Source organism: Periplaneta americana, chromosome 7 (assembly GCF_040183065.1).
Source record: "Periplaneta americana isolate PAMFEO1 chromosome 7, P.americana_PAMFEO1_priV1, whole genome shotgun sequence".
In the NCBI taxonomy this organism is placed as follows: domain Eukaryota; kingdom Metazoa; phylum Arthropoda; class Insecta; order Blattodea; family Blattidae; genus Periplaneta; species Periplaneta americana.
Genome location: NC_091123.1, coordinates 162,131,729 through 162,203,817, shown reverse-complemented (window position 1 = coordinate 162,203,817; position 72,089 = coordinate 162,131,729).

Here is a 72,089-nt window from a genome sequence, read left to right as displayed (position 1 = left end):
ATCCGCTCCGGACAAGGTCACAATTTTACTTTTGGGGTTTATCTTTTCCTCAAGTTGAGTATAAACACCGTTCCGCATTTCATTTATCATTCCATAACATTCCCGATCGCCGATTAGCAACGCATTGAAGGATTAGTTCTAGTAGAAGAAGGGTTTTCTGCTTCGAAACCTACCTACACAGCAAATCACAACAAAGTCAGTTAAGTGTGGATTGGAAATGCAAGAAGCTAAGTTATTATTACAGCTTTAAGTTGTAAGTTTCGGGAAACGCATTATTTCTGTTGACCATTGGAGACATGTTAAAAACAATGGCAACTCTACAGCATAAATCATTTTGTGTTCTGCAGCTTGAGAAATTAAATTAGTAACAGAAATGTTTCACACACATTTCAAAATTGACCATCTACCACATCGTTGGTTTGGTCGTGTTACGGCCGCTGATTTGGCTTATCGTTCTTGGCCTGCCAGGTCACCAGACTGGACACTGTGTGACTTCTTTCTATGGAGATATCTGAAAGATATAGCTTATGTGCCACGTCTACCCCAAGACTTTGAGAATGTAAGACATTCTATCATTGCTGCGATTGCATCCATAAACAGAGATAAAATGTTGGAGAGAGTACAGTAGATTGTAAAATTATAATTTGCAACAAGTTTATTATTATTACTAATGTACAATAGTAATATGCGTTACAAGAGCGGTATGTTGAAGTTTTCATATTCGAGCAAAGTTTGAAAAAGCGAAACGTAGTTGAGCTTTTTTAATTTCCGAGAATTGAAAGAAAACATACCGCTCGTGTATCGTACATTATTTTGTGCGAAGATCGTTTATTACATACATGTAAGAGGAATTTCTAATTAGTTGCAGTGAAATCTCCATCTTGGTTTCTGTTCAATGACGGCAAATTTGCAAAACAAATATATCTATCTTCAACATTGTTGCTTTAAAATGTTTTCTGTGTTTACTATACTCCAGCAGGCCGTGATATACGTTTGTCTCTTTTTTTCCCCCAGTCTATGATGAGTCTGGAATCTTGTTGATTTTTTTATGGCTTCCTTAATGTTACTTGCATCACGAATGCAGTAACTTTAGTGGAGTTGTAGAGTTTACTTAATTTTTTCAAACGTTTAAAAACAATAATTAACAGTGTAATTTAGGTGAAATTGCAGTGGTAAGTTTCCAACTTATAATTATTACTATATTGACCGTCTCTAAAAATAATATGTTAAAAGCCTAAAGCAGTAAAATCAATATGTCACTTAAGCGGTAAGAAGAAGGAAATTGTTGTGTGTGTTAGGTTGGGAATACTGAATGTGGAATTTTAGACTTTCCGCGTATTGGTTTTATGCGGAAACCAAGCAAAAACGCACCATCTCGCACAAAAGATTTTATCACTCCCCTGAAAGAGAGGGCGGCAAGAATTTGAATATCTTATTAATGTATGTTGTATAACAGTGGGATTTCGCATTGAGTGTTTATAACATGCCAATATAGGTGGCATGGGTTCGAATCCCAGGTAACTACCTGGTTGAGGTTTTTTCAGGGGTTTTCCCTCAATCCAATATGAGCAAATGCTGGGTAACTATCGGTGTTAGATCCCGGACTCATTTAAGCGGCATTATAACCTTCATTTCATTCAGACGCTAAATAACCTGAGATGTTGATACAGCGTCGTAAAATAACCTAGTAAAAAAGTCAATAAGAACTTTGTTTCTTAAATTATATGCATAAAGTTATTGTATCATTAATAGTAGCTACTTAATGAAATTGTTACCATACTTTTGAAACAGGGTGTTTATACTATGTAAATAAAAAAAGGAATCAATATTATCGTGTAACATTGCTCCATGTATATGAATACCTTTCAGAGATGTATGAGTCTAAAAAAAATGCTGATAAAATTACAGCTTTGTAGCTTCCCTCTTCAAAAGATATACATGCAGTCTCTTTTTTTTACTCTACCGGAACTAAACTTTTTCAATCGTGAACTCTTTCTCTAAATATTTTCAAACTCCTGAAAATTTTATCATCTAGTTGAGCATACAAAACCTTGAACTCAGGAACACTAAAAACGAAGAAAAGTTTATTCCATTAGCGGACAACATCAACATTCCTATACCTTTCAGACTTGTGTACTTGAACTTAACCTGTCCACTGCACAAGTACCGCCCTGTGTCTGTATAAAACAGTTTATCCTCTGATGTTTACAGATGTCCGTGGAATTAACGCTTTTACCTGTTCAGTTAGACTTTTATATATTACGGTATGGTTGTGCAAATTCTACGTGAAAAAAGTGTACGTAGCTATCAATTTTATGCTTTAGCTAAGGAATATCAAAACTTGTATCAACATAGCTGGTGTTAAAGCTGCAAAATCATGTATTGAAACTTAGTGAAACGTTCAGTTTATTTTGTAATCAAACTTTGTGCTTAATTAAGTTACACTGACCAGACGGGATACTGGATTAACAAAACTAAATAATAATTTATTTATTTTATTTATTATTTATTAATAATATTTGTGTGCTGATCAACAGTCAGAGGCCAATTATAGTTCAGCACAATACACAAACAGAAGATACAGGGACAACATTTTATTTTTACTTCAATTTTTATTGTACCCGAGTTTTTGGATGTACTTCACTCCCACCCTTTCTACTAATGAAGTTCAACCGTCCTCCACACAGATCCAAGAACGCATATACAGTCATAGTAGCCTTACGGTCGTAGTAAACAGTACGTTCCAAAAATATGTTCGCGTTTTCCAGTGACGAAAGAGCTTTCAATATTAAATCATTTTCGCACAGGTACTGTCGTCCATTTGCCTACGTCGTATCCCGGTTTCCCCCACCAGCTTTTATTCGCCAGCTAGTGGCTGGGCTGACTTAACTCTTTTCTGAGAACATTAATTTCTGTTAGGAATTGGACATCTACATAATATTATACCCATACAATTGTTTAAAATAACTTAAATAGAAGGGCCTCGTTAAGTAATTACCTGTCACGTGATTTCCTCCCTTTCTACGACCCTACGACATAACCACTTGGACGGACAGTAGATAGCATGTCTGAGTAATTTTATCTTTTCGGATCGGGCAGAAGTGAAGATTGAATTTACAGTACGTAAGGTATTCTTTTATAGAGTAGGTACAGAATTATTTCAACATGAATTAATAGTACGAAAGGCGAAACTGGTAATTGGGATTAGGTACAATAATCTATAGTGCGATAATATGCACATTAGAACTGAAGCCTGTATCGAAATGAACGGCCACCATGTTAAAAAATGTGTTTAAATAATCCATATTATGATTATTTTTTCAATTTAACTTCATTCTCTATATTGTACGCTAATGTGTTGTAGACAGTATAATATACACTGCATAATGAATACGTCCACATGGACAGCTCAGTTCGTGACTAAAAACATTCATTGTTAATACTGTACTGTGCTTTGATTAAACAAAACCTAATGACAATTATCAAACTCAAAAGCGCGATATTTCCTAGTTTACATAAATGTATGAACTACTTTTCTTCCTTCCTATACCTAGTAAAGTGATTTGTTTATATATTACGCCAGTATCATCGAACATCAGTCGTGGAAGGGGGTAGAAAACGGCGTTGATCCAGAGGTATAGCCAAGTTAATATTTAAAATGTTAGTAAAAATAAAATGATGTTCCTATACAAAAGTACGAGAATAAATAAAATAATATCTTAAATCAAGAAAAACATACATAGATAAAATTGAGGACAAGGACAGTAACTACTGATTCCCATGGAAATTGGCATATTTTATGCATATACAGACTGGAGAAAGAGTTTTTGAATTTCTGTTGTAAGAAGTTTTTTGAAACCCTTTGTAGGAATACGAAGGCTGATATTGTTTATGATAGACTCACAATCAATATCACCCTTGATAACTTTGCAAAAAAATTGATAATCAAGATTTTGACGTCTAGAATAAAGCCTACAACAGTTAAAATATTGACAGGTAATCTCATAGTTGAAGTCAGAGGAATTGGGTATAAATCGAAGAGCACATAAAGAAATAAATTTTCTTTGAATATTTTCCAATTTCACCGAATCTGTTGAAGTAATGGAATTCCAGGCTACAGATGCATATTCAAGTCTAGATCGAACCAAAGTGAAGTATAGAATTAATGGAGACGCAGAAGTAGAAAAAGAATAAGTTACAGACCTTATTAAACCAAGCATTCTTATTGAATGATTATAAATATATTGAACATGATCATGAAAATATAATTTAGAATCAAGTAATACACCAAGATCTTTAATAGAATTTTTCCTAATAATAAAGACGTTATTAAGAGAATAATTGAATTTTATGCAAGTAGTTTTTCGTGAATACGAAATGACAAAAGTTTTTGTTTCATTAATCTTCATTCCATTATCGTTAGACCAAAGTTCAATTGAGTTAATATCATTTTGAAGAGTTTGGCAATCGGCCGGACTGTTTATTGCGCGAAAGATTTTGAGATCGTCAGCAAATAACAGGTAGTTTGAATAATAATAATTTATTTACTTATTTATTTATTTATTTACTTATATTTAATGTGCTGTACAACAGCCAGAGGCCAATTACAGTTCAGCACAGACAATATAACAAAAACATTAGCAATAATTTACAATAAAAGTGCAAAGAAATAATTAAATTAATGACAATTAATTAAAATGATAATTACAAATGAAATAATGGAATCATAACTGAAGAATGGAATCATATAAAATAGTAATACAAAGATATACAAGATTATAATACAACAACAATAATGACAATGAATGGACGGGATAAAATGGATGACTAAACTACATAGCATAATGATATAAAAGTAATTGTATTTGAAAATGAAAGGATGGAATCAAGTAAATTAATAAATAACAAAATGATATAAAATTTAGCGAGAATAATAATAATAATAATAATAATAATAATAATAATAATAATAATAATAATAATAATAATAATAATATAAAATAATAATTAATAACAATATTGATGTTTATTGCCAGATAAATACAATACAAATAAATTATAATTTACAAAATTCTAGCATTTCCCTGAAAGAGTGTGTTCTCGTACTCAGGGGAGGATTCGAAACATAATACATTTACATGCATAAACTACAATTAAATACCATCAAAAAATTAATAATTGTTATAGCAAATTGCTTGCATACATTTTTAAATGTCAAACTGTTCGAGATAAATAGATGAGGGTATTTTTTTATTAATTTGTTATAAATTATAGGGCCGATATTAGTGCTATGGTTGAAAGTAGTGCTATTTAAACACTTGGACTTAAATAAACGTATTGTTCCACGCCTTTGGTTTTATGTTTCTCCCAGTAAAATATTGTCGTAACTCGAAAATTGTTATTAGTAGAGATATGCTATTTCCTAGAAAAATACTGCTGTAAAAATATTTTAATAAATAGATACCAAAACCTGTGATAATGTTAATATAGTGTAAAAAAATGGCTGAGGATTTTTGTCCCGGCATCCAGAATTCACACAGTGGTAATCTAACCTAACTCCGGCAAGAACGCAAGGTTACAGAAGAGAACGTTTAGCAGGATGTTTTTTATGTCCTTGGGGACATGCTCGATAGCTAGGCACCAGGATATTTAATATGGACGAAGCTGGTCTGTTAAATTTATACAATCCAGGAACAGAAAAAGGTCTTAAAGTTAAGAGAAAGCACAAGGTTAAAATGGATAACGAGTTGAGAAGGAAAGAGATAGAGAAAAAGGGCGGGAGAAATACTCCTAGCTCATAGTATTGTATAGGGGTGAATCGCGAATGTTTCTTCCATCGATGTCAACCACGTTTCTCGCATCTTTCTAAAAGGAATAGAAAACCACACATGGTTATGTGCTGACAAGTTTCCCATATAAAATACTCTTGAAGAAAAAAAAACAGAGAAAAATTGAAGATACAAATCTAGTCTTTCAGGAAAAGCTCCCTGTAAAGCAGATTTGAATAATTTCAAGGGAAAAATTGTTCCGGAGCCGGGTATCGATCCCGGGACCTCTGGTTGAACGTACCAGCGCTCTGCCAACTGAGCTACCCGGGAACTCCACCCGGCACCGTCTCAATTTTTCCCTTTATATCCACACAACTCGCGTGGGCTGACTAAACGCCATAGAGACCCACATCGAGTGCACACAATCTCTGTGTGACTTGGAATTGTGATTTTCTGTTAACGTACACAGTGACGTACGTATTATGCAAATCTAGTCTTTCAGGTAAAGCTCCCAGTAAAGCAGTTTTGAATAATTTCAAGCGAAAAATTGTTCCGGGGCCGGGTATCGATCCCGGGACCTCTGGTTGAACGTACCAGCGCTCTGCCAACTGAGCTACCCGGGAACTCCACCCGACACCGTCTCAATTTTTCCCTTTATATCCACACAACTCGCGTGGGCTGACGAAACGCCAGAGACCCACATCGAGTGCAAACAATCTCTGTGTGACTTGGAATTGTGGTTTTCTGTTAACGTACACAGTGACGTATATATTATGCAAATCTAGTCTTTCAGGTAAAGCTCCCTGTAAAGCAGATTTGAATAATTTCAAGGGAAAAAATTCAAAATTGAAGATACTCAATACAAAGAGTGGCGAAGAATTTATAAAGTACAGCCTATAACACACATTACAAAATGTAACCAAATTTGTTGTTAAAGTGTTTCCAATAATAGAAAGTTCTTTTTATGACATTTGTATTTTTTAACGTTGATGACATTCATGCAGTCCATAACAAAGCAATACTGACAATTGGTAAATGCGTTAGAAGGGCTCCAACTCAATGTATATGATCGAGAGAATTTGAAGAGTGAATGTTATTGGCACTGGTGTGACAAAAATCGGAACTGCATTTCATGTTACAGAGTTAGACCAGTTTTCCAGGCATCTATTACACAAGCAATATTATTATTATTATTATTATTATTATTATTATTATTATTATTATTATTATTATTATTATTATTGTTAGTGGAGGTTGTGATCGTGGTGGCAGTGGTAGTAGTAATTCTTTAAATATGCAGAAATTTGATCCGAAATAATGTAACTTTTCGTTCAGAAATTAATTTTAAAATCTTACATTTGTTCGGATCAAATTTCTTCATATAATTATTATTATTTATTTTTTTTCGTTGTTGGTAACTCTACGGTTGTGCTAACAGATGGAGTTACTTGTCAACAATGTGACGCTGAAACGTGTGTTCAGGTTACTGCCCAGCGACAGTCCTGATGTACTGGTACTCGTATTTTTATATTTGCTATGATTGGTTAATTAATATTAACCCGGCATACTCACAATCACACTCACATTCATACAAATTTCCAGACTCTAGACACCTAGGGAATTCCTCTTCTTCAAGAATAATCATATTTTAAAAAATTACTGAAATTATTTCAATCGTTTATCATGACCATTACACTTTTAGTACGTTATAGTACTTTTGACCAATAAAACGGTACGAAAGGACGTGTTTATGATATATTTTTATAACTTCCCTAGCATTTGTTTGTTTTCATCACTTTCCTAGCATTTGTTTCATTGTTTGCCAACATTTCAAATTGCAAATTCTTTACGGTACTATAAAACATGCTTTGTCATCGTCACTTGTTTCCCGCATAGATAGTCGACTGAAAATGGCGGCTCCGTTCAAATATTTTGGTGAAGGTAACATTAGAGAAATATAATTTTATCAAGTAAATTAATATCTATTTTATTCTATTAGAGTAATTTATTTCTTCTAATCTTTATATACTTTCTTCTGTTTTTATCACATTCCTAACATTTGTTTCTTTGTTTGCCAACATTTCAAACTGCAAATTCTTTACTGTACTATAAAACATGCTTTGCGATCGTCATTTGTTTACCGCATATAGATAGTCGACTGAAAATGGCGGCTCCGTTCAAATATTTTGGTGAAGGTAACATTAGAGAAATATAATTTTATCAAGTAAATTAATATCTATTTTATTCTATTAGAGTAATTTATTTCTTCTAATCTTTATATACTTTCTTCTGTTTTTATCACATTCCTAACATTTGTTTCTTTGTTTGCCAAAATTTCAAACTGCAAATTCTTTACTGTAGGCCTACTATAAAACATGCTTTGCGATCGTCATTTGTTAAAGACAGTCAATTGAAAATGGCGGCTCGGTTCAAACGTTTTGGTGAAGCTAACATTAGTGAAATAGGATTTTAGTAATTCAATTAATATCTATTTCATTGTATTAGACTACTTTATTTCTTCTAGTCTTTATATACTTTCTTCTAATCGTGTGATATTTAATTAAATCTACCTCCAGTTTTGATTTTCTCTAAATAAATCCTGTGGCCGGGAGGAAAAAGGTCTTAAGTCAATTTTGTGAAAATGAGATTTTTATATATTCTGAAAGCGGAAACAATTCTCTGCAATCTGGTAAAACGGCTAAAGTCAAATAAGACTCCTGACTGGATTTATAGATCGCTACCAAATGCCCTAAGTACTTTTTGAATCGAGCACACACAGAATAAAGAATTTAAGAATATTTAATACTTTATTCCTTACAAACATCACTTGTTTACTTTCCATGCTTCCCTATTAAAAAGGTCTAACTTGTATTTTAGTATTTTACCACATACTGATGCCCTTTCCTTTTAAAACTTTAAGTACCAGGTAATTGTTTAAGACCCATTTTGCGTTCCTAATAATTTACATTTCCCATTTATTTTGACATGTAAAAGGTCTTATATTTAAATAGTCCCTTCTTCTCAGTTTGGGTTGTAGTCTTAAGGGCTTAAGTGCAGCTATTTTTGTAAATAATCAAGAAAAGTGTTAAATAAGCAACATTACCTGTTTTAGAAGAAATATAAACAAATAATATCCAGGAAAAACCTTTTAATTAAAATAACTCTATAATTGACACCAATTTCAATCTTTCTACTGCTCTCCTGAAAAGTATAAAATTTTCACTTAAGACCTTTTTCCTCCCGACCACAGAATCAAAACCTCTAGTGAGATGACTTTTGACTGTTCTCTTAAATTGACTGAGCATATTGGGAATAATCAGTGGCTTTCCCAAAACACGCTTTGAAATGTTTCATAGAAAACAATTTTTATCACTGAAAGAAAGCAAAAACGAGCAAAATTGTATTAAACTTTTTTGTTTGAAGTTTCTCAAAGAATAACCCCTGAAATTACTTACGGTTCGCCCTGTGTACGTTAACTAAGTAATTTTAAAATGTTACATTTGTTGGGGTCAAATTTCTGCATATTTAAAGACCAAAACTGAAATTATTTCAGTCTTTATCATGACTATTACACTTTTACTATGTCATACTACTTTGGATCAATAAAACGGTACGAAAGGACGTGTTTCAACCAAACATGGCTGTTTATGATATAATTTTATCACTTCCCAAGCATTTGTTTGTTTTTATCACTTCCCTAGCATTTGTTCATTGTTTTCCAACATTTCAAACTGCAAATTCTTTACGGTACTATAAAACATGACTTGCGACCGTCATTTGTTAAAGACAGTCAATTGAAAATGGCGGCTCGGTTCAAACGTTTTGGTGAAGCTAACATTAGTGAAATAGGATTTTAGTAAGTCAATACGTATTTTTTGTATTAGAATACTTTATTTCTTCTAATCTTTATGTGCTTTCTTCTAATCCTGTAATAGTCAATTAAATCTCACTCGAGTTTTGATTTTCTCTAGATAAATCAAAACCTCTAGTGAGATGACTTTTGATAACACACTGTTCTCTTAAATTAACTGAACATATTGGGAATTAAATCAATGGCTTTCTCAAAAGACGCTTTGAAATGTTTCATATAAAACAATTTTTATTACGGAAAGAAAGCAAAAACGAGCAAAATTTTGTGAAAATTTTTTGTTTGAAGTTTCTCAAAGAATAACTCCTGAAATTAACGATATTACTTATGTTCACCGTGTGTACGTTAACTATGGACAGTCTACGGCAGTGGTTACCAAAACTCGAACGGCAGTGACTACACGTGAGAGAGTGTCTATGAAGTAAGGAGACGGGGGAGAGGTATTTGGCATGAAAACTACAACCAGTGATGGTTCGTTCAGAAACATTGAGTTCATCAACCTGCTAATAAAAATCACAAGCTTTGCTGTATCATTAATGTCACTATTGTAATTTCTTTTTTAAATATTCCTCGTGAACACAATCAGAAATTTCCTGAATTCTCTTCTGGATATTTAGTCGAGAAATGCGCAGTTTTACAAAATTAATTAACAACTTTCATTGGGCAAATTATTTCAGCCACCTTGATCTTTAAGCTTTTATAAAATTCTCCTTCGTTGGAAGACTTAAGAGAACGAGCTATTTCGTTCGCCACTAGATAGCTGGCTTCCTTACATTTATTTATGCTCGACCATGCCGAAATGTAGTAATTATACATCTGGTAGCAGTCCTTTAATGCATGTCATTAAAGTACACCTACTCATTAAAGTACAGGTGTTCAGCCAATGGCAACTCAGCTTACAGGTGTTGAGCCAATGACAAGTCAGCTTTGTACCGTTATAAAACCGCAAGTATCGATTATTCTCGGATATACAATCGAAAGAGAATTAGCGAAAAGTCACGGAGGCTGGAAATCCAATACTGTCGCAGAAGGTTATGTTCTGTTACTATAATAATTAGCGTTAATTGTAAATAATATTCAAATAAATTCAATTTGTCATCTCGTTTTTCAATGTCGAATTCAATAATCAAGGTTAGCTACATCAAGTTTAACGGGATTACATCAAGGTCAATGACATTATTGTTCCTCGGAAAAAAACAATACTTTCGCGTCTGCGCACATCTCAAAATTCACGACTTAGAACAAGGTCACTTCCGATCTTGTCACATACAAATAAAATGTATACATCTGAATAATTTCAAGTTAGAAATATGTCGAGCATAAAAAGTCGCTTGCGCTCGTTTCATAAATAACCATACTTGCGTCTTAATTACTATATCATTATAGGCTCGTTGCATAATGTACTATTATGTCATCCTTCTCTTCATGACGATGATTGAAGGCTGATTTCAGTTCTTGGAGTTTAATAGCTCGTTTCATTACTACACTAGCACGTAATGTTTAATCAGTTTCTCTATATTATTATTATTATTATTATTATTATTATTATTATTATTATTATTACTGGTAATACTATCACTATTGTTATTAGTATTACCATTATTATTATTATTATTATTATTATTATTATTATTATTATTATTATTAAATCAATAACTAGTAAATAACTGATAATAGTCATCAAAAGATTAAAAAAATTTAAAAAGAGATATAGCGTAGTCTAGTAATTATTTTATCCTTCAAGGGAAGATGTAGCCGATGTAGGCCTGTATATATTCAGGCACGTATATAAGAATTATGGTAACATTTGCTGATAAATAATAATAATAATAATAATAATAATTGTTAATAATAATAACAGTAATAGTAGTAGTAATAATAATAATAGTAATAACAGTAATTTTATTATTTTTATTTTATTTACTTATTTATTTATTTATTTATTTATTTATTTATTTATTTATTTATTTAGAATATTAACGTGCAAAAACAACAGCACAAGGCCAATTACAATTTAGCACGATACAAAACAGAACAAAACAACAAATGATGATGAGAATGAATGATAGAAAATGGCAATGAGATGAAATACAAACAATATAATAGTCTACATCAATCATTGATCAAATAATAATTATAAAATTATAAATTAGGTTCGTGTTAATTATTTTTCACACTTTACAAATGCAGTATTTTGATTTCACTCTCGCTCGGGAGCATTCGGCACGGTTCGGAAATGTCCTCTGACAGATTACATCAAACAAGTAAATAGAATCGTGGGTTACGATACCATGTCAAATCGTTACTATTAGAGATGGGTCGGAGTCGTTCATTGATGCGAGCTAGCTCTTTGACTCCCGCTCCTTTTGAGGAGTCGTTCATTGAGAGTCGTTCAAAAGAGCGGAGCGGTACAGTGCCCTCCCTCTTTGTCAACCAGCTCGCTCCTAGTGATCACTCACCACCGCGACAGCACCGCCCCGACTCTTCTACGATAAATGCAGAGCGGGTTGTTAACTGTATGCCATAGTACACATGCTTCTCAATAGATGTCATTGCAATAGACATTCGAATCGGTTTGCATCGGTCTGTGAATGCGGAGAAAAGCTTCTTGTACACGTACAGTAAGGTAAGTTTCCATGTTATCCCAGAGGGAGAGAGCCCATTTACATTACTTACGCTATTTTACGAACCAGTAACAATCGTGAAGTATCGGTATGTAGTATAAACAGATCAATTAAAAACAGTTCTGAAAGTGTTGGTAAACAGGGACGTCGCTAGGGGGGTGCGAAAGGGTGCGCAAGCACCCCATAAAAAATCGGAGCACCCCTTTCCACACTCCAAAGGACAACTTATTAACAAAATACTAGGCATAAATTATTTTGAAGAACAAAAACAAACAAACAATTTCTTGGATGTGAAAAAACTGCGTCCCATAGTGTATCGTAATGGATTGAATAATAATAATAATAATAATAATAATAATAATAATAATAATAATAAACAGATGTATAGTATGCGCGCAAGTGCATGAAAGAACATTTTGAATTTTTTATGTACCACATTTTTACAGCTCGCACCTCATTTTTAAATCTCGCACCCTATCCGCACCTCCCTTGCTCTGATCCTGGCGACGTTACTGTTGGTAAAGTAGTATAAATAGCAATTATGAAAGTGTACAATGGTACATAAAAACGGCTAATGTGCAAACATGATCTATTTAGCAATAAGGAGAACAGAAACATGACAGTAGGCAACGTTTAAACGTGTCTGCATTGAAGCGCATGACCACACTGACAGACGTGCTGCTCATCGTTGTGATCAGGGATTGTACTCGTATACAGCTGTAAAGGAGCTGTGGAGGGAGCGGAGCGTTGGGAGTGAGCCATAAGCAAGAGAGCGAGGTGAAGTTGCCTTGCTCTCCCAAGAGTAGGGAGCGAAATGCAATGAACGACTCGCTCTTTTGTAAGGAGGGAGCGGAGAGCCGTTCCAGAGCGGGAGTCGTTCATTCGAAACGACTCGCTCATGAGCGGCCCATCACTAGTTACTATTCTTTTGAACGACGATTCGTTACGATTCTTTTGAACGAAGATTCGTTGATACCACGAATCGATTCTTACGATTCTTTATTATTAGTCGTTCGAATGAACGATTCGTTCACGAATCGACCCAACTCTAGTACATTGTACGCTTCCGCCTCTTCTATTTTGGAGCACATTTCACCACGTGCACGCTTGCTTCCTGGGATGGGTGTTTTTATGCACCCCTGACGCAGATGCCGAGGTGGAGTGCAGCCCGTTTGATGTGACGCCACGGCGCGGAAGACGTAACGTGCCGTAACCCAGTGATGCCCTGCGCTGTGTTTGTTTGATAAACGGTTATGTCCTGTATTAGAAGCAGTCGCACGCTGAAAAGAGCCGCAGCCAGTTCACCTCCTTTGTTCAGCTTCAGCTTCTTGTTAAGGCGATGGGATGCTGCAGGCCCCGTCGATGTGTGATGGGTCTACAGGTTTTATAGGACTTCATCTATTTAGTGTGCCTCAGGGCCCTTATTTCCGAAAATATGTCTAGATTTACGTTGGTCGCTGAAGAACAGGTTTCCTTCGATTACATAGATTTTGTGTCAATATCTTTTATTTAGTGTTTCGCCATCTGTATATAGTAGGGAGCAAAGATATTGGCGGGTCGTACTTAGCACAGTTTTGCACGTACCACCCCCTCTCTTCTGACCTGTCCATTGGGATGACTGACTGGCAGTGTGTCGATGCGTTCGGGTGTAGTTGCTTGCAAGCCAATCGTTGGGTATTGAGAGAGTAGTCATCGTAGCTGTTGTCTGTTCACTGTGCACATATTCAAACAGTAATTTTCAATACTAACAGTGGAATTGCTTCTGTGCCTAGTTGAGCGACATGTCTAGAAAGGGAGCGGATACGTAGAGCCAAGCGAAAGGAATTATTTATCGTGTTTACGAATACTTAAAAAAAACTTTAATTAATATAACAAATTAAAATTTTCGTAATGTGATTGAAATTCTGGTTATTAAGAGAATGAGGAAAACAGGAATTAGGTCACTATAAGTTTAAGTGAAATATTTTAAGATCTGATAGTATATTGGCAATATATTCATTGCAGTGAAGTAAATCGTTAAAAACCATTGTGTTATTATTATTATTATTATTATTATTATTAAATTTCCATTGTTGGATTTCATTTAATATAGTATTACTAGTCATTGTTAAGTCAATTATATTATATAAAATAAAACCTGGGTACCGACACAATACTACTTACAAATTATTTACATCGTCAACACCAGTGATTTTACTCACGGGACTGGCTTCATCTTTTCTTGCAACCCTTGTCTTGTTCAAAAGGTCTCTGGTCACTGCTGTCAGTTGGTCACCTGCTGTGATTCTTCCTGCCGGAAGGTCCCTGTTGACTTTCTTTGTCGCAATCCCAGGACCGCTGCCATCATTTTTGGCCTCATTTCTGAACAGCTGGAGCCATTCATCACGACTTCTACTCTTCGTGAAGCGGATGACAATAGGACGCGTCTTCCCTGGCCTGGATGGTATGCGATGTGCTACGCTTACATCATGTTGCACCAATTCACTACCGCTTATGACTTCCGATATTTGGTCAATGACTTCATAAGTTGATTGTTCATCGATCTCCAGAACTCCAAATAGCATTATATTGTCTCTGCGTATGTACTGCTGCAGATCACTCACTTCCTGTTTGAGATGGTCATTTTCTTGCACTAGCCTCATCATCTCCTCCTGCGTGGAGTAGAGTTCATGTCTTGTGTGCGCCAATTCCTCTCTAAGACTGTCGAACTTGGAAGACATGAATTCAACTGATTTTCTTTGTTCATTCACCTCAAAATACGAATGCTATTCGATATCAGTATAGTAGTTATAAAATCATGTCGCATATTGTATACCAGTAGTTTGTATGATAACAAATGAAGTGTTCACATATGCTGTTGTTTAATGAAATATTTATAATGCTGCGCACAGAAATTACATTAAATACTGACACACAGACAGTGTTTATATATACAATAAACACTATTTCATTGTTACAGACTTTAGGTTACGTAGCGAGGAGTGAAAGATGTTTCGGAAGCGACTCTTCGAAGAACGTTTACAGCTAAAGTAGGGGTGGAACGTGGGTTGGGTTAGTATGAAGGGGTATACCTCCATCTGCCAATATTCCTGCTCCCTACTATAGTCATCAAAATAGGCCTAAGCCAGAGAGCTGCACTGAAGTTAAATCGCTCGCTTGAACTCGGTCGAATGTCGCACCCTTGAGTGAGATAAGATCGGTCGTGATACGCTCGTAATAAATAGAAGCACAGTACAAGGTCATCTCACCGATATGTCTTATCTTGTATGGAAGGCGACAGATAAGATACACATATGTTTTGCTCACACGGTAAAAATAAGGCTTTATTTTCTGCGTTTATGACAAACGTCTAATGGAACAGTCAATGGATTTTTTTATTTATTTTATTAGGTTATTTTACGACGCTTTATCAACAGCTTAGGTTATTTAGCGTCTGAATGAGATGAAGGTGATAATGTCGGTGACATGAGTCCGGGGTCCAACACCGAAAGTTACCCAGCATTTGCTCATATTGAGTTGAGGGAAAACCCCGGAAAAAACCTCAACCAGGTAACTTGCCCCGACCGGGAATCGAACCCGGGCCACCTGGTTTCGCGGCTAGACGCTCTAACCGTTACTCTACAGGTGTGGACAACAGTCAATGGAACTTACCAAAACAGGAACATAAAGTTATAAATAAAATAGTATGAAAAACTTCGATATAGAGTTATTATTGCTAATTAATAATTATTCAATATTTGATTTACCACACATATATAATATGATAGGTCCATACATAGTGTTCCGCATATATACTACGACAATGTAGAAACGTTTCACAAAATATTATTGATATAGCAGTAGATTAATAACAATATTACCGGTTGTTCTTTATGGTTGTGAAACTTGGACTCTCACTTTGAGAGAGGAACATAGGTTAAGGGTGTTTGAGATTAAGGTGGCTAGGAAAATATTTGGGGCTAAGAGGGATGAAATTACAGCAGAATGGAGAAAATTACACAATACAGAACTGCACGCATTGTATTCTTCACCTGACATAATTAGGAACTAAGTCCAGACGTTTGAGATGGGCAGGACATGTAGCACGTATGGGCGAATCCAGAAATGCATATAGAGTGTTAGTTGGGAGGCCGGAGGGAAAAAGACCTTTAGGGAGGCCGAGACGTAGATGGGAAGATAATATTAAAATGGATTTGAGGGAGGTGGGATATGATGATAGAGACTGGATTAATCTGCCTCAGGATAGGATTCGATGGCGGGCTTATATGAGGGCGGCAATGAACCTCCGGGTTCCTTAAAAGCCAGTAAGTAAGTAAATAAGTAAGTAAGTAACTAATTAAGTAAGATATGTTACTGGTGACACTGTTAGATAACAGTGGTATACGGTAATAAAACGAAGACATTGCACGGATAATGATGACGATTGAGTTATAGCTACAATTTTGTCTGTTAAGAAGTTAGGTTAGGTATATGGTATAATGTATTCTGCATGTACCATTTGCATTAATCTGTATGTTTTATAGAGTGTGGTTGGATTTTAATTGTGGCTGAGACGACGCAAACTACAAAATAGGCCCTGTTTTGCAAAGCACGTACAGTCAAAAGACCTGTGCACTGGATTTGAAGGCAAATTCTGGAGGCTAAGTGTAATACATTATGAATAACTGTTGAATAAATCCACATCTATTCCAAGAAATGATAAGCATAAACAGGTGTTGGTTCCTAAAGATAAATGTCCCGTATTAATATTATATTAGACATTTATTGCTTCCGTCGTCAGGTTGTCCTTTAAAACGCAAACCGATCAGGTGTTAAGCGCTCAAGAGTGCAGCCGTGGCCAAATTATTAGCACAGCCTAGTACATACAGTCACGAAGCTTGAGTTGTGAGGGTGCTAGGAACAATAGACTGTGCCGGTACTATTTCGCATTGTCCGTAATGAGGTGATATTAGCGATCCTAGTGGTTAGCAACTATCCATGGATGCATATTTACTACGTATTGAGCTTCGTGACTGTATATACTAGGGTGAAGTTCTTGTTTTGTTCATATTTCAACTAACAAAGGAACTATTATGTTGATTATGTGGTGGTTGTGTGAGGACTGTGTCACGTCTACACTGATTAATTCTGATACTTGACTTGCGCCATACCACACGTTCATTACAATTACAGTATTGGATATCGACAATACATTGCCATATTGGAGGAATAGCATTACCGACAAAATCAAATATACATCATTAATCAACATCAAACAACCCAACGTATAATACATTGGCATTTATAATAAAACCATATAAACTTGAAAAATATTCAAATAATTACGTGACACAAACCATGATACATACGTTTCTGAATGGTGGAAATATATATATTATTGTGAAATAGAAATAAGAATATAATAAATGTAATTACTGTAATCTTGCAACTCTTCACATTCATAATACTTTTTATCTTAGTTTTTATATTTTATTATTTTTATCACTTTTAAATCATGTCATTTTATTATCTCATATGTGAAGACTTGCATTTATATATATATATATATATATATATATATATATATATATGTAAATCAATATTTTTTTGTAACCTATACGTGTATTTTAAGTAAGTGACAATCAAGGCAGTCATATAGAATGTCAATGTGTATCACAGCAGTGTTGGTTTTTAATATGTCTCATTTCGCATGCCACTAAATATGTTTTGTATTTGTAGATATTATGTAGAGAGCACTGATATTGCTGAAATGTACTTCGTATCTGATGATGTTGGCGTAGACCAACGAAAACGTTCATACGTCTTTTAAATATGTAATGTAAAGGGGTAGCACCTTAAACATATGCTGTGAAGTCAGTGACTGAAATAAATACTTTTAAGATACCATAGTATTTAATTTAAAATATTCTGTACCTTAATGTCTTTTGCTTTGTGTCCTTACATTGTTAAATTCATTGTTAAAAGACACGAATCGAAGTCGTAATTCCGAATTCTGCGTCATTATTTTCGATTCTACTGTGTTAAGTGTAACGTTTATTCCTTTCGCAGTTGTTTATTTCGAACGTCAACTCGCAACAGGATTCCTGGAACCATGAAATGAGATTTTCTATCCCTGAATTTTAAATGGCGTTTCCAGCAGTTACGTGTGATGATGCAAAGTTTTAGGAAAACATTAACTCCACACTCCACTCGAATCTGTTTCTTGGAAACTGCAAACGTCTGCACCAGACAATAATATATTTCTTCCATGAAACACATTATGCTCTCTTCTGTCTCCTTACATCATCGCAATTCGTGTCGCCAGGTGTGGATGGAACATGTGACACTATATTAATATGATCATGCAAGACGGAAATTATTACTTCTTGTAACTATGTGTAACCTCATAATGTTACAGTTGCTACATTGAGGATATTTATTCAGTTTGTATGAGGAACAATAAAGACCTGCGCAGACCAAAGCGGATGCGATTGTGAACGGAATCACGAACTATTTGCGAAAATTTTGGCACATACCAACGCGAAAATTCCGTGACCGAACAATTTTCTGAGAACAGCATCGCGACGAACATGGATTCTTCTGAATTTGAAGAAGTATGTCTTCTTGTAGCAGCAGCCTTGGATGATAATGATGATACAGAACGTATTATACAGAGTGTCCTGAAGAAAGGTTCCAATATTTAGAGAGGAGGTAGTAGGCTATGCGTTCAATCAAGAAATAAAAGTCCTATAACGATGGTTCCTAAAAATTATGTATGTATGTTTTTATTTACACTGCAAGTGGGCAAGCACCCGGTGGCAGTGGTACAAACAATATAAACAATACACAGTAAAATGATAAGCAATACACAATACAATTATATACTCAATACAATAAGAATACACAATACAATTATACACAGTACTTACAATTAATAATAATATATAAGATAACCTAATTAATAAGTGAAACCTAATTTTACATTACAACCTACATACTCGTGTATATATATATATATATATATATATATATATATATATATATATATAGGCCCTATATAATTTTCACATTGGTACGGATAATAATCTTTCCGTTTACTCTCATCTCACTCACTACACTGGCACTAGATAGATAGATAGATAGATAGATAGATAGATAGATAGATAGATAGATAGATAGATAGATAGATAGATAGATAGATAGATAGATAGATAGATAGATAGATAGATAGATAGATAGATAGATAGATAGATAGATAGATAGATAGATAGATAGATAGATAGATAGATAGATGGATGGATGGATGGGCGGGCGGGCGGTCGGGCGGGCGGTCGGGCGGGCGGGCGGGCGGGCGGGCGGGCGGGTGGATGGATGGATGGATGGATGGGTGGATGGGTGGATAGATGGATAGGTAGATAGATAGGTAGATAGATAGATAGATAGATGGATAGATAGATAGATAGATAGATAGATAGATAGATAGATAGATAGATAGATAGATAGATAGATAGATAGATAGATAGATAGATAGATAGATAGATAGATAGATAGATAGATAGATAGATAGATAGATAGATAGATAGATAGATAGATAGATAGATAGATAGATAGATAGATAGATAGATAGATTGATTTGAGTAACATTATGTACATACAAATTTTATATTATAATTTTCTCTAAAATCCAATGCACGGGTCTTCTGACCGTACGTGCTGTGTACCCAAAACAAGTCCTCCTTTGTAGGTTCCCCCCCCCCCCGCACTGGCACTATGACACGTTGAAACAAGAAATAAAAGTCCTATTACGATGGTTCCTAAAAATGATGTATGTATGTATGTATGTATGTATGTATGTTTTTATTTACACTGCAAATGGGCAAGCACCCGGTGGTAGTGGTACAAACAATATAAACAATACACAATATAATTATACAATACACAATACAATTATATACACAATACAATAAGAATACAGAATACAATTATACACAATACTTACAATTAATAATAATACATAAAATAACATAATTAATAAGAGAAACCTAATTTTACATTACAACCTATATATATATATATATATATATATATATATATATATATATATATATATATATAGGTCCTACATAAGTTTCACATTGGTACGGATAATAATCTTTGACTATACTCTCATCTCACTCACTACACTGGCACTATGAAACATTTCACTGACACTATACAACACATTGCACTGACACTATAGGGCACATTTCATTGACACTATAAATTATTACTGATCGGAACTGTTCACTACACTGTAAAACCATAACTTCACTGACTCTCTACGCTTCACTGATACAACAGTTCAAATAAGACATACAATTGCACCCTGATGCTATATAGGATGATTCACGAGGAAAGGTAAAAAAATATTTAGGATGTGAATTCTGAAGTCATTCTGAGTGAAAAAGTTCATATGAATATAGGTTCGTTTTCGAAAGGTTACGGAGATATGCCTCTTTGATTTCACAAAAACTTCTGAGATTCCATTGTACTAACTCGCATTTAGAGACATATAACGGACAAATTTAAAGTTTATATTCACCTATGGATACATACGTAATATTCTAAAAGTTGGAGTTGATGTTCTCGCGCGTTTTCAAAGGTACCTCCTTCTGCTTCAATGCATTGTTGCGTTCGGGCGTGAATCGCGCTCATCGCTCAGGAGAGTTGCACGTGGCTGTCTTTATGCCGCATCCAAAATACGGTCGATTAGCGCCTCTCTCGTTTCCTTGTTCCTTTACTATACCAAGTCTTTCATCCAACCCCATACACAGTAAATACTCTTCGATATGGTACCCTTCTGTTCGGAAAGCGTCGTTCATATTCAGCGACGGCACGCAAGGAACGTCCATCGCACAAACCATAAACATACACAATATCGGCGTATTCTGTAGTCGAAAATTGATAAGGCATCTTGAAAAACACAACGCTTCCGATAACGGTACCTGTATAACTACTGTACTATAGGTAGCTGACTGAACTGCTGTGAACCGATAAGTGATAGCGTATTTGTTGTGACATTTGTAATGCCCCACCACCCGGTTTGTTTCTCTTCTGTTATCTTCATCGCTCAAAATGCAGATTCCAATGTTACGTCATTCATCGGTGATCTTGTCTCACGTCAGCAGCATATGGTAACGTCTGATTCACATTGGGGCGAGACGTTTTACCAAAAAAATGTATCTAGCTCCGCCATCGTTCGAAAACGGACCTATGTTTATATGAACGTTTTCACACAAAATGGCCTAAGATATCGTATCCTAAATTTTTTACCCTTCCTCGTGAATCACCCTGTATAATGTATGTGCAGAGACCCGAAGTGTAGTAGAATATACCTGCATTTGTTAATTGTAACCTGCAGAATTTTTTTTAGCATTTTTCCTCATATCAGTGACTTTGTTTTTTTGGAGCATAAAATTATATTTAACTTTAAAAATAAAACAAAAAATGTCTGAGGACTCAGGAGGTTAAGGCAACACAAGACATCTCATGTATGTGCTTTAAACAACATCATAGTTCCTTCGCAGCGTGAATTATGCTCCTTTAACTTCGGCTACATCCCGTTTAACACGTGAGAACTCCATAATATACTTGGGTTGGATAAAAAGTAATGGCAACAGTTCGATATTTCTGACATGGCTTTATTCACAGGGGTACAACATTTACGTACCTTCTATATAGTCGCCCCCCTTATTTATTACCTTTTGCCAAATGTTTGGAAGGCGTCGTACACCATCAGCGCGTCCATCTTTGTTGATGTTCCGTATTGACCGCCCTAAAGCACGGATAAGTTCATCTCTGGTATTGTACCGGGTCCCTCGCAGTGGTTCTTCCACTTTGGTGAAAAGATCGTAATCGCATGGATCATATCGGGTGAGTACGGTGGATGTTCCAGTAGTCCGCGTTTTTCGTCTGCCTTGGAGGTACAGCGTGGTGCAATATTACCTCATCAATGTCATACGCCACAATGAACATCTCCTTCACAGCACTTTGTGTAGGGCGCACTTTCTTTGGACGAGGAGAACCGGGATGCTTCCATTCATTTGATTGGCGTTTCAAGTTTGGTTCATACGAGCGAGTCCAGGTTTCGTCCATAGCGACGATTCGTCCAAGAAAGTCGTCACCTTCCCTTTGGTACCTGTGCAACAAGGCCTTCCCGGAACGCTTTAACCCATCGTGCAACTGTGCGATATGGCAACGCTGCATCGCCACATGCTTCACGCAGTCCCTGAAAACATTCTTGTGCACTATGACCTCGTGGCATTTCAATTTTGATCCAGGAACGTTGCTCTAGTTTTGTAAGGATGGTCTTAGGGCGCTCGCAATATCCCTATGAAAGTGAACGTTCTACACATTGCAGTAGATTGATGGAGTACTGTCGCCGCTGGCTGCACTAACTCATCTAACAGTCCTTGTTCATGTCCACACAGCTGGCAGCTCTCGAACGCACCATCGTCACGTGACAGCTGTATTGCCATTACTTTTTATCCAACCTATGTACGTCCTCAGTTCATCTTCATTTGAACCAATTTATAAAATGTGAAGTTTGTTTTGGTGCACCCTGTAACACCTCAAGGAACAATTATTTATGCTATATACGTAATGGAAAGCTTATATTGGCTTTCTCTGCGATGTCTTATGGAGCACTTTTGCTAATATTAAAATTGATAAGCTTTTTGTAATATTTCTGAGGAAGAAATCCTTTGAATTGCCTTCTTCAGTATTAAGAATTGAATGTTCATTAATTATTTCAGAGAAATGTTCTCATTGTTAACTTTGAGAAGACGATATGAAACGAAAGAATGCTCGGATCGTAAAGGAATGTACTACTGTGAATAGGCTGAATTCTTTGCATGAAAATCGTCCCTTGAATTTCAATATCCGAGTAGAGTAAGAAGATGAAATGACGGATATTGAGTTTGTTGTGGTATATTGTTCGGCAGTATATGAAGGAAAGAAGATTTTAGAACTGAAGATAAGTGGCCAGCACAGAAAGGTATTGATACAAACTTAAGTGCGTCTCCAATGTCTGTTGCTAGCGTCATAAGAGATATTTGTTAATAAAGTAAAAATGATAATTGAATTGTGAATACATTTAGTTTTTTAAGAGAATATAATGATGTTACAAAAGAAATGTAAAATTTGTGTGTTTGTGTGTGTGTGTGTGTGTGTGTGTTAACACTGGAAATGGATATATACCCGGCGGCAGTGGTAACTAATTACACTCAATAATGACAATAATAAACACAATTAATAAAAATACAATTAATAGATAGATACTAAACTGGCCCCCATTGAGGATAGCCCTTACAGACTCAGTATATCCTCAAAAAATTATTATACATATGTAAACATAGATATTAAATTTTAAAGAAGGGAAACAAAGAAAAGGGCGTGAAAAATTACAATTGCTATTAATGTGGCACCATGTGATTAATTAGGATTTGCCAGGATTTTTTTAACACAATTATCACAATGTCATCCCTCAGAGATGTTGGCAGAGCAAACTGCCGTCGAAATTCTTCGAAAAAAGTTGGTATAGTCCCTTGAGCACCTATGAGCAAGCCGAATACCTCAACGTGAATTAAGGCATATTTCAGCTTGAAATAGTTGACTGTAGGCTCATAGATCGATTTCTTCTCTAGATGGACCTCGGCTGACTGATGACATTCTACTTCAAAACGTATCGTGGGGTCCACAATGATGCCCTGTATAGTGTCAGCATTGTACGCTAAAATATCTACTCGTCTCGTTGACCCATTTTCAGCTAGACGGGAGATTTCTTCTTCTACTATCCAGCCCTTATTTCTTAATGCGGCAACAATTTTGGAACTTACAATATGATGTCTAGAGTTCCTCAAGAGCAATCCCTGTTCACAGAATCCCAAGACGTGTGCTAAAGTTTCAATCTCCGGGCAGCCATGTCTGCACCGGGTACCGTCGAGAGATCTGCTTGGAACGGAACGAACAGCTGCTAAATTTGCTGTCATTTTCAGGCTAGATCACCATTCACTAGTCGAAAGTCTTTTCTTGTTTGCAATCCAACTGTTGGCGGCTGTTACTTCGCTATACATCTCAACACCTTTTCCCCGTCCTGAAAGGGTATTCCATGATTCATATTCACGACCTCTCAATTCTTCTCGAAAATTTCGAATTGTAACTTTAGTAAAGTCTTCGGGAAAAGAAAGGCAGAGGTAATCACACGACGATTTCAGTTCGACATCTAACTGTCTCATCATGTTAACATGCGGATTATCTATTCTGATTAATGATAGACAGATGTTACAATGTTGAAGAAAAGCTTCCCACGAAACGCTTAATAACTGAAGTCCTTTTAACTTTTTACTAGCGTACAGCATGCTATTTGGAATATCAGCCGGGAGGAAAAGCATTTCTTTAACAGAGCTTCGAAGGATCTTATCAACGTCTTCCAAAATAATAATTATTAATATTATTATTATTAATAATAATACTACTAATAATAATTAATACTAAATAATAATAATAATAATAATAATAATAATAATAATAATAATACAAATCAAGCTTTGTGGTATAACTTCCTGTAAAGTTGATTTTTAAATAATTTCGAGGGAAAAATTGTTCCGGGGCCGGGTATCAAACCCGTGACCTTTGGTTAAACGTACCAACGCTCTACCAATTGAGCTACACGGGAACTCTACCAGACACCGATCCAATTTTTCCCTCTATATCCACAGACCTCAAAGTGGGCTGACAACCGTCAAGCTACCAACATTGAGTGCACACTAACTCTGTGTGACTTAAATTATGGTTTTCTGTTAACAAACAGTGACGTGTATTATGGAAATCAAGCTTTCAGGTATAACTTCCTGTAATGTTCATTTTAAAATAATTTCGAGGGAGAAATTGTTCCAGGGCCGGGTATCGAACCCGTGACCTTTGGTTAAACGTACCAACGCTCTACCAACTGAGCTACCCGAGAACTCTACCAGACACCGATCCAATTTCTCCCTCTATATCCACAGACCTCAAAGTGGGCTGACAACCGTCAAGCAACCAACATTGAGTGCACACTAACTCTGTATGACTTAAATTGTGGTTTTCTGTTAACAAACAGTGAACTGTATTATATAAATCAAGCTTTCGGGTGTAACTCCCTGTAAAGTTGATTTGAATAATTTCGAGGAAAAAATTGTTCCGGGGCCGGGTTTCCATGAGATACCAATAAATTAATCAGAAAAGCTTTTCAAACAAGTGATTCTTCACTGCTTGTCCATTCCGATGTGCGTTTGTTTAGAAGAGCTTTGTACTGTACGATGCAAGGACAAAATATTTGCGTTCCTTTCCAAAAGGTCTTGATGAAGCAGTAAATCAAATTGATCAAAATCAAAGCAAGTACGGTACAACATTAGTGAAGAATAGTTGTGTGTTATTAATTCACGTACAGTTATTCCAGTATTTGCAAATAAATGTAACCTTGAATTTGATTCCACTTCCAGTGATATATCTGTAGTGCTCGGGAAAAGCGACACAAGTCAGTTTCCACAAACCTTTTTTGATAATTTATTGACAACTTACGGAACATCTGTTCGCTTGGAAAAAAATACATAGGTGTTCCTCCCATTACAATAATTAATACAGAAAAAAAATCAAATCGACATAAACCAGTGTAAGTTGTCAATAAATATCAAAAAAAGGTTTGTGGAAACTGATTTATGTCACTTTTCCTGAGCACTGCAGATATTTTACGATATGACTTTCAGCTATACACCAACAGTCTTACTAATAAACCGTGTATAGTTTTTATACGAGACTTATGCAGAGTTGAGACAGAAAACGTTACTAATAAACCGTGAATAAGCTACTGACGTATAAACAGGCTGTAACTATACAATGGGACTTGCTTTGCAGTAGTTATATACACGAAAGCCCTTGTGTAAGTGTTGTATATAGCGAAAAAATGGCCGCCCTCTAACAGCTGTTCGTATCGACTGTCATTTTATGATGATAACACATCAAAGATCATAGAATTATTAGAATAATATTGCTGTTGCTTGTACTCTTTGACCAAAATGTAGTGTGGTAATCGATTAGAGCCAGTTGTACTCATAGACTTAGTAAATAACCACTAGACCGCTCACTGGCGCTAGTGTTATGTTCCCAAATTGAACAGTTGACGAGCGGCCATTTGTTTGGTAGAGCTGAATAAGTATGGTTCTTTCGTGTGCTGCTTTTTATTGCAGCAATGCACACGGATGTAACGGTAAAGAAGGAAGGAATGTTATATTTCACTGGTTAGTTAATCCTTAATTTCTACGACGATTTTTTCTCCATATTATGTTACAGAAGACAAACTATTGTACTTGCCATGTGACTCTTTATGCTTCAAGTTTCCTCTGAGTAAAGATTCCCTTAACCGAAAGTGGATAGGTGCAATCCGCAGAGAGAATTTCTACCCTACATTGAATCATTCAGTGTGTTCAACTCATTTCTAAGATAGTAATTACCTTTCAATCTACGTTATTATGCACTGTTATTGTCCTTACTCCATATCATTCATTTTCTTCAAACAGCTGTTGTTTCAGTGCATACATGAATAATAAAATTATTTACCGAACTTAAACATACAGAAACTGCACAAATTATAATATATATATATATATATATATATATATATATATATATATATATATATATATTTTTTAATATAACTGATTGGAAGTAATTCCTGTCTTAATTACGGATTAATGAAACATTTTCTTATGCTATTGCTGCTGCTACTGCTATTAAGTTATTACTACTACTATTCCTGCTACTGCTGCTACTACTTTTTTGACTTCATACATCAGTTTAACTTACAGATTGAAATAAAAAGTTGACATATTAATTCTTTTATTAACCGTGGTTATGAATGTTCACATTCAGAGTTCCCATGAAAATGATGCAAGTCTGAACACAGTACCTATGTCTGACAGCCAGGGTTGTCGGGTATCCCAATTTAGGCGGGATTCTCCCAATTTCCTGGTTGAGTCCCGATTAAAGGGAGTCGGGATTGACAAAAATCCCGATTTTACAGATATTAGCCTTGAACATACTTAAGCAAATTAGTCTGTATTTCCTATTATCCGATATTTTTATTTATAGCCTATATTGACTCAAATGGTAACATTGTAAACAGAGAGATAACCTGCGGATATTTAGTAAGTCTTTGAGGTTGCCCAGATGATTGCCATAAGGCAACTAAATTCGCAAAATAATACTTCTTCTAGATCTACCTCATTGTTGATTATTCCGTTCCGGTCCCTAGTCGCTGTTCTCGCAATTTGTAAACATTGTGTATTTCAAGTGCGTTGACTGGCAAGAAATATAGGATTTCGATATCGTACTTTACACTAATAACAGAGACATACAATTGCTGCGTTTTATAGTTTAGTGAACTATGTTTAAACATGGATTCATCGTCAGATAGTGAAACTGTTGCAGTACCGGTTCCAAAATTAATTTATTAGCAAATTGTTAAAACGTAGGCTATTCGCGGTCAGTAAAAGAAAAAATTATTGTAGTGTTCACTGTACTGTGTGTCCTTCGTATTTTAGTGTTTCTCACGGAGGCGAATAGGCCTATTACATTAAAAAGCACACGAACACTGCAGAAAACTGCTATAAATCTTATGATAGGCTAAACTGTTGACAAGTCTAATGTCTTAGGTTAGCTTCTGATATCCCGACTTCCCTCGCAGAAAACCTAGCAACTCTGCTGACAGTAGAGACACGGTATTAAAGGTATCGCAAAAAAAGTATTGTTCCTTTAAACAAAACCATTTAGCTTTCGGATACGCAATACGACACGTATTCAAATAGCGGTTTCGAAATCCCGCGCGTTTTCTACCTACAAATGGCGGCTTTCTGCTGCTGCAATTTGGGAACATATTTCTCAGTTCTCCGCTACGGCGTGGTAGGGGCTCGGTTGTACTATCGATATTTAACACGCCACACTAGAGCGCTCTACCGGATGCAATAGAGAACCTCAGATATTCTATTACCTTTCGTAACGAAGTAATGACGAAACTATGACGTAGCTGTGTAACAGTTATACTGTTATACACGACGTATGTAGTGATTATTAGTAAGGAATTTACACACGACTTATAAACGAGCTACTCATTGTATAAGTATAAGACAGTTAAACGTCTGTATATAGAGTTTTTATTAGTAAGACCGCAAAATTCTTCCAACAACTGTACACAATACGTGTTTTCAATAATTGAGTTTTATGTTGCTGCCATATTTTATTTCTTATATTCAATCATATTTTGTTTCTTAGATTCAAAAACCTTGGAATTGTATAAACAGAGAATAGGGAGCAGGGAGCAGGGAGAATGAATAAAATTTTTATCGCTCGCATTTCATCTGTCGTAAGTTGGCAGGTCTGATGTTACATGCTCTCTGAGATTGTGAAGAATGACGTAAGACGTTTAGTTCACTATTTCGGCGATACGACTGAACGGTTGACCGCAGTGTTGTATTCTGATACCTCTGGGTATTTATGCGTTACTGTTTATACGTTACATAACATTCGAGATACCGTACTTTAAATTCGGGATCTTTTCTTGACCATTACGCTTTTACTACGTCACACTACTTTTGACCAATAAAACGGCACGAAAGGACGTCTTTCAACCAATCATGCGTGCTTATCGCACAATTTTATCACTACCCTAGCATTTGTTTCTTTGTTTGCCAACAATTCAAACTGCACTAGTCTGGACGTCAAAAAACAGAAAATTACAAACCACTCCAGTCGATGCACGGCACATTCAAATATGACTCGCATTGGGATTCAAGAACAAGAATTAATAAAGATCAGTGGTCATATATGAAGAGCACCATTCGGAAATCCTGAATAAGTTGAGGGATACACCATGAACATCAACGAGTTCACTTCTTTTACGCACACGTCCAATATAACATCAACTGAACCACCAACCACTAAAACATTCAAATTTGAAAATTGTACTTTCAATAATTGTTTCTTTTAAAATTATTCATGTTTATTTTTTATTTCATGATCGTTAATTAAAACGTTTCTTGTTTATTTCATCATCCCTAATTAAAACTTTTCTAACACATGTTTTTATTATTTAGGTTATGTTTGTTATAGCTTCTGCTATATGATATTATGGATAGTCACGTATCAGAGATTGTTTAATACTAAGATTTATTGAAAATCATCTGTCAAGTGATGTTGATTACTGGGATCCGGATGATTGAAGTGGAATGCAAATGTTTTAATAAAAATTAACTAGTAACCGTCCACAAAGTTCAATGAAGATTCCATAGTTGGCACAACTGATAACAAGAAAACATAATCATAAAACACTACTGCCATCTAGCGTAATGTTGAGATGGTACAATAATAAATTTGAAGACAGTTGTATTTTCGTAAGCCAATTAATATTTTATTGTATTGGAGTACTTTATTACTTCTAATCTTTATATACTTTCTTCTAATCTTGTAATAGTCAATTAAATAAAGAATAAAGAATATAATTACAAGCAAACAAGAGAAATAGAAATAAAATAATACAGTCAATATAAAAAAGGAGATACAGTAGTATTAACAAAATTTGAGACCGAATGAGCAGCGCTCGTATTCGGTCGCAGTTCAGATATAATATTAATAGGCCTATAAGAGAATATAAAATAAAATAAAATAGGAAATAAAATTAAAATTACAGTTACAGAAATTATATAATACAATATTAATATAAGAGAAATATAGAAATAAATAAATAAATAAATAAAATTAAATAGGAACTAAAATTTAAATTTCAGTGGCAATGGAGTTATATAATATAATATTAACACTACAGAAGAATAATATCGCACGTGAAAAGTAGGACTATACAGTATATATATATATATATATATATATATATATATATATATTTCAAAATTATAGAATACAAATATAATATAGGCTGATTAATTCATACACATAGGCTATAAATTTATTTAATCAAATTGAATATATTAACACGTTTCTAATTTTCTTGTTATATGTTAATGGGTTACATGTTAGAAGTTCTGGGTGTAATTTAGTTAAAGCATTGTACAACCGAGGGCCAAAATTAATGCTATGCTTTAGACCAGCAGATGTGAGACATTTAGGTTCTACTAGTGTTGAATTAATATTTCGTCTTGTGTCATAATTATGTGTCTGTAATACAAACTTATTACGATTTTTAAGACAAAATTTTAACAGCGTATACTTATAAATTTGTTCAATATTAAATACATTAAATTCAAAATAAATTAATTTAGTTGGATAATCGAAACGTTTCTTCAAACAAATTTTAATTATTCGTTTTTGTAGTAAATTTAACGGGCTAAGATTAATTTTTGTACTTCCACCCCAAACAATTATACCATATTAAATGACAGACTGAATAATGGCCAAATAAACATTTCGTAGAACTCTAACGGGTAAGTAGCACCGAAGATTAACGAATTTATAAATTGTTTTACGAAGCCTCTTACAAAGATAAGTAATGTGATGAGGCCATTTTAAATCCCACTCGAGTTTTGATTTTCTCTAGATAAATCAAAACCTCTAGTGAGATTACTGTTAATAAACGAGAATATTTTACGCAGGATATTTTACGCAAAATCCAGAGCGTGATTTATTTTGGAAAACGTTACTGCTAGAACACTTAAGATTTATTATTCTAAGTATGTAGTGTTGTATTTGGCCCTCTATAACCCCGTCACAAGACTGGTGCTAAATAAACCCTGTAATAGTTAAAGCGTTGCTAACCCAATATAATTATTAGTTGCCATTGAAACCCTACCTCTCCCATGTGGCCTTGTTGGAATGTCTCCCTATTTCACGTAACTTGTCTCTCTCGGCCACACCTGCCAGTAATCACTATAACGGAAAGCAAGATATCGGAGCTATGAACACCGCCCTGGTGCAGAAATAACCGCAAAGAAGCGCACCCAGCCAAACTAATTTACAGAACTTCTCAAGTAACTTCATAATTAACCTGAACTTCCTAATGGATGTTACAAACAGTTCCCTCCAGACAGACAACACAAATACAGAGCGAGCACTTGAGAAAGTTATGAATGCCAGCTCGACAGTTGAAATGATGTATAGACTTCACCGACTTTTTCTTTAATTCTGCTTTCTGCGCTGATAAGTTACAAGAATGAAAAAAAAATGAGTGAACGCGAAATAAATAAATAGGCAAGTAGATAAATAAATAAACATATAACTACAATGAATAACAGAATTATTCGGACACTTGACCAAAATTGAAGATCAATTTAGTGAATACAAATATATTGATATAGGTGTACCGCAAGGAACAATTTTGGGACCTATTTTATTTCTAATATATGTTAATGATCTGCTAAATATAAATTTAGAAAAATTTAATGGATCTATATATTCATATGCGGATGATACAGTAGTTATTTTCAGTGGTTTTTCTTGGCAGGAAGCATATAGAAATGCTAATATAGGTGCTAACATTGTTAAAAAATGGCTTAATTCCAACTTCCTTTCTTTAAATATATCTAAATCCACTTTAGTTCCTTTTTCGTTAACAGCTGCCAGTGTTCAAAATTTAAAATTTAGCGATAATTATAGACTAATAATACACAGTGAAAATTGTTTAGATCCCAAAAGTTGTAAATGTCACCTTTGAAAGAAGCCACGTATGTCAAATATCTGGGTATCATTATTGATCAGAATTTAAAATGGCCTCATCACATTACTTATCTTTGTAAGAGGCTTCGTAAAACAATTTATAAATTCGTTAATCTTCGATGCTACTTACCCATTAGAGTACTACGAAATGTTTATTTGGCCATTATTCAGTCTATCATTCAATATGGTATAATTGTTTGGGGTGGAAGTACAAAAACTAATCTTAGTCCGTTAAATTTACTACAAAAACGAATAATTAAAATTTGTTTGAAGAAACGTTTCGATTATCCAACTAAATTAATTTATTCTGAGTTTAATGTATTTAATATTGAACAAATTTATAAGTATACGCTGTTAAAATTTTATCATAAACATCGTAATAAGTTTGTATTACAGACACACAATTATGACACAAGACGAAATATTAATTCAACATTAGTAGAACCTAAATGTCTCATATCTGCTGGTCTAAAGCATAGCATAAATTTTGGCCCTCGGTTGTACAATGCTTTAACTAAATTACACCCAGAACTTCTAACATGTAACCCACTAACATATAACAAGAAAATTAGAAACGTGTTAATATCTTCAATTTGATTAAATAAATTTATAGCCTATGTGTATGAATTAATCAACCTATATTATATTTGTATTCTATAATTTTGAAATATATATTAGTCCTACTTTTCACGTGCGATATTATTCTTCTCTAGTGTTAATATTATATTATATAATTCCATTGCCGCTGTAATTATATTTTAGTTCCTATTTTATTTTACTTATTTATTTATATTATTATTTTTTATTTTAATATTATATCTGAACTGCGACCGAGCACGAGCGCTGCTCATTCGGTCTCAAATTTTGTTAATACTACTGTATCTTCTTTTTATATTGCTTGTATTATTTTATTTCTATTTCTCTTGTTTGTTTTGTAATTATATTCTTTATTCTGTATATTTAAATTTAAATAAAAATTAAAATTAAATTAATTAAATTAACTTAATATTCCAAATGTTTATGTGTATGTTACTAAACATGTTTGCAAAAACGCAGAAATTACGCTTGCGGTTACTTTAAATAGACCAATTTGCATAACATGGACATAAAAAGAGCTTGCTAATGAAATGGCATGTTAATATATATATATATATATATATATATATATATATATATATATATAAACAAATATACAATTTACTGCGAGCCTATTTAGTCTTACTTGTGCTGTCGTTTGAGCAAGACGGAACACAAAATGGGGCGTAAAGGTAAGCAGATAACATTTAATCAGAGGCAGTAAATGATATTCCATCACGAAAAAGGGAAAACCATTAGAAACATTGCAGATGAAGAGAAGTACAGTGTCTGACATAATTCTCAGATATAAAAACGAGGACAGAATAGAGCTGAGAAAGCAAACAGGTCGCCGAAAAGTTCTCACAGACAGAAAAGAATATCTTATTATCAAACAGATTAAAAAGAATCCTCGTACAAGTGCCCCGAAGTTAGCTTCTGAAATTGAATCGGCTACAGGTAAAAAAGTGCATGCCCAAACAATTAAGAGGGCAATACATAAACGGGGCTACAACGGAAGAATAGCACGAAAAAAGCCTTATGTTTGTGAAAGGAACAGACGTAAACGACTTCAGTTTGCTAAGGAATATGAAAATAAAGGCGAAGATTGGTGGGAAAAGACTCTTTTTTTTCCGATGACAGCAAGTTCAATGTTTTTGGCAGCGATGATCTGGAGAAAGCCTAAGGAGGAAATTAAAACTAAGTACTGTTAAACACGGTAGAGGAAATGTGATGATATGGGGGTGCATGTCAGCTTCTGGGGTTGGTGAATTGGTGTTCATCGAGGATATCATGAAGAAGGAAGACTATCTGCACCTCCTGCAACACAATTTAGTGAAAAGTGCAGGAAAGCTTGGGATTGAAAAGGAGTTTATGTTTTACCAGGACAACGATCCCAAGCATAACTCCTATATTGCACAAGAATATCTACTCTACAAATGCCCTAAAGTGCTTCATCGTCCTCCACAATCGCCGGATTTGAACTCCATTGAACATTTATTAGAAGAACTTGACAATAGGGTTCGATCAAGGCCTATTTCTTCTAAAGAAGAGCTGAAAGCAAAACTTCAAGAAGAATGGGTGAAAATTTCTATAGGCATAACAAAAAATTAGTACACAGCATGCCACGTCGTCTGAAAGAGGTTATTAAACAGAAGGGTGGACCTACAAGGTACTAATAATGACGAGCTGGAATAGTATTCTTTGTTTTCGAAAAGTGTCCGTATATTTTTGTTAGTATTAGAAATCAAATGTTTTCCTTTATGTTTTAATAATTACAATAAAATTAAGTTAATTTGAATTGTTCTGTTGAAAATGTTTATATGAAATGGGATACTTTTAGGAAAAAAATAAGAAAAGCTTATTTTTATATATTTATATGTAAATATGTCATTGAATTGTTAGTTGACGGATGTCCGAATATTTTTGTTACTCACTGTATATAAGTAAATATGTGACTAAGTGAATAGATTGAGTGAGTAGAATAAGGGAATTGAATAAGTGAATAAATCATTATGGAGTGAATAACTAAATGAAGAATCGAATTACACAAACAAATAATCCGATAGTTAGTCGAATATGTGAATAAATAATAGGTTGAATAAATAATCCAATAATGAATAAATAACCGAATTATTGAATAAATAATTGATTAATTGGTTAATAATTAAATAATTGAATAAGTAATTGAATAATTTAACAAGTAATTGAGTAACTGAATAAATAATGCAATAATTGAATGAATAATTGAATAATCCAATTAGTGATTGAATAATTGAGTAACAAAATTTAATAAGAAATCGAATAATTGAATATATAACCAAATAAGTAAAGAAATAATTGAATAATTCAATTAATAATCGAATAATTAAGTAAATGATTGAGCATATTAAAGATTTTATTAATTTGTCCTGCAGAATGATATCTGTAATATTGACAATTAATATTTGAGGAGAAAAACTCGCTCCGGCGCCGGGAATCGAACTCGGGTCCTTGGTTCTACGTACCAAGCGCTCTGACTACTGAGCTACGCCGAATTCAATCCACAGCACCGGATCGAACTCTCCTCCTTCAATGTTTCCCTTTGTGGCCTGACTCCAAGTTGGGCATATACGTTGACTTTTAAGACCTAGTCAACATATACAGTATATGCCTACAGTAACTTGGAGTCAGGCCAAAAGGGAAACATTGAACGAGGAGAGTTCGATCCGGTGCTGTGGATTGAATTCGGCGTAGCTCAGTAGTCAGAGCGCTTGGTACGTAGAACCAATGACCCGGGTTCGATCCCCGGCGCCGGAGTGAGTTTTTCTCTTCAAATATTAAATGATTGAGCAATTGAATAAATAATTGGGTAAGTAAGCGAATAATTGAATAAATAACCCAATAATTGATAAATAACTGAATAATCCAATTAATAATCGAATAGCTTAGTAATTGAATGAGTAATCAAATAATTGAATAAGAAATTGAGTAATTGAATAAATAATGAAATAATTCAGTAAATAATCGAATAAATAATGGAATAATTGCATAAATAATCGAACAACGCAATAAATAATTTAATGATTGAGTAAATAATTAAATAACTGAAAAAATATTTGAATAACTAATTGAATAATTGAATAAGTTATTGATTAATTGAATAAATAATCCAATAATTGAATAATCTAATTATTAATCGAATAATTGAGTAAGTAATTGAGTAATTGAATAAATAACTGAATAAATAATAGAATAATTGAATAAATAATCAAATAAATATTTAAATAAATGATCAAGTAAATAATTGAATAAACCAATTAATAATCGAATAAGTTAGTAAATAATTGCATAATTAAATAAAACATTTAATGAGTAATTGAATAATTGAATAAATAACCAAATAATTGAATAAATAATTTAACAACCCAATTAATCGAGTAATTGAGTAAATAATTGAGCAGTTGGACAACTAATCGAATAATTGAAGAAATAATTGAATAATCCAATTTATAATCGAATAATTAAGTAAATAATTGAGGAATTGAATAAATAATTGAATAGATAATCGAATAATTGAATAAATAATTCACTCATTGAATAAATAACTGAATAATGCAATTAATAATCGAATAATTGAGTAAATAATTGAACAATTGATTAGGTAATCGAATAACTGAATAAATAACTGAATAATTGAATAAATAATTTAATAATCCAATTAATAATCGAATAATTGAGTAAGTAATTGAACAATTGATTAAGTAATCGAATAATTGAATAAATAACCAAATAATTGAATAAATAATTTAATAATCCAATTAATAATCGAATAATTGAGTAAATAATAGAGCAATTGATTAAGTAATGGAATAATTGAATAAATAATCAAATAATTGAAGAAATAATTGAATAATCCAATTGTTAATCGAATAATTAAGTAAATATTTGAGAAATTGAATAAATAATTGAGTAAGTAATCGAATAATTGAATAAATAATCCAATAATTGAATAAATAACTGAATAATGCAATTAAAAATTGAATAGTGTAGTAATTGAATGAATAATTGTATATTTAATCGAATAATGTAATAACAAATTGAATAATTGAACGAATAATGAAATAATTCAGTAAGTAATGTAATAAATAATGGAATAATTGCATAAATAATCGAATAACGCAATAAATAATTGAATAATTGAGTACAATATTAAATAATTGAAAAGAATAATTGAATATATAATTGAATAAGTTATTGATTAATTGAATAAATAATCCAATAATTGAATAATCTAATTGGTAATCGTATATTTGAGTAAATAATCAAATAATTGAATAACAAATTAAATAATTCAATAAGTAATTTAGTAATTGAATAAATAATTGAATAAAAATGGAATAATTGCATAAATAATCGAGTAATCCATTAAATAATTCAATAATTGAATAATAGTACATTATGCAACGAGCCTATAATGAAGGTAATTAAGAAGCGAGTATGGATATTTATGAAACGAGCGCAAGCGAGTTTCATAATTTTCATACGAGCTTCTTAATTACCATTATAGGCGAGTTTCATACGACTTTTTATGCTCGACCATATTTCTAATTTGATATTATTAATTTTCTTTGTATCTGACCTTGAACAATGTCCCGTATGTTGTGAGATGTTGGCAGACGCGAAAGTATTGATTTTTTCCGAGGAACAGATGTTCACATTGACCTTGCTAGGCCATAAGAACCTACAGAGATAACATTGAAATTAAATTGGACATTGAAACACGAGATGACAAATTGAATTTATTTGAATATTATTTACAATTAACGCTAATTATTATAGTAACAGAACATAACCTTCTGCGACAGTATTGGATTTCCAGCCTCCGTGACTTTTCGCTAATTCTCTTTCGATTGCAAATCCGAGAATAATCGATACTTGCGGTTTTATAACGGTAGAAAGCTGACCTCTCATTGGCTGAACAGTTGTAACCTGAGTCGTCATTGGCTGAAAGACCTGACCTTTAATGAGTAGGTGTACTTTAATGACATGCATTAAAGGTCTGCTACCGGATGTATAATTACTACATTTCGGCATGGTCGAGCATAAATAATCTATTAATTGAATGAACTTACAACTTACTTACAAATGGCTTTTAAGGAACCCGAAGGTTCATTGCCGCCCTCACATAAGCCCGCCATCGGTCCCTATCCTGTGCAAGATTAATCCAGTCTCTATCATCATACCCCACCTCCCTCAAATCCATTTTAATATTATCCTCCCATCTACGTCTCGGCCTCCCTAAAGGTCTTTTTCCCTCCGGTCTCCCAACTAACACTTTACATGCATTTCTGGATTCGCCCATAATTGAATAAATAATTTAATAAATAATTCCATAATTTAATAAATTGATTTATTGAATTAAAAATTGTATAATTGAATAATGAAATAAGTAATCGAATAATTGAATAAATAATCAAATAAATATTTCAATAATTGAATAAATAATCGAATCATTGAATGAATAATTGAATAATTCGGTAAAGAATTGAGTAATTAAACAGAACGAAAAGATATACTTATTCGGATCAATTAAATTTCCGTATATTTAAGGGACAAAACTAAAATTCTCTCTTTATTGACGATGGAATAGGCTAACAAGCCTAAGCCTAATAAGAAGAAATATTTATTGCTATATTTTAAATCCTAATTTTCATTACACTGAATTTGTATTTAGTCAGCTGTGTGGACTGAACTTCCGGATTCTAGTTGCAATTCTGATATATTTTAAAAATTTTGCGTTTTAAAATTTAGGCCTACTAATTACGAAGTGAATACGCTACGATGGAGATGCAGCACGCCGAAGTGTTCACTACCAGCATTGTTTCCTTCCGTTAATTGGTAGTGCATTGAGTCATAAACTAACTTCACAGAATAGATTGTTCATTACACGTATATTTTGTTGCTGACAGAACTGATAGATTCCTTTATCGTGTGACACAATTGTGATTCCCGGAAGCAGACAATGCCGGAGCACGGCTGCGTTCATATCCCAAACCACTAACGCAAACACAGACAGGAGTACTTTGTACACGTTCCGTTGCCACGGTCGGGTAGACCTCGTATCGACTTTTCAATATTTATGCCGCACGGTATTCAATGATCTCCAAAACCCAGTTGCAAGCAGACAACATTGTGTCTAATAAATACTCCTGCAGTGATCACCTCAAACACAATAGTTCATTTACTGTGATTTGTAAAAGTAAAGAGTAAGCCTATCATCACAGTCTACTACATACAGTCGCGAAGCTCAATATGTAGTAAAAATGCAAACATGGGTAGTTGCCCACCACTAGGATCGCTACTATCGCCTCATCATCGCAGATCTCTCTTCTAGTAGACGACAAAATATGTTACACTTTCGTTGTCGTGTTCTTTTGGAAAAATTAACACCTTCCTTCCATTATTGAAATATTAAACGCATAAAGTTAATTTATTATTTTAATGACGTATATTAAATTCCACCATAAACTCGAAGATACCTGCAAGAAATAGGTTAATATTATTTTTGTTTGTGCAAAACGAACTGGAATTTACTATAATCGCTTCACTCAGTCAAGATTATAGCGATAATTAACTATGAAACCAATGAATATTAATTTGCATTTCCCTTTACAACAATAATAATGGAAATATGAATTAATGGAGTAACTTACGTGTACCGGTACTTGTAGTGTAGGCTTACGTAGTTAACAAAGTGGGATGAGGTTAAGCAATAATAATCACACCAGAATTGGAAATAAAACGTGATCAATAAATTTTATTGTAACAGACTTTTTCTACGTCTCTAGTAAAGTAACGAATAAAAATAACAACAAAATTAACAGCTATAATTAAAAACATATCCTTTGAAAAAAATAGGCCTAAGCAATAATAATCTCACCAGAATTGAAAATAAAACGTGATCAATAAATTTCACTAAAACAAACTTAATTTTTCTACGTCTCTAGTAAAATATTATAATTCCAATTATTGTATTTTAGCCATTAAAATTTTCATTACAACCAATAACGAACATTTCACAAGCATCAATGTGAAATACGTAACGAGCTAGCACTCGATGGAAATACGGCACAGTCCAAGGTCGACCGTGGACAGTCTATTGTTTCTAGTTGCTAACCGCTTGGAGCGCTTTATCACGAGATTTGCAAAAAATCACCTCAAGCTTCGCGACTGTATATAGTAGACTGTGCTATCATGTTCAATACAAGAATAATCCGACTTCATAACGATGTGCTATTCAATCTCTATGCACGCAAATCAGAGTTATATAACTATAACTGAAGAAAAGTGTTGATCGGGGTAGTAAATAATTTCTATAAGAGGAAATCCTTTCCAAACCGTATTAAGTTCACTGAAGTAATTTTTTCAGGAGAGAAGAAAACCTGGTTATGTGCCAACTAAGGGAGGTAAATTAAAATACTTACTTACTTACTTACTGGCTTTTAAGGAACCCGGAGGTCCATTGCCGCCCTCATATAAGCCCGTCATTTGTCCCTTTCCTGAGTAAGATTAATCCAATCTCTACCATCATATCCCACCTGCCTTAAATCCATTTTAATATTATATTCCCATCTACAGTACGTCTCGGCCTCCCCAAAGTCTTTTTCCCTCTGGGCTCCCAACTAACACTCTATATACATTTCTGGATTCCCCCATACCTACTACATGTCCTGCCCATCTCAAACGTCTGGATTTAATGTTCCTAATTATGTCAGGTGAAGGATGCAATGCGTGCAGCTCTGCGTTGTGTAACTTTCTCCATTCTCCTGTAACTTCATCCCTCTTAGCCCCAAATATTTTCCTAAGAACCTTATTCTCAAACACCCTTAATCTCTGTTCCTCTCTCAAAGTGAGAGTCCAAGTTTCACAACCATACAGAACAACCGGTAATATAACTGTTTTATAAATTCTGACTTTCAGATTTTTTGACAGCAGACTAGATGACAAAAGCTTCTCAACCGAATAATAACAGGCATTTCCCATATTTATTCTGCGTTTAATTTCCTCCCGAGTGTCATTTATATTTGTTACTGTTGCTCCAAGATATTTGAATTTTTCCACCTCTTCGAAGGATAAATTTCCAATTTTTATAGTTCTATTTCGTACAATATTCCGGTCACGAGACATAATCATATACTTAGTATTTTCGGGATTTACTTCTAACCCTATCGCTTTACTTGCTTCAAGTAGAATTTCCGCGTTTTCCCTAATCGTTTGTGGATTTTCTCCTAACATATTCACGTCATCCGCATAGACAAGCAGCTGATGTAACCCGTTCAATTTCAAACCCTGTCTGTTATCCTGAACTTTCCTAATGGCATATTCTAGAACGAAGTTAAAAAGTAAAGGTGAGAGTGCTTCTCCCTGCTTTAGCCCGCAGTGAATTGGAAAAGCATCAGATAGAAACTGACCTATACGGACTCTGCTGTATGTTTCACTGAGACACATTTTAATTAATCGAACTACCAACTACATTCCTTAGTAAACAATATTTTTTTATTTTGTGTTAGAAGAAAATAATGATATTTGACCATTTTTCAAAATGAATTTATTTTTTATCAGACAATCTGTCAAAGGTAGAGAAGTGATCTTGCATCATATTGTAGATATGACATGCATAAATACACACAAAAAATTTATCACAGAATGTTGGATAGTTTTTTTAGTTATGTGGGAAACCCTTCATCACTGCACATTGAAATTAATTTTGAAAAAAAAAATGTAAATAATTTTTTAAAATCATAAAAATATTTCTTTCATATAGAAGAAGGACAGTGTTTTACACCTACTAATTTTAATGATTGTACAAGATACAGTAATGGAGGAAAAAATATTGAATATTTCCAAAATTTTACTGCTGTAAGCTGTACCTAACCCCTTAAGAAATTACATACAGATAGGATTTACATAATGAGATCAGAAGAGGTAGGTTTATAAATTATATAATAAAATCTGTGTCTTGTTTTGATGAATAATACAACCTATCAGAATATTAAATTCTCTTTTTCTTTCAATGAAGTGACATTAAACATCTCCTATAATGTTGGTGACACACAAATTCCACAATTTGGGACATCTGGCCGAAATCTACGGCTGATCACTAGGATCCAGAATTCAAAGCAGAGGTTAAATTAAAAATACAATATGATTGCGGAGAGAATACGGAACAATGATAAATTTTAAAATAAAGTACAATTTGATTTCGGAGAAACATGAGATGAAAATACATTGAAGAGTAATGAAATGAAGTAAAAAAAAATACATAGTATTATACAAGTGATTGTGTAAAATGGATAATGAATCTCTCAATACTATTAGACAAATTTTGTCAATGTCCTCATTAGAAAATTTAAGAGAAAGGAGAATGGTTTTGGTTAACTTAAATGAAGTTCTCCTAGCGCCAAAAAGAAGTCCTTTCACTTCCCACGTATTAATATTCATTTTGTATCTCTCACTGAAGTGAGGAATACATGGGTTGTAAATAGACTTCTTTTCATCGTTAACGTTATTGGCTTGTTGATCATCCTTCTCAAAACGGACAGTGGGGTCAAGAATGAGGCTTCTTTGATTCCGGCAATCGATGGCTATAATGTCTGCTCTTCTCGTTAACCCATTCTCAGCCAAGCAGTGCACTTCTTCGTAAACCTCCCACTTTGCCTTCCGAAGAGTGGTTGCGATGGAGCTTCTCACTTTATGGTGGCGATTGTTCCTCAGTAGTTCTCCTTTAGGGCAATAACCCAAAACATGTTCAAGGGTTTCTACTTCGCTGCATCCTGGATGACGACAGTTTTGACAATAATCATATTCGGAAACCATTAAGTTTAGTAACCATGTTTAATATAATTTTTTCTTGTTTTAATGAATATTACCATTTCTCAAAATATTGAATGATTTTTAGCACCCTGTATTTGTCAAAGATTTCGTGTAGAGTTTTTTTTTGGTGTCGAATAATATACCACGTATATTTAGATATATTTCAAGAATATCGGATTTAATTTTTCTGAGAATTGTCCAATTTTGAACATCGTAACAACTTTTGTATTACAAGCAGTGGAACAACTTGTGCAACATTTCATCCGGAAAATTTATTATTCTTCGAAGATGAATGTCATAAAGTTCCGCCCATAAAAGTAGTACTTGCACCTCCCTCCACATACGAGGCATGCACAGAAAGGAACATAAAAGCAGGAACGTATTTTATGAAAGTCGTTGTGTTTCGTTTATGGATACCGCAAGGATAACTGTACGAGTTGGAATTAAAAATTGTAACGTCATGTATCTGAAAGAAACACACACGGAAGAAACGAAATGAAAATTGTATTAAAAATATGCTTCTTCTTTTCCCTGGAGGCAATTGGCATGGGAGCGCACAGTGGTATTGATTAAATATCAGACTGTTATTAGTCAGTATGGTAAAGAAGAAAACAATGCAACACCGCCATGCACTGTTTCAAAAGTTAATTACTAATAAAAGTCTGGTCAGAATGGTGGTAAGGCAAGGATGAAAGGAAAATAAAGAAGGCACATTTGGAGTGATGTGTTTACCAATGTACGCCACAATTTAAATAGATCGGAAGTAACTGGAGATTGCAAAGCATATCGTACTCCGGCAAGAACAATGCCACAACAAAAAGAACCAACTTTACAGTATAACGAAAATGAGCATCGCATTTTTTGTGAAATCAAGGTCCAAATATTGTAGAAAGTACAGTTAGTGCATACGTATCTTTACTGTTTAGAAATTGAATTACTTATTTTATACATTTTAAATACTTTCATATTTTTTTTCAAGGCTAAAGTAAACATACAGAGTGTTTAAAAAATACGGGGCATAATTTCAGGTATGTATTTCCTACATGTAGACAATCAAAATAGTTCATTACAACATGTGTCCGGAAATGCTTCATTTCCGAGTTATGGCCTTCACAACATTGAAATTCACCGGAACGTTTTTCTTTCCGCAGGTCGTTGTCATTACAGAAGATGTTCAAAATGTCCACCTCCTGCTTGAATACAGACCTCACATCGATGTCTCATTGACCTGCGAACACGATCCCAAACTCCAGGAGTATTGCGTATGTCCTCAGAAAATGCCACAATTCGATTCCGAAGAGATTCCAAATCAGGTACCGGAGACGAATAAACCAATGATTTTAAATGGCCCCACAAGTAGAAATCGAGAGGGTTCAGATCAGGTGAGCGTGGAGGCCAAGCAATTGGGCCACCTCTACCTATCCATCGATCAGGAAACCTTCGATCCAAGTACCGGCGAGCCGTACGACTGAAGTGTGCAGGAGCGCCATCATGCAAGAAGTGAATGTGTTGACGATTGATCAGTGGAGTGTCTTCTAAAACATGAGGTATGGTGTTTTCCAGGAAGTTTGTGTACGCCTGCCCCGTAAGTCTGTTTACAAGTACATGGGGTCCAACAAATCGATCACCAATGATACCGGCCCACAAGTTGAGGGAGAACCGCACCTGGTGATGAGATGGAACAATTGCACGTAGGTTTTCATACGCCCATACATGCTGATTGCGGAAAGAAAAACGTTCGGGTGAATTTCAATGTTGTGAAGGCCATAACTCGGAAACAAAGCATTTCCGGACACATGTTGAAATGAACTATTTTGATTGTCTACATGTGGGAAATACATACCTGAAATTATGTCCCGTATTTTTTAAACAACCTGTATAGAGTAAAGGTGTCTAATTCCGTGATACCCCTAATCCCGTGATAAAAGGTCAATTGACTGCCATGGAGTTGTGGTCTCTGACTTTTAAGTTTTTGAAATACCTAACAGATGCCAGGAGATGTCTTCTTTTCAATTCTATTGACTACCCGCCTTTTGAATAGAAGCAGTCGACCGCAGAAGCTTTTGTTCAGTGAAAGGTGGTTGACCAGTAAGTTTTTCTTTCTCTTGTGACCGCTTCTGAAGAAACATTTTATGTTTGAGATAAGGATTAATATAGCATTATAAAAATGATATATTACTGTAGATTATAGTCAGCTGAATCAATGTGTATGATTATTTAAACATTATGAGACAATAACAATGCTACAGGAGTTTTCCCATTTTCGGATTTATTTCCATATTGCTCCTTCCTGGCTCAATCGATTAGTGATGCCAACGCTAAATTGTGAAAATTAATGTCTGTGAAAGAAAATAGTTCGTGGAAATAATAATAGAAATAAATTATAGAAAACATCAATTATAATTATAATAAAATAATAGGGCATGTATTTAACTTAATTCCTGCTGTTGTTAGGAATATAAATAATGAGAAATAACTGTGTTATAATTAAATTTATTAAAAATTAATTTTGTATTGAATTTAACTTTCAGTTTATTTTGTTTATAATATATTAATATGTAGTGTGTATTCCTGTAGTTACACAAATATTTTCTATGAAATTTGTCACGTAGGCCCTTCTTCTATGTTGTAATTTCTTGCTTAATCCATATTAAAACAATATACCATGACTTTAATGTGTTTTTCTAAATACAAGTGTGTTTTCTGAGCAGTTAATGAGGATTATTTTAGTATCACGGAATTAGGATATCACTCACGGAATTAGGAAACCACTATCACGGAATTTGGATCCCTGTTACGGATTTAGGAGCCACTGTATAACAATGAAGAATCATATAGTATATACCAAACTTGTGAAACTGTTGACAGTGAATGTTGTAAAAACTGTAGCTAAAGGTCTAAGTAACGTCATTTAGGTGTTATTTGAAAATGTTTATTACAATTTTGGCATAAATATAGACTTTATTAAATATGTTACGGAATTAAGCAACCTTACCCTACTTTGAGCTGTGTCACTTTTGCTGAATAGAACATGACATTCTTTTTAGTTGTGCATTTGCATCGATTTTTTTATTTTAGTAGGTTATTTTACGACGCTTTATCAACATCTGAGGTTATTTAGCGTCTGAATGAGATGAAGGTGATAATGCCGGTGAAATGAGTCCGGGGTCTAACACCGAAAGTTACCCAGCATTTGCTCATATTGGGTTGAGGGAAAACCCCGGAAAAAACCTCAACCAGGTAACTTGCCCCGACCGGGAATCGAACCTGGGCCACCTGGTTTCGCGGCCAGACGCGCTGACCGTTACTCCACAGGTGTGGACAATTTGTATCGATAATTACAATAATTTGGTGCAATGCATGATCAGCGATTACAATTCATTAATGAACACATTTTATTGAGTTGTTTATTGGATGCAAAAGTACAAGTATTTTTACAACATCAGACATTGTTAGGAAAGTTAGATGACTTTATACAAATTTACTGAACAAAAGCTGGTAGGCTACAGGTAAATTGAAATGGAATCATAAAAAGGTTAATAAAAGTTAGGAATATAGTTGCCTTTGATAAGAACAAGGATGTCTGACATCTTCCTTTGGGTGACAGAAATTTTACTTTTGTATGCCGGAAGACAGAAAGATAATCTTCACTTCAGTTGGTGTTTTCGTCTTTCTCCACGCTTTAACTTTACATCGTCCACTTTAATTTTCATTAAGTCCTCTTGCTCGTATGAAATTTTTACAAAATTACTCTTGGCTCACTCTTAAAAACCTTCAGTACTTTTATATCACCAATTTTAATAGTGACGTTCTCTTCTTTACCTTCAATACTTTTTTTCTTGGGTGCTACCTTGTCCATTTTCTGTTATCTTTCCATTTCGTCTTTTTTGGGAGGAGGGTTTCCTTCCTCTTCCTGTACAACTTCAGTGAAATTGTTGCGTTACATTTTTCCAGTCAACAAAATCACTGTGGGGTAACTCTATTTCTTTAAAATTAATTTCTGTTTTCTTTGTTGACCTTATTATTCTAACATACTCGGGTGGAGTGTAGATTGGGCCTGATTTTAGAGCTTTTTAACAGGACAATATTGTTTTTATACCATTAAGTACGAGAAAAATTCGTACCGGCACCGGGAATCAAACCCAGGACCTCTCAGCTGTGCTCTCTAACCAACTGAGCTATGCCGGGACCCGATTCACGACGCCGGCCATAAAGTCATTTAATATGCGCTCCTGCATATATATGACGTTCATCGTCTCAAGTGCAGGCAGTAAGGCCGTAACACGATACTACGAGAGGAGTTCGGCCGGCGTCGTGAATCGGGTCCCGGCATAGCTCAGTTGGTTAGAGAGCACTCAGCGCGCACAGCTGAGAGGTCCTGGGTTCGATTCCCGGTACCGGTACGAATTTTTCTCGTACTTAATGGTATAAAAAGAGACTGACTAGTCATACTAGTCGAGTAATATATAATGAGGTGGGCGAGACCTCATTCATATTCGATACAAGGACAATATTGACATATCTCAAAATGAAACACTGTAACACACAAGTACCTATGCCTGCAAAACAAAAATAATGACATAACTACAAATGAAAGAAGGAGAAACGTGTAACTTCATTCCCTTGAATCATGAAGACTGTCACAACTTGAAAAGTGTCACTGTTATGGGTTAACGGGAATCAAATTGGCTGCCTACTAGAACGATACTTCTGCTGCTTAGCGGCCAGTTTTGTCACTACAGAAGTGTCACTATTCCAGATTTGTTTTGAGTAGGGAATTAACTTAAATTCGTTAATTTTTTAGTTGAGACGTTATTGTTGTCTGGGTGCGATATATCTAAATGTCATAATTATTTATAAATCGTAACAATTATGTAAGGGCCCACCTTTGTAGCTAGTAGATAGCGTACGTACTTCTCAATCAAGCAGTCCGATATTCGGTTCCGGAAGGAAGCAATCCGTCTACGGATCGGGTCTGGGTTTTTGTCCGGTGTCTTGTGATTGTCCTGCGATGTCTCAGCGATGGCCTTAAACCTTGTCAATCTCTTAACTGGGACACCTGTATTTGTGAGATGTCTAATGAAGATGGAATGAAACTTTCCTCCCTTCCAGCAGTGTTGCTTAAGTCGGATAAAAGTGGAGGTAAAGGAGGGTAAGAAAGAAGAAAGGGAGAAAGAAAAAATACAGCAAGAGAAAAAGAAAGGAAGGAAGAAAGGAAGAAAGAAAAAGAAAGGAAGAAAGAAAGAAAGGAAGAAAGAAAGGAAGGAAGAAGGAAAGAAGAATTCATAATAATGTGGTGTTGAGGAAGGTAATGATCAAAATAATAAAAGAACGATGAAAATTTTTAGTAACAATGGCAATGAGTGTGAAGACAATGATGACAATATGATTATGGTTTTCTGATATTATGCTATTTATTTTAATTACGACACAAAAATTCGTTACACAGAACTTATGCCAGGAAAGAAGGTTTTGTTTTGATAAATTCTCGTCGATTTTTAACTGTAATAGATGGAGTGTACATTCATCATAGATCGTTGGTGGGGAGGTTTTGTTATTTGGTTATTTAACGACGCTATATCAACTACGATGTTATTTAGCGTCGATGAGATTGGTGATAGCGAGATGGTATTTGGCGAGATGAGGCCGAGGATTCGCCATAGATTACCTGGATTCTCCTTGCAGTTGGGGAAAACATCGGAAAAAATCCACCCAGGTAATCAGCCCAAGCGGGAATCGAACCCACGCCCGACCGTAAATCCGGATTAATTGTACAAATTGTAAAAATTCTTGAATCGTGGCTTGTTTTGTTTTTCGAACTTTTACTTGTTTGAATTTTCTAAGGCCGACACCACTAAGTTTGTGTTGTTTGTACCAAGAAAGATATTTTTGTTGAGAATCTTTCTTTCTTTCTTTCTTTCTTTCTTTCTTTCTTTCTTTCTTTCTTTCTTTCTTTCTTTCTTTCTTTCCATTTGCAGCAATAATGTCATAATAAATAATGATAAAGTCATGGCAAAGTGCATTCATGAACCTGATGTTAATTACTACAAGGCATAAAAGAAACAGAAGCAATTATATTTTCTCTTTCTCTTAAAAAAAAAAAACAAAAAAAGGCATAAATATCACTAGGTTGTTTTCGAACGCATGGTCTTATGAATACCAGCCTGAACGCTACCACTACGCTACAATATTAACATGCAGAACACATCCAGAATTGACTACTTTAAGCAATGAAATTTTCAGATCCAGAATTAAAAAAATTATATGACAGACTTCCCTGTATTTACATTATGTACCATGTATTGTAAAACAAGTTTATTTCTATCTTAAGTATATTTTTCTATGTTATCTTGGTTACTATATCAACATGACCTGCACTAATTATACTACTAATAATAATTTAATATTAATCCATCAATCTCAGCATCGTCTCTTTTTTCACTCAGTTATTACTAGTATTGTTATTTACTAACTTTATTATCATCTTTACGTGACCTTTTTTCTTAAGTATTTTGTCTACAAAGTATGTATATCTATGTAACGGAACTGTCCCCGAACACGAGCTTTGCTCTTTCGGGGTATTTTAATGTAACGCTTTTATGTATATGTTATTATTAAATAAAATCTAAAATCTAAATCTAAAATACTTAAATAAATTATAATTGTAGATATCAGGCCAAGTGGTTCAACAACATGTAACATCGCCTGTCTCCGAATTGTAGCGAAGTTCCGAAGGGAACTTAGCTTCTAGAGAGCTTCTAGACAGCTGTACCTACTTATTTTGTGTGGAATATAGACCGATAAGGAATTTTCCATTACAGTAGTTCCCACATCCCTTTTAGGCATAACAGTAGTAAAAGAAATCACGCATAGAAAACATGACGATACAACATCTCTTGTTATTGCACATTGAATCTGGCCACCCTGAGAACAGAATCTCGGTCTCTGATGTGAAACGAGAAGATTTAGTAGCTCGACTCAGTGTGTGCCAATGTTTTATTAGAAAACAAGCATTCCGATACGTATTTACTTGGAATTAAACTTCGTAGAAATACATTATTTTGATGATTTCATAACGTTTCCAGGCTCAGGATATACATTTCAATGTGAGCATCGATGTTTACAAAGAAAATATCTCGAATAATGAACTGCTTGTTCGAGAACATGGTGTATACGTGGAAGCGTCGGATCAGCTATAGCCTTAGGAGCAGAGAACATAATGATGTAACAACGCTGCCTCATATCTCTCTCCTTCCTCCCCCTCCTCTCTCTCACGCTCTCTTTCTCTCTCACACATACAATCACTTTCCTCCTTGTTTGGTCCCTTAACAGCGCCATATATTATTTTACCCATTAAAATTTCGAGTAGAATTTCTTGTAAATTACTGAACAAAGGGTTCAAAACTCACTGATACAAGATGCCGAAACACACAGAAAATGATTTGACGTAGCAGAAAAACAGCAGAGTGCTTTAAAATGTGCTCATTTGCAGTCTTTTTTTATTTCTTAGAAACTGTTACAAGAAAACAACTCACAAAGCCATGACATTCCTTAAACTCTGCAGAATTCCAAAACATGAGTTTTAAGGTATATGTATACCCACAAAACGCAAAAAATAATGAAAAAATAGAATTTAAAAAATATGACTATTTTCATAGAAAATTTTCTCCCCTTTAATTTGATATAAGAATTTTCGATTTACGTCTTATGGTTTTTCAGATAAGTCCCATTTTCCAAAATTCTGCGTCATCAGCCACGGCCACTTCTACGAAGATCACTCCAAAAGTAATGCACAACACTTTTTAAAATATATTTTTTATTCTAAACCTTTGCAATTTATGGAGGTCATAGATACATCCTTCCCCCTTGTATTCAAATTTAATTTAAGTCGTTCCCGTGAGTGGCGCCAGAGAGTAGCTCAGACGTGTTGGTTCAGACTTTTATCGTGCAGGTATACAGGCCCTCATTCCAAGGTGACGTAAGGCAGTTGAAAGGTGCGGGGATTATGTGGAAAAGTGACGTATTGTTCCTGAAGAACGTATCTACATTCTATGGAAATAGCAAAGCTGTAGAATAAAAATGTAATTTTTAAATAAATATTGTGAATTACTTTTGGAGTGATCTTCGTAGCAGTCAATCCCCTCGTCCAGCATTGCTTGTAAAATAAACTTCTTTCTAGTCCCAAAATAGATACATAGATATCAAGGCATGATCATTAGATTGAAAACACGTTTTTACATAATGAAGTAATTTATAATCTGTTAGTCATAAAACTGTAAATTTGTGTGTCAGTGGTGTTGTACGTCATTTTAATAAGAGTCCAAAAGGAAAAATTAAAATTCTGAGGAGGATGAGCATAAATCCTGGGACAAACACCATCGCAGGATTTGTTGCCTCAATGGAAAATAGGGACAAAAATGCCAAAAAAACATTGAACACCTGAAGTTAAAACAAGGGGGAGGTATTTGAGAGGCAGAAAGAAGCTGAAACAGGACCGACATGAAGCTGCTTAAGGGGTGACATATGATGATGCAGTCTTCTAGGCTCTGAAAGTTTGTGGTTCATTTCCTGTAAATAGTAATTTTAGAATATGTAATTCTTTTAAACATGATATCCCAGTCAAATATGGTGATACCAAGAAGATATTGGTGCCATTTCGAAGCTTGAACTGTCCCCTAGTGCCTGACAATGAGTAAAAGAACATTAATATAGTTAATAAATATCTATGGATTTTTACATGATTTATGTAACATAAAATATTAGTATAAGTTACATATACGGTAATATTTAATTAATTTAAATAAAAATAAAAAAATAGCCCTATGTCAGGCACTAAAGAATAGTTTTAGCTATAAAACAGTTAAAAAACTTGGCTCTATCTTAAAAACTGCATGAGCTATCACGTTTCAAGTTGCATGTCAAAATTATAAACAAAATAATTTTTATAAACAATTTAGACATAATTTCAAGGGATCTGTTCACTTCATTCTCTTTCTGGTATCATTCTCAATTGTATAAAAATTTTACAGAGCAAAATTATGCAAAACAAAATTTTTTGCATGTAAAGGTGTACATATACCTTAAGGGGAGATATAGGCCTAGGTCCAAACTGACCAAAAATCACATTTTTTAAAAACTACTGTAAAAATATTACATAGTGTTGGGAATCTCTCCACAAAATTTTATGGCCCAAATGTTAGCTAATCGTCTACAAATAATAAAGTATAGGATGAATAAAAATCTGGAACAATATAAATATCTTCGATATGCTAGATTTTCGATTAATATAAGTGTTACCAGTATTTGTAAGACCAAATGTTCTACCAGTGACACATTCTAGCCCTCAGCTATCTCAAAACTGGATGAAACTTTGAAATTTTAAATGGAAAGGGGTCATATAGGTACTTAAAATCATGTAAAATTTTCTGAAAAAAAAAAAGGAAAACAATGGTGCAATCCGTTTCGAGATATCCCTCATCGTTTTCATGTTATTTAGAGGAGAGTTGGGTAGTATGGACATCGGGTAATATCGGACAGTGAGTTTCTTTCATCTACCAACAGATGGTAGTACCTGCATGACGTGGTTACGTTTCTGTATGCGACATCACAGAAACGTAACCATGTCATTCAGGTATTATCATCTGGTGGTAGATGAAAGAAACTCACTGTCCGATATTACCCGATGTCCGATACTTCCCAACTCTCCCCTAAAGATAACTGTTATTATGACACAAACATTAGTTACTGCATCTACAGATGTTTTGTAACATGGTGCACTACTAAGGAGACTTCGGAAAAGGTATTTTTATGCAATTCTGGTAATTAACTTTTCCTGCTTTACTGTTTGGTTAACCTGTGACAGTCAGCGTTTTCTTGGTAGTGCAGCATAGAACATTCATCTTTACCTTTTGTATGAAAATACATCCCGAAATTAATATGATTTTGAGACATTATATAATATAACCAGGCAAGACATTTTTCCTACTATCATAATAGCTTTATAATAATAAATTAATATTATCCATACCCAAACGGATCAGACTGTATATTTATATACTATACTATACTACTTACTGGCTTTTAAGGAACCCGGAGGTTCATTGCCGCCCTCACATAAGCCCGCCACTGGTCCCTATCCTGAGCAAGATTAATCCATTCTCTATCATCATATCCCACCTCCCTCAAATCCATTTTAATATTATCTTCCCATCTACGCCTTGGCCTCCCTAAAGGTCTTTTTCCCTCCGGCCTCCCAACTAACACTCTATATGCATTTCTGGATTCGTGGATTCGCCCATACGTGCTACATGCCCTGCCCATCACAAACGTCTCGATTTAATGTTCCTAATTATGTCAGGTGAAGAATACAATGCGTGCACTTCTGTGTTGTGTAACTTTCTTCATTCTCCTGTAACTTCATTCCTCTTAGCCCCAAATATTTTCCTAAGCACCTTATTCTCAAACACCATTAACCTATGTTCCTCTCTCAAAGTGAGAGTCCAAGTTTCACAACCATACAGAACAACCGGTAATATAACTGTTTTATAAATTCTAACTTTCAGATTTTTCGACAGCAGACTGGATGATAAAAGTTTCTCAACCGAATAATAACAGGCATTTCCCATATTTATTCTGTGTTTAATTTCCTCCCGAATATCATTTATATTTGTTACTGTTGCTCCAAGATATTTGAACTTCTCCACCTCTTCAAAAGATAAATTTCCAATTTTTATATTTCCATTTCGTACAATACTCCCGTCACGAGACATAATCATATACTTTGTATTTTCGGGATTTACTTCCGAACCTATCTCTTTACTTGCTTCAAGTAAAATACCCATGTTTTCCCTAATCGTTTGTGGATTTTCTCCTAACATATTCACGTCACGAGACATAATCATATACTTTGTATTTTCGGGATTTACTTCCGAACCTATCTCTTTACTTGCTTCAAGTAAAATTCCCATGTTTTCCCTAATCGTTTGTGGATTTTCTCCTAACATATTCACGTCATCCGCATAGACAAGAAGCTGATGTAACCCGTTCAATTCCAAACCCTCTCTGTTATCCTGGACTTTCCTAATGGCATACTCTAGAGCAAAGTTAAAAAGTAAATGTGATAGTGCATCTCCCTGCTTTAGCCCACAGTGAATTGGAAACGCATCTCACAGAAACTGACCTATACGAACTCTGCTGTATGTTTCACTGAGGCACATTTTAATTAATCGAACTAGTTTCTTGGGAATACCAAATTCAATAAGAATATCATATAAAACTTCTCTCTTAACCGAGTCATATGCCTTTCTGAAATCTATGAATAACTGATGCACTGTACTCTTATACTCCCATTTTTTCTCCATTATCTGTCGAATACAAAATATCTGGTCAATAGTTGATTTATTACGCCTAAAACCACACTGATGATCCCCAATGATTTCATCTACATATGGAGTTAATCTTCTCAAAAGAATATTGGACAAAATTTTGTACGCCGTCAACAAAAGTGATATTCCTCGAAAGTTACTACAGTTAGTCTTGTCCCCCTTCTTAATGATAGGTACGATTATGGACTCCTTCCATTGTTCTGGTAAAATTTCCTTTTCCAAAATAGCAAGTACAAGCTTATAAATTTCGTTAGATATATTTATATTTATATATTTGTTCAATTTGGAAAACATTAAAATCGGAATAAATCAAATTTGTGGGATAATAAAATTACCTGTACTATAAGAATGCCCATTTAAATGGCATAGAAATTCTTCATAATTTAAATTTTTATGTCTTTTTGTGTTTCTCGATAATTTAATAGTTTGCACTTTCAGCGTTTTCCATTTCCAGTCTCCAATTATACCGTTGTATAAACGTTGTATTCGTGTCTCTCCTGAACAGAGCCTAGATAGAAATTACAGTCACTACGTAAAAATGACAGTATTGAATTTGTCAGTGACAAATCGAGATGAAACTGCAGCTCTAAGCGAGTGACAGAACGTCTCGTACTTTGATATAACTGCCATGGTAAATTGCGGACTGACGGTTGTACCCCTGTTTGACACGTGAAATGTAGGTGAGTGGCAAATGTTCGAGTTATCGCTTAAAGTTTGGATAGATATTCTGCACCGCTTAATTAATAACAGTGAAGAGCGACTTAACTAATGTATTTCTCCATGACGGGCAATATTACATGACGCAGTCACTAGCTGAACACGTAAATAAATACATTGCAGGTACCGCGATACACAGCTGTCTGAATAATTATACATTTAAACATACGATTTTGAGCAGGCTTAAGTTCTATATGGATTAGTAAGGAAACTAAGCTGCGAACACAATAATTTAGTGAAATATTCTACTAGTATACAGAATGTTCTGAAAAAAAGTTTCCAACAAATAGAAATAATTTTGAGTGCACTTGCGTAGAACTAATATAGAGTGGGGCAGTGGGATGTGACGGTTTTTACAGCCCTGTTGTGGGACACTCAGGACGAATTAAAAGAAAACACATATATTGGAAGTAATTTAGTACAATGCAGTTTATTAACATATGATTACTTAAAAAAAAAACTACATATTTTAAGTAGCCGCCATGGCAACGAATACATTTCTGCAATCTGTTACGAAATTTCTCCCCAACAAAGAGGTTCGATGGCACTAATTTCGTTCCTTAGATTTCGTTTCATTTGGATGATGGTGCGAGGCTTGTTGCGATACACCCTACTAGTGAGATTATCCCATAGAAAGTAACCAGCTGCAGTCAGGTCAGGAGATCTTGGCGGCCAGGCAATGTCTTCAAATCGTGAAATTATTCGTCCTGGAAACATGTTTCGCAGACAGTTCATTGAACCATGAGCAGTATGCGCTGATTACTTCCTATGGGGTTATCTCAAAAGTAGTCCACACCTTTGGAGTAACGATCAGCGAATCCGGCCGCGAAACCAGGTGGCCCAGGTCCGATTCACGTTCGGGACAAGTTACTTGGTTGAGGTTTTTTCCGGGGTTTTCCCTCAACCCAATATGAGCAAATGCTGGATAACTTTCAGTGTTGGACCGCCGGACTCATTTCACCGGCATTATAACCATAATCTCATTCAGATGTTAAATAACCTAAGATGCTGATAAAGCGTCGTAAAATAACCTTACTTACTTACTGGCTTTTAAGGAACCCGGAGGTTTATTGCCGCCCTCACATAAGCCAGCCATTGGTCCCTAACCTGAGCAAAATTAATCCAGTCTCTACCATCACATCCCACCTCCCTCAAATCCATTTCAATATCATCCTCGCATCTACGTCTCGGCCTCCCCAAAGGTCTTTCCCCCTCTTGCCTCTCAACTAACACTCTATATGCATTTCTGGACTCGCCCATGCGTGCTACATGCCCTGCCCATCTCAAACGTCTGGATTTAATGTTCCTAATTATGTCAGGTGAAGGATGCAATGCGTGCAGCTCTGCGTTGTGTAACTTTCTCCATTCTCCTGTAACTTCATCCCTCTCAGCCCCAAATATTTTCCTAAGAACCTTATTCTCAAAAACCCTCAATCTCTGTTCCTCTCTCAAAGTGAGAGTCCAAGTTTCACAGCCATACAGGACAACCGGTAATATAACTGTTTTATAAATTCTGACTTTCAGATTTTTTGACAGCAGACTAGATGACAAAAGCTTCTCAACCGAATAATAACAGGCATTTCCCATATTTATTCTGTGTTTAATTTCCTCCCGAGTGTCATTTATATTTGTTACTGTTGCTCCAAGATATTTGAATTTTTCCACCTCTTCGAAGGATAAATCTCCAATTTTTATATTTCCATTTCGTGGAATATTCTGGTCACGAGACATAATCATATCCTTCGTCTTTTCGGGGTTTACTTTCAAACCTATAGGTTTACTTACTTCAAGTAAAATTTCTGTGTTTTCCCTAATCGTTTGTGGATTTTCTGCTAACATATTCACGTCATCCGCATAGACAAGAAGCTGATGTAACCCGTTCAATTCCAAACCCTCTCTGTTATCCTGAACTTACCTAATGACATATTCTAGAGCGAAGTTAAAAAGTAGAGGGGACAATGCATCTCCCTGCTTTAGCCCGCAGTGAATTGGAAAAGCATCAGATAGAAACTGGCCTATACGGACTCTGCTGTAAGTTTCACTAAGACACATTTTAGTTAATCGAACTAGTTTCTTGGGAATACCAAATTCAATAAGAATATTATATAAAACTTCTCTTTTAACCGAGTCGTACGCCTTTTTGAAATCTATGAATAACTGATGTAATATACCCTTATACTCCCATTTTTCTCCAATATCTGTCGAATACAAAAAATCTGATCAATAGTCGATCTATTACGCCTAAAACCACACTGATGATCCGTCGTAAAATAACCTACTAAAATAAAATTAAAATCTCAAACGTAGGGTGTATCGCAACAAGCCTCGCACCATCATCTAGCTGAAACAAAATCTAAGGAACGAAATTAGTGCCATCGAACCTGTTTTGTTGGGGCGAGTTATGCAGAACTTTCATAGCAGATTGCAGGAATGTATTCGTTGCCGTGGAGGCTACTTACGAAATGTAGTTTTTAAAAAGTAATCAGACATTAACAAACTTCATTGTACTAGATTACTTACAGTATATGTGTTTTCTTTTAATTCGACCTCAGTGTCCCATAACAGGGCTATAAAAACCGTCATATTCCACTGCCGCACTCTATATTTCAGGATATATTAATGAAAATATTGTTGCAGAAAATAAGCTTGCGGCAACATCCATTTTGTGGTAGAATATGCATCTCAGTATTGGACATTTGTTTACCGAATACCATACATTATAACATAATTTATGTAGATTTCTGCTTACGTTGACATTTGATTCTTTCGATGAAAGAGTAATGGAACGGAGAAAAATTCTCTCCGGCGCCGGGATTTGAACACGGGTCTTCAGCTCTACGTGCTGATGCTTTATCCATTAAGCCACACCGGATACCACCCCGGCGCCGGACAGAATCGTCTCAGATTAAGCTCCAACTCTTGGGTTCCCTCTAGTGGCCACCCTCTGCACTACGTCATAGATGTCTATGAACGTAGGACCGAAATCCACACATGTGCTGAGGTGCACTCGATATGAGTGACTAGTTGGCCGGGATCCGACGGAATAAGCGCCGATTCTGTCCGGCGCCGGGGTGGTATCCGGTGTGGCTTAATGGATACAGCATCAGCACGTAGAGCTGAAAACCCGGGTTCAAATCCCGGCGCTGGAGAGAATTTTTCTCCGTTCCATTACTCTTTCATCGTATGATGACGCAGAATATCTGCATGGAAATATCATATGTACTTCGGTACATTAAAATAATATATATTTGATTCTTTGCCAGTGGGTAGCGTTGAATCTTCGAGTCATTGTTGTGTGGTATTTTATAGAAGAAAGTTGTGCTACATATTGTAAAGAAGATGGTATTTACATATGCTGAAAAAGCCATTATGATTTACCTAATGTACTGGGTGTTCATTTCAAAGTGTGTCATGACGTCACTGTTGTGAGTCAGCGATTTGAGCGAGTTTTAGCTTTTATGTCAGAGAAGTTGCCTATTATTCAAGGCGTTCAACCTGAACAACGTCGTAACAGATGGCGGTCTGTACGGTCTGTGTGCTACCATAACCTCTTTCGAACTGTGTTTTGCGCGGGCAAGTCGTACCCAGGGTATTTGTTATCATCGGTTGCGTACGGCAACATTCCACAACACAAATCAAATGCTCCGTGTCCATGTTGACCGTCCAAGTTAATGTCAACAAATACGTAAGTAATAGTCTTAACCCTCTCCCCATATCCCGACAGTAAAAAAAAACTCACCTCAGTACGTGTTTCCAAATAGTTCACATTCCTGCCACTACCGGCGTTACCGTATGTATCGGTACGTACTCTTCAGAATGAACGCCGTACTTGCTAGGCAACTTCTCTGGCACATAGGTAATGCGACTTTGCGGAAGTGTAGGAAGATTGAATTCTTTAGGCTCATCTGCTAGCCACATGACGACATACAGCGAGCCGTGACACACTTTGAACTGAACACGCAGTACTAGAAATGTAGGAAAAATTCAGTGCACTCTTGTAACTTGTAGTCTAGAAATGTCCTGATAGGTCAACCACCTCGAGAACGTTTGCGAATCTCTTCCATAAGACAGATTGGATGACCAACATCTCATAACCGTGTTCGAAACAAACGAGTAATTGAAGGTTCAGAACCATAGTGGGCCAAGCGCCATTTACTAAAACCGTAGAAAACAAGGGTTAAAATGAACTTATCATAATTCAATGGAAACATATAGCAAGTAATATAAAATATACACATTAAAACTAAATGATATGTCAATCTTCATTAAACTACAGTATTCACTTGACTTTAACCCTTGCTTTCTCCGTTTGTAATAAATGGCGCTTGGCCCACTATGGCTATGAACCCTTGAATTAGAGGAGAAGATGAAATTAATGTTGCTGTATCTCCATAGGAAGTAACGAAGTATGCTACTGTTTATACATCATGAAGAATTTCTTGTTGCGCTCGGGCGCGGGTTCAATTCCCGCTTGAGCTGATTACCTGGTTGGGCTTTTTCTGAGGTTTTCCCCAACTTAAGGTGAATGCCGATAATCTATGGCGAATTCTCGGCCTCATCTCGCCAAGTACCATATCACTATGACCAATCTCATCGACGCTAAACAACCTAGTAGTTGACACAGCGTCGTTAAATAACAAAAAAAAAAGAATTTCTTCCCTATCAGGTCTCTTTCTCTATTAATTAGGTTTTTTGTCTATCGTATCTTCGTATTTCCTGATAGCAACCTTCCTCAGGAATACTGTAATATGCTACCAAAATATGAATGTATTTATTCACAATGCAAATGGGTAAATACCCGGTGGCAGTGGTAACTAATTACACTCAATAATGACAGTTAATAATAAACGCAATAATAAATTACACAATTAATAATAAATATGGCGTTGATAATATTATTTCATAGTTTACGAGTCTAGAAAGAATTATAATTCTACTTCTTTCCTCGTATATTGTTGTGAATTGGCGAAAATAAAATTTTTATGATTATTTAAGTTTGTGAAGAATAATTAATTACAAGAATTATCTACTTAATAAGATTTTGTTATATTTGATTTGAGGGGGGTCAATGCAACAGTGGTCTAAGCTACTTTTTTAATGTAGAAAAAGCAAGTTAAAGTTATATATAAGTGATATTTTTGAAGGGAAAAATTACATGCTTCCTAACAAGCTAATTAATGGGAAATCGGTCTATTCCATTTCGTAGGAAGATAGTTCACTTAAAAAATCAACAGAAGGCTCAATATTTCATTTTTCACATTGAGGAGGGTTAGACCACTGTTGCTCTGACCCCACAATTTAAATTTTAATAATATTGATTTATTGATTGATGTGAATACGCTAATTACAGTTTTGCAAATCTAGTCTTTCAGGTAAAGCAGATTTGAATAATTTCAAGGGAAAAATTGTTCCGGGGCCGGGTATCGATCCTGGGACCTCTGGTTGAACGTACCAGCGCTCTACCAACTGAGGTACCCGGGAACTCCACCCGACACCGTCTCAACTTTTCCCTTTATATCCACACAACTCGCGTGGGCTGACGAAACGCCAGAGACCCACATCGAGTGCACACAATCTCTGTGTGACTTGGAATTGTGGTTTTCTGTTAACGCACACAGTAACGTATATATTATGCAAATCTAATCTTTCAGGTGAAGCTCCCTGTAAAGCAGATTTGAATAATTTCAAGGAAAAAATTGTTCCGGGGCCGGGTATCGATCCCGGGACCTCTGGTTGAACGTACCAACGCTCTACCAACTGAGCTACCCGGGAACTCCACTCGACACCGTCTCAACTTTTCCCTTTATATCCACACAACTCGCGTGGGCTGACGAAACGCCAGAGACCCACATCGAGTGCACACAATCTCTGTGTGACTGTGTGACTTATTCTATTACAGTTTTGTAACGAGTGACCTTTGATTATTGTTCTATGATTAAATAAATCGCTACCCCATGTGCTGTTCTCGAACGTCTTCCTAACATTTTGTGTACTAACAAACGGTATGAAATTCTATTAAAATATAATTGCATCAGGACGAGTCATATAGTAGGTTAGTAGGTTCGCCTTGCTGTGGCGGCCACTTCACTGTCAAGGCAGTTGTGCTGGTTGCCGCTGGAGGTAGGCGTTATACATGTGTAAATACAATTTCACCTCGCCGAGAGAACAACTATTTCAACCGAGCCCCTACAGCCCAGGCTGCGCAGAAGTTTAGAGTAGGGACAAATTGAAGCTTGCGTCCGCCGCCACGCTTTGGGAGAAGCACCGGCTAGCAGACGGCTGCACTACAGGCCTACAATGCTGAATATTTAATATATATGTTTGGTGTCTCTTATAAATCAATCTGAATGGATAAATGAATAAAAATCTTATTAACATTTAAAGCGACCACGTTAAAGATATAATCAATCTTAGTAACCGTTAGTTTGACATGAAACGAGAGAAAACTGTAACAATTTGATACCGTAACTAAAGATGTTGTATAGTTATTTGACAACATATGGAGCGAACAGAAATACAAATGCATATTGTAGTAATAGTTCAGATGAAAAGAAAATTATTAGTATTAACTATTATTAACAAAACATTGCCTGTGTAAGACGTTACATTAGGCCTATATTGTAAACACATTTGCTTTGATGTGGACGAGAAATGAACAATTATTATTTATTCGCTTCCATATCACATAATATAGGCCTACACCTGTAAAATAGAAACACGTACTAATGTTTTAGTCAGAAATATAAGTAGGCCTACCGTGCAATAGCATATTAGGGCCTATATTATCACATTTTTAATATGAAATAAACGTTACATGCATGAATTAGTCAATTAGTCATATAACAGAGCTCAGGCATAGTATACAGAACATCTTGCCTATTGATTCATTATTATTATTATTATTATTGACTCCGTTAAATATTATCTTACAACATTTTTATGTAAAGTCGTGTTGTACTGGTAACCTTAAGCTGTGTGCTAACATCTGCTCTTTATGTAGTACTTTCTTTTATTTGGTTATTTAATGACGCTGTATCAACTACTTGATTATTTAGCATCGATGGTATTGATGATAGCGAGATGATATTTGGCGAGACGAGGCCAAGGATCCGCCATAGATTACCTGACATTCACCTTACGGTTGGGGATATAAGAAAAAACCTAACCAGGAAATCAGCGGGAATCGAACCCGCGACCGAGCGCGACTCCGGACCGACAGTCCTTAGTCCAGTAGATCTTTATGTACTTTTATGGTCAGTTTAACAAGTTTAAAATATGATTCTCGGGAGGGATCTGGAATCCATTTTCTAACATATGTTCCTATAAGTGTAGAAAGATTGTACAAGTGTTCTCCTTCTAGAGCACATTGTTTTCACACGATGTAAGAGTGGGTGATAATATGCCATTGAACTGTCAACATCTGTATAATCGCTCTTTCACTTAAATGGCGTATTTCTATTTCTGTATCTCAGATGATGGTATGACGAGACTCCTATTATTCTTTCGTTAAAAAAATAAAAGAGATTTTGTTTACTGCTAGTAGGCTGCGTACCATAAATTGAGTCTTTAGGTTTATTACACCATATTTTTCTTAATGATTAAACAACTAAGCCAGCAATGAATACAATCATATTTTGACAATATTGTGTCATTGAGAATGATCTAAGAATGAGGGAATTGCAATCAATGTCTGCAGTAGAAGAGTCATGTCGCCTCTGATTCTCAAAACACTGAGGATTATTATTACAGGGCGTTAAGTGTTTGGAAAATACCATTCATTATATAGACATTTTTAGCGGACATCCCTCTCTTTGTAATATAATTTAAATAAATTATTTACGCATTTTCTAACGTATATAAAATAACACAAGTAAAAATATTCCATGTATTCGGTCATAGGAAATAGAAATAAACTAATAAGTCTATTTATGAGCAATAAAAGGCGTTTATATTTAAAACAATGCTTAGTGACAATATTTAGATTTACTTCTGTTATTTTATATTAGACGTTAGAAAATACGTAAGTAAGTTTAGTTATATTACAGTGAAGGAGGAAATCCACTAAGAAAACGCCTATATAGTCAATGGTATTTTCTAAATTCCGAATGCTTTATAGAAACAATCATTCGTGCTCCCCAAACATGGCGTCGCGCGAACCCGCGCGAGAGGTTTCAAATTTATACACGACACCAGCGCCAATTGTGTGTCTAGATATATAACTACAACGTCTTTGATTTCAACCCTTCGATGTGTTGCACTACTGTAAAAGCAAGAATACTCCATAAAATTTTTTATTCATCTTTTGTGATGAGAAATGTTAAGTGTTAAATAATTGATATTATAAGCAATCTAATATATGCTATAAGCAATATAAATAATATATACAGAAGCCACAATTTCAGTCACGCAGAATTTGTGTGCACTCAAAGTTGGGTTCTGGCGTCTTGTCAGCCCATTTGAGTTGTGTGGATGTAAAGGAAACATTGTGACGGTGTCATGTATAGTTCCTGGGGTAGCTCAGTCGGGAGAGCATTCGTGCTCTAAGCGAAGGGTTCCGGAATCGATTTGGATCATCAACACAGACATGGAAATTCTACACATCCAACCAAAAACCCAGAAACTAAACACACTAGAAGAATACGAAATATACAGACACACAAAAACACATCCAAATGAAATTCTCAACACACAACTCAATTTCAGAACACTCACACTCCTTGATTCCGCATTACATTACACAAACACACCCCCCACAGGAAACAAAACAAAAGGCACCAAGACCAGCAAAAACCAGTTTTGAAGGTTAACCAGGTACGATAGAATTTAACACCAGAAAGACAGTTAATACATATTCCGAAGTGATATGGTGTTAAAAGTTGTGTAATCAAGATGTAAAAAAAAAACTACTTTTTTCGAGTCCTATATACTCATTTGGTTATACGAGTAGCTGTAAAGTATTTCATCACCGTGAAATAACTAATTCTTGGAAGTCTAAAACAGATGTGCTTTACTTTCATATTGAAGTTTGGATTATAAATGTTTTCTGGTCTCATTCTACTACTTGAATATGTATTATCAAGTTCCTGTCTTAACTCCTCTTCCTGTGTGAGAACTTATAAACTAAGTGAAATTGGACTTTAAGAACTCTGGTTAAGGAACATCATTGTACAACTTTAAATTAATTGCTTTTGATCGTTACGTATTTTTCTCTTTCTGTTGGTTAACTGCATTGCGTGCAGACGTAATGAACTTTTCGAACCCTTTCTCTTACATTATTCCCGTTGTTCTCTGTCTCAGTAGCTGTCGGTGATTACAGGATCTGTCACTGTAGTTTTAATTGATTCTCTGCAAGTTAAGGCTGATTCACAATAAACGAGAACCAGAACGGAAATAATGTTACAATAAATGTATTTAAATGTAAGCATTCACAATAGTTAATGTTCACAATAAACCGGGAACCGAAACGACAACAAGAACGAGAACGTAAATAATGTTAAAATAGATGTATTAAAATGTGAGCATTCACAATAATTAATGTTCACAATAAACCGGGAACGGATACGACAAGAAAGAAAACGGAAATAATGTTAAAATAAATGTATTCAAATGTGAGCATTCACAATAAGTAATGTTCACAATAAACCGGGAACGGAAATAATGTTAAAATAAATGTATTTAAATGTGAGCATTCACAATAATTAATGTTCACAATAATCCGGGAACGGAAACGACAAGAACGAGACCGTAAATAGTGTTAAAATAAATGTATTTAAATGTAGGCATTCACAATAGTTAATGTTCACAATAAACCGGGAACGGAAACGACAACAAGAACGATAACGGAAATAATGTTAAAATAAATGTATTTAAATGTAAGGATTCACAATAATTAATGTTCACAATAAACCGGGAAATATGTTACAATAAATGTATTTAAATGTAAGCATTCACAATAGTTAATGTTCACAATAAACCGGGAACGGAAACGACAACGAGAACGAGAACAGAAATATGTTACAATAAATGTATTTAAATATAAGTATTCGCAATAGTTAATGTTCACAATAAACCGAGAACGGAAAACGAAAACGAGAACGGAAATATGTTACAATAAATGTATTTAAATATAAGAATTCGCAATAGTTCATGTTCACAATAAACCGGGAACGGAAAACGAAAACGAGAACAAGAACGGAAATGTGTTACATTAAATGTATTTAAATATAAGAATTCGCAATAGTTAATGTTCACAATAAACCGGGAACGGAAAACGGAAACGAGAACGAGAACGGAACTATGTTACAATAAATGTATTTAAATATAAGCAATCGCAATAGTTAATGTTCACAATAAACCGGGAACGGAAAACGAAAACGAGAACGAGAACGGAAATGTGTTACAATAAATGTATTTAAATATAAGAATTCGCAATAGTTAATGTTCACAATAAACCGGGAACGGAAAACGAAAACGAGAACGAGAACGGAAATATGTTACAATAAGTGTATTTAAATATAAGAATTCGCAATAGTTAATGTTCACAATAACACGGGAACGGAAAACGAAAACGAGAACGAGAACGGAAATATGTTACAATAAATGTATTTAAATATAAGCATTCGCAATAGTTAATGTTCACAATAAACCGGGAACGGAAAACGAAAACGAGAACGAGAACGGAAATATGTTACAATAAATGTATTTAAATATAAGCATTCGCAATAGTTAATGTTCACAATAAACCGGGAACAGAAACGACAATGGGAACGAGAACGGAAATGTTAAAATGTATTTCTGTTCTTGTTCTCGTTGTAGTTTCTTTTCCCGCTTTATTGTGAACCAGCCTTTACCCGTGCTCGGTTTGTTGTAAAATTTCCGAAAGTTTTAAGTTAGTATTGTCAAGCTATATATGCTGTTATTTTGGTAAGTTATACTAAAATTCTTGCTCTTTTTTCAGAACGATTAAATTTGCGCAACAAATAACATACAGTACAACCCCAACATACAGTACATCGGAACTAAAGGGGACGGAACAGTTTCAGATAATATATTTTTTTGTCGGATAATCCATGAGATATTTCGTGGACCACTAACAGCTGCTTAACTCCTACAGACGTTCGCAACGGAATCTCTCATTTTGCCGTAACTGGTTCCACAGTTCATGAATAGGGTAGGCGAAACAAGAAATACTTAAATAAAGAATGCCTTTCATTTGACGAGAATAATTTACGCTTTCAGAAATGTTTGTCCAAAAATTTTCGTCCAATACAACATTTCGTCCAAATTTCTATGACCAACACATTTAAGTTCAGTGGGATAAGTCCGTAGAATTTTCGTCCAAGAGTAAATTTCGTCCAGAAACTTTTTAGTCCACAAAAATTTATTCCAATATACATATTGTCCAATCGTGATTGATTTTGGACATTCAGATACTAGAAGCACATTTTAAATAGCTGTCAGCAATATAATACCAAATAATGGAGAACTAAAAAATGGACATGTATAGCTAGGGAAATACATATATTAGTTTTACTTAAAATTATCGGGTGTGAATCCCAAAGTACAGCAATTACTTCAAAAAGGAACAAACCATTGCTCATAAAAGACGGTTAATGTTAGCAACACCACTCTTATAATAAGGGTCGAACAAGGATATATTGGCGATGTTAGAAACGGTCAACCTGTAATGAATTTACACAGCAACCCGCAGAACCCCGAAGATTTTTATTTTTTATTTTACTTGGTTATTTAACGAGGCTTTATCAACTACTAGGTTATTTAGCATTGATGAGATTGGTGATAGCGGGATGATATTTAGCGAGACGAGTCCTAGAATTCGCCATAGATTACCTTGCATTCACATTACGGCTGGGGAAAAACCTCGGAAAAAACCCAACCAGGTAATCAGCCCAAGCTGGGATCAAACCCCCGCCCGAACGCAACTTCAGACCGGCAGGCAATCGCCTTAACCGACTGAGCCACGCAGGTGGCCCAACCCCGAACATGGAAATTAAAGAAGGAAATAACACTTTCTAAGAAATAGCTGCAATGAATACAATGATCTTTGTTCTTTGAAAGAACTGAAAATAAATCTCATGTTTTATTTCAGTGTTTCTTTTTCTTTTTTTTTTTTTTTTTTTGTAATAAACACAGATACGAAAATTTCAAATAAATAAATTTGGATTAAATCAGGTAAGAATATATATATATATATATATATATATATATATATATATATACTTACTTACTTACAAATGGCTTTTAAGGAACCCGAAGGTTCATTGCCGCCCTCACATAAGCCCGCCAGCGGTCCCTATCCTGTGCAAGATTAATCCAGTCTCTATCATCATACCCCACCTCCCTCAAATCCATTTTAATATTATCCTCCCATCTACGTCTCGGCCTCCCTAAAGGTCTTTTTCCCTCCGGTCTCCCAACTAACACTCTATATGCATTTCTGGATTCGCCCATACGTGCTACATGCCCTGCCCATCTCAAACATCTGGATTTAATGTTCCTAATTATGTCAGGTGAAGAATACAATGCGTGCAGTTCTGTGTTGTGTAACTTTCTCCATTCTCCTGTAACTTCATCCCGCTTAGCCCCAAATATTTTCCTTAGCACCTTATTCTCAAACACCCTGAACCTATGTTCCTCTCTCAGAGTGAGAGTCCAAGTTTCACAACCATACAGAAGAACCGGTAATATAACTGTTTTATAAATTCTAACTTTCAGATTTTTCGACAGCAGACTGGATGATAAGAGCTTCTCAACCGAATAATAACACGCATTTCCCATATTTAGTCTGCGTTTAATTTCCTCCCGAGTGTCATTTAGATTTGTTACTGTTGCTCCAAGATATTTGAATTTTTCCACCTCTTCGAAGGATAAATCTCCAATTTTTATATTTCCATTTCGTACAATATTCTGGTCACGAGACATAATCATATACTTTGTCTTTTCGGGATTTACTTCCAAACCGATCGCTCTACTTGCTTCAAGTAAAATTTCCGTGTTTTCCCTAATCGTTTGTGTATTTTCTCCTAACATATTCACGTCATCCGCATAGACAAGAAGCTGATGTAACCCGTTCAATTCCAAACCCTGCCTGTTATCCTGAACTTTCCTAATGTCATATTCTAGAGCGAAGTTAAAAAGTAAAGGTGATAGTGCATCTTCCTGCTTTAGCCCGCAGTGAATTGGAAAAGCATCAGATAGAAACTGACCTATACGGACTCTGCTGTATGTTTCACTGGGACACATTTTAATTAATCGAACTAGTTTCTTGGGAATACCAAATTGAATAAGAATATCATATAATACTTCCCTCTTAACCGAATCATAAGCCTTTTTGAAATCTATGAATAACTGATGTACTGTACCCTTATACTCCCATTTTTTCTCCATTATCTGTCGAATACAAAATATCTGATCAATAGTCGATCTATTACGCCGAAAACCGCACTGATGATCCCCAATAATTTCATCTATGTACGGAGTTAATCTTCTCAAAAGAATATTGGAGAAAATTTTGTACGACGTCAACAAAAGTGATATTCCTCGATAGTTACCACAGTTGGTTTTGTCCCCCTTTTTAAAAACAGGTGCAATTATGGACTCCTTCCATTGTTCTGGTACAATTTCCTTTTCCCAAATAGCAAGTACAAGTTTATAAATTTCGCTATATAATGCACTCCCACCCTCATATATATATATATATATATATATATATATATATATATATATATATATATATATATACACTTACTTACTTACTGGCTTTTAAGGAACCCGGAGGTTCATTGCCGCCCTCACATAAGCCCACCACTGGTACCCATCCTGAGCAAGATTAATCCATTCTCTGTCATTATATCCTACCTCCCTCAAATCCGTTTTAATATTATCTTCCCATCTACGTCTCGGCCTCCCTAAAGGTCTTTTTCCCTCCGGCCCCCAAACTAACACTCTATATGCATTTCTGGATTCGTTCATACGTGCTACATGCCCTACCCATCTCAAACGTCTGGATTTAATGTTCCTAATTATGCCAGGTGAAGAATACAATGCGTGCAGTTCTGTGTTGTGTAACTTTCTCCATTCTCCTGTAATTTCATCCCTTTTAGCCCCAAATATTTTCCTGAGCACCTTATTCTCAATCACCCTTAACCTATATTCCTCTCTCAAAGTGAGAGTCCAAGTTTCACAACCATAATGAAGAACCGGTATTATAACTGTTTTATGAATTCTAACTTTCTGATTTTTTGACAGCAGACTGGATGATAAAATTTTCTCAACCGAATAATAACAGGCATTTCCCATATTTATTCTGTGTTTAATTTCCTCCCGAGTATCATTTATATTTGTTACTGTTGCTCCAAGATATTTCAACTTCTCCATCTTTTCAAAAGATAAATTTCCAATTTTTATATTTCCATTTCGTACAATATTCTCGTCACGAGACATAATGATATACTTTGTCTTTTCGGGATTTACTTCCAAACCTATCTCTTTACTTGCTTGCAGTAAAATTCCCGTGTTTTCCCTAAACGTTTGTGGATTTTCTCCTAACATATTCACGTCATCCGCATAGACAAGCAGCTGATGTAACCCGTTCAATTCCAAACCCTCTCTGTTATCCTGGACTTTCCTAATGGCATACTCTAGAGCAAATTTAGAAAGTAAAGGTGACATTGCATCTCCTTGCTTTAGCCCACAGTGAATTGGAAACGCATCTGACAGAAACTGACCTATACGAACTCTGCTATGCGTTTCACTGAGACACATTTTAATTAATCGAACTAGTTTATAGGACGAAATTTCACAGTCGCCAGAAACCAAACCCAACTAAGCTACATTGAATGAAAATCTGCTGCAATACTACGAGTAATACTCTAACATTGACGTCCCTTCAGCCTGCGTTATCTTTCCGTACGAAGTAACATACAATTTTTTCCACACTCGACCCAGGGGAAATGTACACTCTTATTTTTTCGGCAGTAACGTTCGTTCTATAATAGTAAAAGTCTTATGGCATTTTTCTAAGCGAAAATATCAGAGTTTAGTTGAAGTTTATAGTAAAATTAATTCAATACTATGATTCCCATTAAGCAGAAAATGAATGAATGTTAACCAGGATGGCGATGAAAGGGCGGCATGCACTGATGGTCACTGTGTGGCCGAACGGATACATTTAGTGAAGTACAGTTTAGTGAGATAGGGTCTCTTTGTATTATAGTGCTCCAATCATGTTTAATCCCATACGAATTCAGCATTGCTATATGACTTGTGTTGCGAGTAATTCAGATGCGAGCAGTGATCAGCAAAATAATGGCTAAATGTATCACAGAAACTACAACAGCAGCAAGTCTGCAGAACTTTTGTTTGTACTGTCAGTTAGCAAATATGTTCAGTAGATTTTGTAAATACTGCGATACGATCGGTACTATATGTTTAATTGAAAGGGTCTGTGTTATCAATGACATACACCTGGCAACGTCCACATAGACTCCCTCTCTGCGGTTACTGTTCCGGACACATGTATACTTTGTCTGCTTCCGAAGACTCTAACAGGATGAAATTCCAGAACGAGAGCGTTTTCAACAGCCTCTACGTTCCAGTTAATTCTAAGAATTTCATAGATTTGTCAAGTCTATGTTAAATGAAAATAAAGTACCGTACGGGAGGGTAAAGTCGATCGAAATTTTGCAATTTTTTAATGATATGCAATGGAGCGAAGTTCCCCAGAATATAGCAATTTGTCGTCATATCCTTCACTTATGAACACATGTTACAAGAATTGAATTACAATCTATAAAAAAACTGTTTTTTTTAATTTGACTTGTGATCAAAGTTACCTTCTTAAATAGGGCAAAGTCGATCACCAGGCTTCGAGACTTTGGACCCGATGCAATAAGTTTACTGTGCATGCACTATAGGTTGTTGACTCGCTGCAGGTAGATAGAGATGTGTTGAGGTAACAACGTTGCTATTTAGAGTAGAGTACGGTAGTATGGGGAAACACACATATGTACATTCAGAAAGTAAATATACATTACACAATGATAATGTCAAAATAATGTGAAAAGCATTTATTCTCCTGTCTTTTATAAGTATTTGTGTTTAATTATACACAGTGTTAATGGTGGAAATAAGCATGTAGCAATTTTAATTTCTTCATTTATCCTATTGGTCGTCTTTAGGAAGTGCAGTTACAGTACCGAATTGCAATGTACCTACTACAAGATACATTCTCAGTGTCTCAAACATAAATATTTTTCGGTTATCTGCCAAAGTTTGTACTGTAGAAAGCTGCGCTCTACGTCGCATGACGTGATAGGAACAAAACGAAAAAAACCTAACAACATTGCAATCTCTAAGAGACAGTCCTTTATTCTCGGGTGACTCTATGTCCACTAATTTGCTGTTTATGTTACACAATGTTCCATATCCGTTATTTTTACATAAAATTGATTTCCACTTCTGTTTTACACGTTCAGTAACCGGTGTACTTGAGGTCTCATTAATTCTCTGCATTTTCTAAATTAATTTGAGGGCTTCCGGCATATCTTGGTCTGACTTTTCTAACCGTGTAATAGTTTCAGACACAGTTTGTATGAAAACGAAATTATTCGTCAGAACCTTCAAATCCAGAGCATTTTCCTTTGTGCATTTGTTGACATTCATTCTACAGTACCCCCACCCACTGTACACTTTACCACTATACTCAGTACAACGTTATGCTGATTTCCCACAGAACTGCTCTATCGGGTCCGAAGTCTCGAAGCCTGTCGATCACCATTGAATTTTTATTTTAAGATCGATTTTAAAATATTGCGGAGTAAAGTCGATCACTGTTTATGTTTTTAAAAAACAAATTAAGTGTATTAAATATATTCTATTTGTTATAAGGGGTGTGAAAACAATAAAAATCTTCAATATAGACCTACAGTATTATATAATGTATCTTTTGTTACTGTGATCATACTATTCGATACAATTAGGCCTATAGGTCTCCATTGTACAATCGTGACTATGATTGCCAACTTACAAAACATAAAAACACATTTTAATTCTTCACATACCAACAAACAAAGATTTAAGAATTCAAAATTTACATTGAAATACCACCCTTCTATTATAATCTAAAATGCAATTCAACATTGCTTAGGTTCATATCAGATGTTATTTGAAATCTTCCCCTCCTCATGTCACTTTAGAAACTACGTTGTTCCCATAGTCAGGTACAGAGGGGTGTACAAAACATGTTCCGTTTGGCAGTTCTTCTCTTACGCAAGAAATTCACCGTAATTTCGTCTTCCTCTTTCCCCACTATCCCATCAATATAAGCTATACTATGACACTTTTCTGTTTTTAAGTGCTAGTTGGAAGTATTTCGGTGAACAATTTATTCTTCCTGCTGGTCCTATCTCTTTCGAGTAGGTCGATGGCATGATCGACTTAACCCAACAAAGGTACAAGTTTTCTTAAAATAATAAGTTTCAATACTAACATTTACGAACTGCAAAACTATTATTTCAGGATACAGTCTCAACGAAAACTACTTACGTATACTTCCTGTCTCCTTTCA